The sequence below is a fragment of the Pelodiscus sinensis genome, chromosome 19 (assembly GCF_049634645.1).
Source record: "Pelodiscus sinensis isolate JC-2024 chromosome 19, ASM4963464v1, whole genome shotgun sequence".
Classification (NCBI taxonomy): domain Eukaryota; kingdom Metazoa; phylum Chordata; order Testudines; family Trionychidae; genus Pelodiscus; species Pelodiscus sinensis.
Window position 1 is genome coordinate 5364180 of NC_134729.1, and position 56149 is coordinate 5420328.

The following is a 56149-nucleotide window of genomic DNA, read 5'->3' on the forward strand; positions in this document are numbered from 1 at the left end:
CGTGTGAGGTCAGCCAGCAGCTGAATCCAGGTCTCCTGCTCCAGTGTCCCCAGGCTTTGGCTGCTGGTGTCCTCTGTGGGCAGAGCGCCTTGACCCATTCACTCGTGTCCCTCCCCCAGGTCCCAGCCCGTCCCTGGTGCAAACGTTTACACGCGCACGTGCCCTCTCCCCCGGCTTTGGCAGCTTTTCACGCCCCCTTTGTCCAGGCGCGAGGGGCTGCGCCAGGCGCAGGGCTAGGAACGAGCCCCCCCCAGCAGCGGTAACGGAGCCCTACCTGGGGAGCGCCCCGTATGGGACAAGCAGCGCGCCAGGAAAGGGAGCAAGTGCAAATGAGGTTGGAGGGGGCAGGTCTGTGCAGCTCCCAGCATTTCAAGATGGCGGCAGAAATCCGAGCCCTGCAGCTGTTGCAGACCGTGTGATGTGGCGAGGCTGGGACGGGATCTAGTGCCAGTGTGGATTTAGCTCCGCTCAGCCCCTCTGGGAGGAAGCAATTGTTAGTTACCAGGGAGCCCTGGGAACAGGGTCACACGCGGTTGCTGGGCGCAGGATCCCAAGGAAACAGCATCGTGGGTGATCCGCAATGCGGGGCTTTGAGCAACCCGTTTCTGCCTCCTTCCTGCAAAGCAAAGCCCTGGTTAGGGGCCAGCAACGGGCACGTGGGGGCCAGCAGCATGTGGGAAGGGCCAGCAGCAGGCCCGGGTTAGTGGCCAGGAGCAGGCGGGAGGGGCCAGTGGACTGTCTAATTTGTGGGGAGGGAAATACCATTTTAGTCACCTAATCAAGACACCTGGGCTGCCTTCTATCCTGAGGCGCCCTGCCTCAGTAGCCTGGCCTGGCCCTTTCACTTCTGTGCCTCACTTTCTCTCCCGGTCAGGAAGGGTTGATAACTGCCCGCCCTCCAGGGAGCACGTGACGGGCTCGGTCCGCCTCTTGTGAAACGCTGCGAGACCCTCGCTGAAGTGCCCTGGAGAGGTATCCTTTGGGGGCAGCGGCTCTGGGGCGGGGGGCTCCCACGGCTGCCGTTTTTGGCCCGAGATGAGAAGGTGACAGGCCGAGAAGCCGCCTGGCCACAGCCCGAGAGCTGCCGTGTCTGGCCATGCCCCAGCCGGGTGGGCGCTGATACGAAGCACCCAGCCGGCTCTCTGAAGCGGGCCCAGGACCGCGAGCGGCTGGTACCTGGGCTTTGCTGAGTCTCCTACGCCTAGGGCACGCGGCCCAACCCTCCGGGCTTGGCTCCCTGCCAGCGGCAACAAGCCACGGAAACAAAAGCAGCTGCAGAAAGTGGAAGCCCCAGTTACTTGTTAGCTGTAGGGGAGCGATGGGGGGGCCCTGCCCACGGCCCCCCGCCGCAGAAGCCCCACAGGCAAAGGGCGTTTTCTTACCCCGGCGTCCTAGGTGACTCATGGGAGCACTCCCCTCCCGGTACCCCCCCAACATTTTAATTGCTAAATGGGGTGCCCCCACCCTGCACCCCCTCCACCCCAGGCACCGGTCGCCCCTGCCAGGCATGCTGCCTGGGCATTGAGGCAGAAGCGTAACTCCCCTGAAGTCAGCTGCAAGATTCCCTGGCCATCCAGGGGGGCAGGGTTTCGCCCCAGGGTTGCTAGCTCTTGGCATCTGCAGTGCGGAGGGCGGGGGGGCTAGGGCCCGGCTCGCCCTTTGGAAGGGGGAGCTGGTGACGGAAGCGGGACTTGAACTCACCTCCTGCAAGCCCCGGGCCGCAGCCCCCCACCTGTACTTCCCGTGGCGGGTGCCTGCTTTTCGCCGCAGGGCGCGCTCGTATTCCCCCCCAGGCTCACGTAAGGGGGGTGTAAGTCACCGCAGCGGATGGGCGTGACGGGCGGATTCCAGTTTGGCAGCATTTTTACACCCACTCTGTGCCGGTGCTTTGCCAGCTCAGCGCTCGGTGACAGAGAGCCCAGCCTGTAACAGGGTCCCTTAGCCAGCCCGGCATCACGTTAGCGGTGCCTCAGTTTCCCCGCGTAGGGCAGCTGTTTCCTTTGGATTAGAAGGGCAGTTTGAGGCTTTGGCTCTCACCCATCTCTGGGCCCCTTAGCAGGCAGCCAGGATCTGCTCCTGCCTCCTTGGGCTGCTTCCTGCTACATCCAGCCCCAGAGCACGGCTAGCAACACGCTCCCCGCAGCCCCTTTCTGCTGCAACCGTCCTGGCTTTACGATCCCCCAGCCAGGCTGCATGGAGCCTTTCTCTCTCTCCCAGGTGCTGCCACTGCCAGGTGCCGACCAGGCCCCGTTAGCCCCTTCAGGCCTGGGGGGACCCCCCCCCCCCGTCACCAGCCCCTTGCCCTCTCCCTGGCTCCGTTTCCTTCCTTCCCCACCACTTGGTGTTGCTGCACATGGCCTCCCTCTGCTCCCCAGCTCTCGCCCTGGGCCCCTCGCCCACCAGCACCCCCAGCCTTTCTGTTTCCTGGTCCCCAGCTAGGGCCTGCCCCACTGGCCTGAAGCGGTGCCCTGCTGCCAGCTGTCCTGGGCAGGGCTTTTAGCTGCCCCCTGCCGGCTCACACCTGTGCTACCGTCCTGGCTGGCTGAGCTGGCGCTCCCTAGCCCCAAGGCAGAAGGTGGAAAGGGAAGCGAAGGGGTGAGGAGGGAGGAGGACGCACGAAAGAGCCGAGTCTGACACTCCAAGGGGGGGGGGGGTTATCTGGGACCCCCCAGGGGCCTCTTTCTTTGGCTCTGCCTGGTCAGGACATCGCAGAGGGCCAGGCCAGGCCATTTCACAGAGGACAGACGGAGGAGCAACCGTCTCAAGTTACAGTGGGGGACGTCCAGGTGGGATGGGAGGAAAAACGATTTCCCGAAAGGGGGGGGAGCGCTGGGAGGGGTTCCCTAGGGAGGGGGTGGAATCTCCATCCCTAGAGGTGTTGAAGTCCCGGCTTGACCAAGCCCTGGCCGGGATGATCGAGTTGGGGTTGGTCCTGCTTTGGTCAGGGGGCTGGACTCCATGGGGTTCAATGACGACGAGGGCCCAGCCAGGAGCCAGGGTGAAGCGGCCCCCAGGAGGAAGTTTGCCCCAGGAGCTGATGTTTCTCCCAGACTTTAGCCCAGCTCCTCACTGTCCTGGCCTGCAATGAAGCCTAATTTCTGACGCCCCGATTCGGGTGCCGCCAGTCCCCCCTGCTCTCGTTCGCCAGGCCTGAGCTTAACTCGGGAGCGGATTCAACTGGGGGGCCTTTTTGTGAGGACCAATGCAGCCTGCCAGCCTTTGCCCCTCCCCAGCATGGGCTGCGCTCCGCCGCTGAGCTTCCCGCGAGGGTGAATTTGGAGGCCCAGGTATGACAAGGCTCTGGCACAAGGCCAGCCATCCGGGCGTAGCCGCAGGTGGGCCTGAGTGAGCCGTGGTGCTGCCCGCTTTGCATCCAGGCCCCCCCTTCCCTGCAGGCCCCCCCAGCTTTCCACATGCCCCAACTCCTGCCCTGATCCACCAGCCAGGGACCGGGATGGGGCGGGGAGACTAACCGCGCTCCACCTGGCACTGCAGCTGGGGAGCTTCCGCCAGGACTAGCCCCGCTCCATCAGCTTGGAGGAGGAGTAGGGCTGGCGCCCACGCTCGGACCCTGCTCCCAGCCGGAGCGCTGGACAGGCGGGGGAATGGGGCAGGACCCTACGCGTGGGCCTCTCTGCCCGGATGCATCCCTGCGCCCAGGGTCCCCCCGCCAGCGCCTCTATCGCCAAGGCCATTTGGGGGGGGAGGTGGACCAGTCCCTTCTATCCCATCCCCCTTGCCTCCTTCCCCTGCCCCCCATCATTGCTCGCCCATTCGAAATCGGGGGCCCACCCACCCGTCCTCTGTTGGCTACGCCGCTGCGGTACGCAGCAGCGGGTGTGCGCGTGCCCAGGCCCTGTTCAGGGTGCACCGACTCGGGACACCGTGCGCTGTGGGTGTTCCAGGGCGGGGCAGCGCTCTCGTTCCAGCTGGGTACGCAGAGCATGTGCAGCGTGCGCAGAGCAGCTCTGCCTCTGCCCTCCTGGGTTTGCCCAGGGCGCCTGTGAGCGTCTCCGCAGCTGCATGTACTGTGGGCAGGGCCGCGAGCGCCCGGTGCGTGTGGGAAATAGAAGGCACAGGCTGTTCTTCGCTCTTCTTCGCTCCCTCCCCTTCTGCTCAGCGTCGTTCCCAGCCTGTCGCTGGGTCCGAGGAGCCAAGATTCTCCCTGCTGAGTGGAGCCCGGCTGCCCAGCCAGGCCCAAAGAGCCTCTTAGAGGCGCGCGCCCGAACGCCGAGCAAACGGGCCTTTGGGGCCAGCAGGCAGGCGCCGCCCTGGGCGTGTTGGGCTGGGTGGGACCGGGGGAGGCGACCCAGGAGAGAACAAAGCGCTTGCTTTGCTGCAGGGGCGCACAGGAGGCCTGCTGGGCAGGGCCCCTCTCGGGCAGCATCGAGGCGCGATTCCGTGGGGGGGTTTCTGTCCCCGAATGGCACAGAGGCTGGTGATTGGTTGCTCCCCCTGCCCTCCAGCGCCACGCCCTTCCCCCGCCACATGGCGTGCAGGAGTCCTACGCTCCCAGCCACGGCGGGCAAGGGAGATTGAGGCCGGCAGGGCAGGCCAGGGCACGGGCTCCCCACACGGAGAACATCCCCGGCGAGTGTCGAAGAGGTCGGAGCCGCCCAGGGCTGGGCAGAAGCAGCGCTTGGCCAGGGAGAGGCTGGGCCCAGAGCCCCTCGGCAGGAGGGGGAGCGTAGGCTGGGCAGGAGGCTGGGAAGGCAGCAGCACGCGGAGGAGGCGGGTGGGGTGAAGCCTGGAGTGGGAGGGGCTTGAGGGGTGAATCCCAGCTGCTGAGATGCAGCCACCCACATCGGATGGTCACGGGATACTTTTGCCAAGGGCCGATGCTTCTGTGTAATGTAGGGTCAGACCCCCAGCCGGGGCAACCAGCCGTAGCTGCATCAGAGTCAGTGGGGCCAGACCCCCAGCCGGGGCAACCGGCCGTAGCTGCATCAGAGTCAGTGGGGCCAGACCCCCAGCCGGGGCAATCGGCCGTAGCTGCATCAGAGTCAGTGGGGCCAGACCCCCAGCCGGGGCAATCGGCCGTAGCTGCATCAGAGTCAGTGGGGCCAGACCCCCAGCTGGTTCAAATGGCCCCTGGTGCAATGGCTGCCCCAGCTACACTAGGTGAGCGCGTGGCCCGGGCAGAGACGGGGAGATGGGCCCATGGTGCAGGCGCGCCGCCAGCCAGTGGCTCTCCCTTCCTGCTGTGGTTCCAGCCGGGGCCCTGCTCCGCAAGCAGAGTCCGGCCATTCAATCTCTAGGGCTGTGAACTGCCCCCCCCCCCCCACTCCCCAGCCTGCCATCAGGGCCCAGGCGGGAGCCTTGGCTGGCGCAGTGAGAGACTCCTGGGGTCTCCCCTGGCTGACGCGGCGCAAGACGGCGACTCCCCTGGGACGAAGGCTGGGTCGCTCGGCAGCAGCATTGGCCAAGGCTTGTCCTGGGGCAAGGCAGGTCTCCTCCCCTCCCTCTGGGCCCCACGTCCAACTCTGGACAGAGCCTCCCTGCGGCCGGGGGTGCCAGTGCAGACTCGGGGGGTGCTGACCTGTGCATGCCGTGATGGGGGGGGGGCAGAGTGAGAGCATGGAGGGGCCGACTGAGGAGAATGGCTTTGGCAGTGTTACTGAGCATGCTCAGTACAATCCAAGCCGCAAACTGGAGGGGGGGGGGACTGATCCTCTGCCCCCCCCCCCCAACTCTTTCCAAGCACTTTTAAGGCACTGAAAAACTCTAATTTCTTGGCCGATACCTTCGCAATTAGCTGACAGGAGCACTGTATCTAACTCCTATACAAAAGGAAGAGAATTAAATCGATATTAGACCCACTCAGCTCTAATGTTAACATTCTGACATCTTCTGGCAAGTCGCTGAAGGGGCACTGGTTCACCTTGACACTAAGACACTAACTCTGCAGAGTTCCTGGGTGCTCTCTCAGCTCGGGGGGGGGGGGGGGTCTACTGGGTTATAGCAGGGGGCAGATACATTTGGGCTTTATATAAGAACATCAGATGGGCCACACTGGGTCAGACCAATGGTCCATCTAGCCTACAATCCTGTCTTCTGACAGTGGCCAGAGCCAGATGCTTTAGAAGGAATAAACAGAAGAGGCATTCATCAAACGATCCATCCAGCTGTTGCCTATTCCCAGCTTCTGGCAAACAAAAGCTAGGGACACCATCCCTGTCCATTCTGGCTAGTAGCTATTGCTGGACCGATCCGCCTTGAACTTATTTTTTTTCTTATTGCAACCGTTGGGTCTTTCCCCCATCTTCCGGCAAAGAGTTCCACAGGTTGACCGTGAGCCCATGATGAGTTTTGTTTTAAATCTGCTGCCTATACGTTTCATTGGGTGAGCTTCTGATGAAGAGGGTTTGACGCTCGAAAGCACATGACCTCGTATATTTGTTCGTCTCTCAGGTGCCACAGGATTGCACGTTGCTCTTGTGTTAGATTAGTGAAGGAATAAAGAACATCTCCTGATTCTATTTTTCCACATTGTTCATGATTCTCTAGGCCTCTAACATATCCCCCCACCCTTTAGGCATTTCTTTTCCAAGCTGAAAAGTCTCAGACTTGTTAATCTCTCCTCATATGCAAGCTGTCCCTTATCCCAATCCTTTCTGTTACCCTTTCTGTACCTTTTTCAAGCTCTTTTTAGATGGGCTGATCAGAGATCAGATCTGTAAGCAGTGTTCAAGATGTGGGTGTACTATGATGTTATCCATTGGCAAGATGATATTTTCTGTCTTATTATCTATTCCATATTCGGTTAGCTTTTTCGACTGCCACTGCACATTAAGCAGATGTTTTCAGGGAACTATATGTAATGATTCCAGGATCTCTGTCTTGAGTGGTAACGGCTATTTTAGGCTCCGCCGTTTTTGTATGTAGAGTTGGGTTTATATTTTTCCATGTGTATTACATTGCATTTATCAACACTGAATTCCATCTTCCCATGTGCTGCCCAATCACTCAGTTTGGTGTGATCCCTTTGTAACTCTTTGCAGACAGCTTGGGACTTCATTCTTTTGAGTAATTTTTTTTTTTGCCAGCTCGCTGTTTACTCCATTTATAAGACGTTTAACATCAGTGGGCCAAATGCAGATCCCTGAAGCATGCCATTACTTATTCCTCCTCTTTTCCCTCTGTCTTTTAAGTGGCAATGGTTTCACAATGATCTAATGCAGTGTTTCTCAACCTTTCTTTTTCATAACACACCCTTTCTTTAAAAAAAAATTATAAGTACCCCCAGTACCTACAGTTTTCAGACACACTACATTTTTGTCCACCATTGCAACACATTTGTTTAAACAACTTAATCGTAGCTGGGCAGACGATGACATTTTTGGGTGTAAAAAGTACAAAGATAATAAAGCTCTAACACTCCTTCAATTACAGGACGCTTGCAGGAGCGGATGTGTTATAAACCTTCCCATGCCCCGCTCGAGTCACGCACAAAACACCCCCCCAAAACCCCACACACGCTCGAGTCACGCACAAAAAAACCCCAATCCCCCCGCCTCCTCCCCCCACAACCAAACCCACCCCAATTTGCGCAAATGGAAGTCAGCCGGAGGAAAGAAATTCCCGGCTGTAAGTTGTTTCGCTATAAGCCCAAGCTGTTTGGCACGTCTCTTGGCCTCGTAGCGAGGACAGCCTGTACGCAAACGCCCAGCTTTTTGTTGTCTTCCCCACCCTGCCTGCCTCTGGTTATAGACAAACTCCCTGCCCCAGTGGCAAAGCCGGGAGCAGTACAAATGCGGTTGCAGCAAAGAGCTGCCAGTGGAGCGAGGGGGTGCGCTTTAAGCAGACCTCACGTAGGAAATCCAGGGGTTCAAGCTTGGGGGGGCTACTGACCTCTCTAGCCCCCCACAAATGGCACCCCTGCCTGCTGCATGCTCATGGCTCCTGAGGGAGGGTGTGGAAACACAAGGCAATGCTGCTGTGAAGGCCCCTGCAGCTAGTTAAGGTAGCACCGTGGTGCCCCCGGCCAGGGCAGGGCCCCCTTGTGCAGGGCGCTGTACAGCCCTCAGGCCCCGCCCTGCAGCGTTCACAATCCAGGGTGCTCTGTGCCTCGGTTTGCTTCTTCGGGGGTCTCTGCTCTGGCCAGGCGCTGCAAGACCTCAGGAAACCCGTTCTGTTCTCCGCCGGGGCTTCCCACCTTCCACGGACCCTGGGCCTTCGCAGGGTCCAGGTGCTGCTAGCAGCGCCGGCAGGTGAAGCAGAGCCACAGCGCCAGGGTAAGAAGAAGCGGGGGGATGGACATTAAGACCCAGTGGTACCCCGCATTTTCGGCTGCCCTACCCAGCTGTGTATTCTGCATATGAGTTAGGGCCCTGTCTGCCCATCTCATGCCTGGGCCTACAGCAGCCTCACCTGCCACAGAGCCTTCCCCCATGTGCCCCTCTGACTCTAAGCTCCTGCCGCAAGCGGCTGCCTTCAAGCTCAGCTGCTCCAGCTGCCTTGCGGGGGTCCGGGTAGGGTGGCCAGATGGTTTCAACAAAAATACCGGACACACTTGACGTGACATCACAATCTGCATTCCATCTGATTTAGAAAATACCGGACATTTCTATTGTCTCATTGTTTCCCAAACAGAAAGCTCAAATCCTGGACTGTCCGGATCAAAACCGGACACCTGGCAACCCTAGGTCTGGGGGACTGCGAGGCTGGGCTGGAGGGAGGTCCAGGGGCTCAGAAGGGACCCCCAGCACGCCCTGGAGCCAAGGCTGTACCCCCGTTTGTCACTGTCCTCCCACCGCGGTCGGGGGCACCGAGGCCCGTGCGGCGCAGGACGCCCAGCTGGCGGGAGCGGGGCGGGGAGCCAGGCGCCGGCGCCCAGACGCAATGGGAATTCTGACGGGCTGCAAAGCACCAGCAAGGGGGCTCTTGTGTTCCCGGTGAACAAGGTTTTCCGAAACCCACGCAGGCAAGAACGCCCGGCATTCAGCCCTGGAAAAAACACACAGGGATTCCACTGCGGTGGCTACGTCACATCCCCTTTGACTATTGTCGTTTGGGAAACGAACGGTCAACACGAGACAGACCCGCCATTGTCTGCGGGATGGCGAGAGGCCGGCTGTTTATCCCAGGCCATCTCAATGCGCCTCTTGTTTGGTGCGGGCCTTTGGTAGCTTCATTAACATTTGTTCTATGGGCCGGTTATTCCCCTTGCACCAGAAAAGGGTGGAGGGGAGGGGGCCAGCTGGCTTTTGTGCAGCGCTGGCTGTTCTTGCCGTTCCTGCAAGGGGAGCAAGATGGAGACCGCAGGCGAACGGTCCGGGGACCAGCCCTCCAATGTGTGCATGCAAGCTGAGCCGCTGCGCAGCCAGGGACGGCTGTTCTGTGGGCCTGGCGGCAGGGAGGGGGGCTCCTCTATGGGCTCCCCCAAAACAGCTGCCCAGCTCGGTCCTCCTCCAGCCTCTCCTCGCAGCCCCCCTGGGCCCGGAGCCTGTGAAACACGGGTTGGTGGCCAAGGCAGCCAGTCTGTTTCCTTGTTGCCGGGGTGTCCCCACCTGGCTCCTGGTCTCGCCATGGGGCCTTTAGCTCTGGGGTTGGACAGGGTCTCACACAAGGGGGCCCCGGCCTGGAGCTCCCCCCGCACCAGCATAACACCCATTAAGAGTGATACGGAGACCACGGGGGCCATGGGAACCGTCAACCCATCTCTTTCCCATCCAACCTGCTGTCGGCACCTCGTGGGGGCCTGAGGCTAGGCCCTGCAGCCGGCCAAGGGCCCCCGGGGCCATCCAGGACAAGAGCAATCAAGGTGATGCCCTCCTCCAGCAGGAGACGGGCCCGGTCTGGCGCAGAGAGCAGCCCTCAGAGCCGCAGCCCCTAGAGATCCTGACCCCCACTGGCTCCCCATAATGCTGCAACTTAGCCAGTCAGGATGCCAAGACAGTGCCCCCGTGACCAATCTCAGCCTGTGACGAAGAAACTTGCGGGGGCTGGGAGGCAATGTCCCCTCTAATATTTTCCCCATCTATGTGTGGAATAAATGTTGTGCGCTGAGATGCACAGATGTGCACCACCCCTAGAAACATGCTGGTTTCCCAGAGCTGTGCTCCACGTTAAAGGACAGCGCTGCTCTGGGGTTTCATTGAGCCTGGCAATACTGGCTGTCATTTCGAGGGGTTGGCCCGGCGCTCTGGCAGCCAGAACTTTTGGGTTCTCCACCGGCACAGCCTTAGGGGAGTCCCATCATCTCCCTGCATCCCAGCCTGCCTGCTGTCAAGTCAGAGCCACCGCTCCGAGGCCAGAAGAGCCTGTAAGGACGCTGGCACGACAGATCAAGCTGTAACCCACGGGGCGCTTATCATTCGGCAGTGGGCAGATGAGACACAGGCCTGGAAAGCAGGAGGCCTGGGTTCCATGCCCAGCTAGCCACGGACGTGCCATAGGTCCGTGGTGCATTCCCGGCTGTGAGAAAGGCGGCTGTTCCCAGGGCCCTTGTGTGTACGTTATTCACTTGGTGCACTATGGTCGTGTCTCCGACACACTAGTGCCAGGCGCTGCACCAACCCAGAATGCACTGGGCCTTCCAACGCGAGCCTTTGTGAAACGCTCTCGGAACGGTGGGGAAAACCGTGTGTGTTACAAACAGGCCCCCCAGCCATAGGCCTGCTGGGACGATTGAGGGTCATGGGCCGGCTGCTGCTCCCAGAAAGCTGGGGGAAGAGGTGCAGGAACGGCCTTGCAGCCAGCGGCGCCTCTCCGGGGCTACCCTGGGCGTCTGCGTGCCAAGATCTCCCCCGGAAAGAGGCAAAACGCCGTCACTCCATTTCCTTCGGGCTGGCCTAGCAGCAACGACACCAGCCCCAGCCCCGCCTATTTGGGGGGGGAGGGGGAGCAGAGAGCCGAGCCCAGGTGCAAAGATCCCCTGGCCTGGGCTGCTTCCACTCCAGCGCCGTACGAGTGTGTGTGGGGGGGAATACACCTCCCCTTTCCTCTTCGCCCTGCTGGGCCACCCGGGGTCACCCAGCAGCCGCTTCACCCCGAGGCTTAGGGCCACAAGGCAGAGCTCGTCAGCACTTGGCCTCCATTCCCGCCGGCCGGCTTACACCCCGCGACCTCAGCGCACGGGGTAAGTACCCCCTGGGAGGCGGAGGGGGTACAACCCACCCATCCTCCGTGGGGAAGCAGGTACAGAGACTCGACCAAGGGGACAGCGAAAATCCATTGTAAAGCTAGAAACAGACCCCAGGCATCCTGGCTCCCAGCCCCGAGTCTGACCCACTACACCCCGCTCCTCCCCCCAAGCCTGCCCTAGACCTCAGAGAGCTGAGTCCTAGGCCCCGGCTCTGTCACCAGCCAGGCTCTGTTCTCAGCTGGAGAACCCTTTGTCCTGTTGCGTAGACAGCTGCTGTTCCTGCTCAAGCACGTCTAAAGCCAGGGCCCTGCTCCCTTTAAGGGCTCCCCGAGCCCGGGGCACCAGTGCCTCCTCCTCCTCCACGCCCAGGGAAGGAGATGCCCACAAGAGCACAGACCTTGAAGGGCCCTAGCATGGCGCAGACTTGCCCGGCTGGGTTATTCCCCCCAGGCTGTTCTGCAGAAGCCTCAAAGAGGCAGCCGTCGGATTCAGATGGAAAATTCCATGCCCAGGAAACTCCCCGGCAGGCCCCAAGCACTGGGGTGCCTCAGGCCATTGGCACAGGCCTCACCCTCCAACGGGGCCATTACTGCCCTGCTAGCGGCCGTGCCGGGAATGACACGATGCTGCTGGATCAGCACTCTTCACCCCTGAAGTGTGTGGGGGGGAGGGGCATCTCATGGCTCTAGAGAGACGCCACCTCTGGGGTGGGACAGGGCTGCTGTTTAACCGTCCCACAGCAACGCCCCAAGGGAACAGCTCGCCCAGGACGGAGATGCAGCCCTGTCTAGGGTGGAACATCCCTGCTGAACCGCCCCACAATACATCTAGGGCAGAGAGGGGGCGGGTGGGTGAAAAATACCACTGGTGCAGCAGGAAGGTAACACACAAAGCCCCAGGCAGCCCAAGGAGCGAAGCCTCGTCATGCACACACCCAGCCTGGGGGCAGCACTCGGGCCCCATGGGCTCCCGAGGGACGGCACAGCCCAGCCAGACTCCAGCGCAAATGAGCACAAGCTAACACATAAGCGATCTCGCTCCCGCCATCCATCTCCGCCCTCTGACACACAGAGGCTGGGGACACCATTCCTACCCATCCTGGCTAATAGCCATTGATGGACTTAACCGCCATGAATGCATCTAGTTCTCTTTTAAACCCTGTTACAGACCTAGCCTTCACAGCCTCCTCAGGCAAGGAGTTCCACAGGTTGACTATGGGCTGTGTGAAGAACTGAGGCACCTGGGTGGGTGGGTGAAAGGCCGCCAGCCCTGAGCTGGAGACCCGCCCCTGCTGCCGAGCGCAGCACAAGCCTGTTTCTAAGAGGAGCGGAGAACCAAGGCGGAGCAACAAGCGTCTCCCTGGAGAGGCAGGAAAGCGCAGCAGGTTGACGGGGGCGGCAGACGATGGCTCCAAAACTGCCCCACCTCCCCCCAGCACCATCACCCCGAGCTCCCCAACTCCCAGGGGGCTGGGTTCCAAACGGATGTTCTCCCCCGGCCTGCAGAGGGTTTTGCAGCTGGATTTGCGCCAGCGGCCGCAACAGGGCCAGCTTCATGAAACAAGGCATTGACGGGCCCTACAAACGCCTCTGTCTGGGAAGCGGCCCCTCGGGGCCGGCCTGTTGGCGGGGGGCCGCCCTGCTGACACGCACAGAGGGAGAGGCCAGTCGCTCTCCGCAGGCCTGGGACAGGGCCTGGCCTCTCAGCCCTGGGGAATTCGGTGTAGGGGGCCCCGCCAGGGAGGGCTAAGGGCGACCGGCCCCACATGGCCGTCCTCTGGTGCCAAACTGTCGCAGTCAGCGTGGGCAGGCCAAGGGGGCGAGGAGACTGCCAGGGCCGCTCGCATTCACTGTGCCCAAAGCTGGACACGGGCGCCGACGTGCCCGCCACCCCCACGGGGGGAGGCAGGCTGCTCATTCTAGGCCCCAATTTCTAGACTGGTGCCTTCATTCGGCACGGGGGAGGGCTCAGCACGTCTGCAGCCCAGGTGGCACCGACAACTAATTTTCGTGCTTCAGGCTTGGGCTGCTCTCTGCCTGTGGGCGTTTGCTGACCAAACCGCTCTGGCTCCAGCATCCGCGGCTCCTCAGGCCTCTGCGAGGAGCCCGCACATCCGGTCCTGCTGCAGCCAGGCTCCGGCCTCCGCCTCCCTGCTCTCCGCCGCCCGCCTTTGGGCGAGCTGGCCAAGCCTGGCCTTTGAGTCCCTGCCAGAGGGGGAATCATCGCAGCTGGAGCGCGCGGGGAGAGCACGATTCCAGGCTATTTCAGGGAGAACAAATCAACAGCGAGACAGGTGCCGAGCCCGCCACAGCCGCCCGGAGGGTATTAGTTACTGTCCAAGGGCATCAGAGTTTCCACATGGACGCAACGTGCAAATCCTACTGTCTAAGCTGTTCCTACAGCCCAGCAGGAGTTGAAACCAGAGCCCCTTGGCAGGGCGGGGGATTGTTCGGGACAGAGCCGGGTTGCATGGAAGCCTCGGCCCAGCAGCAGGGTTGAGCCAGGGCCCCGTCGGGAGGCCTTGCCCGGCGCCCTGGTCTGGTACATGCGGCTCCGCATTCCGTTTATTTTTGTGTCCATGATTCATCGGGCTCTCCGGAGCCAGGGCAGCACCATTCAGCGCAGGGAGCCAGAGAAGAGGCTGCAAACGCAGGTGCTGCTCACCAGAGGCGGCAGGCTACGGGCGGGTGCTCAGGCCTGCGTCACGAGCCAAGGCAGGTGAAGGGCCATAGGTGCCAGCTGATCCCCAAGCCGGCTTCTCCGGGGCTCGGTAACTTGCCGGTGGGCCGGGCAGCCTGCGGGTCACTGCTGTTGGGTGGAACGAATCCCGAGGGTTCTCAGCCAGCCTGGCCCCACCACCAGCCCGTCTGGGACCAAAGGGCTGTGGGGACTGAACGCCAAGCAGAGGAGGTTTGAGGCACATGGGCAGGGCTGTCTGGGGGCAAAACATGGGGCTTCAGTCTCCAGGGCAGGTGATAGAGGGAGGGGGGCAGGGCCGTGAGTGCCCCGCTGTGCCCAGGCTTTGGTGAGCCTGCTGCTGAACCGAGCCTCACAAGGGGCCAGGCCCCCTTTGCATTTGCACCAGGGAGCTGCCGATGGAGCGACTTCACCAGGCCATCAGCCAGGGCAGCATCTGTCGCCCCTCCATCATCCCCAGCCACCCGCCCGAGACGGTGCTGTCTGCAAAGGCCAGAAGCTCGGGACGGAGATGGGCTCCCAGCTCCTGCCAAGAGCCGATCGGGGCCACCTGTGTGCCCAGCCAGAGACACCGTTCAGGTCAGGGCTGGACATAAATCTCCACTTGTCAGGCACCGGAGCAGCTGGGACGTCAGGAGGTCATAAGAACGGCCAGACTGGGTCAGACCAAAGGTCCATGCAGCCCAATAGCCTGTCTGCCGACAGTGGCCAATGCCAGGTGCCCCAGAGGGAGTGAACCAAATAGGTACTGATCAAGCCATCTCTCTCCTGCCATCCATCTCCACCCTCTGACAAACAGGCTGGGGACACCAGTCCTTACCCATCCTGGCTAATAGCCATTAAGGGACTTAAAGTCATGGAGGTTATCTAGTTCTCTTTTAAACCCTGTTATAGTCCTAGCCTTCACAGCCTCCTCAGGCAAGGAGTTCCACAGGTTGACTGTGCGCTTTAAAACATGGGACAGATGCCCACTAGTCCTGCTATGTCCCCAAGAATGGGGATTGGGGACACGTCCCCCCACTTGGCTCAGTACCTGCTCAGCAGACCCCGAGAAAGGGGTGGCACCTGCTAGACACGCCCACCTCTGCAAGGCCCCATCCTGCTCCCCAAGAGACAAGGTCTGTCTCATGAACTCCGTTTGCACCGCAGCCTGCAGGCGCTCTCCCAAACCAGCTAGCGCCTCTGTGATCCCCACAGCCAGCCGGAGCACCGGCGGAAGCAGAGAGTAACAGCCACCAGCATGTTTTTTATTTCAATATATTAAATATATATTAAATCAGAAAAAAAGTCACATATGGTAAATCCCCCAAAAATACACAAATATAAATGTTGATTTTTTGTGTTTTACGTACAAGTTTATATACAGGGAAAGGCCCAGCCAGGAGGGAAAGCCTTCCCAGGCACAGAAAGCCACGTGGTTGTCAGGCGATATAAAAATCCCGCCCGGCCTTCCCAGAGCCTCTTCTCGTCTCTTGCTGCCTCTGCAGTTCTCTGTATTTACAAGGTCGAAGCCCCCTCTATTTACAGCTTGTGTTTTTACAAAGAGAGGTCTCTGCAGCCCACCGGCACAAAACCTCCTGTGCGCCACGCGGATGGGGCCGGGTCCGTTGCTCCCTGGGCCAGCATCGCAAAAGCACAAGTATGGCCAACAGCCGGCGGGAGGGTCTGGAAAGGGTTGGTTCCGGCAGCGGGGGACGGAGAAGCCTGGATGCAGCAGGCCAGATCTCCGCATACCCGCCCTGACAAGGGGTGGGAAAGCCAGCCCCTGCCCACGTCTCAGGACCTGCTCTCCCTCCCCGGCGTGGTGCAGCAAGCGGCGGGTAGAGAGCCAGGGCTGGGGGTCGCAGGCCCAGGGATATTGTGCGTCTGAGTGCATCACCTTAAAGGCACATTGGAGTTCTCCACAGAGAAATGCGTCATGATCCTCGGGTTTGGTACGGGAGGCGGAGGCCGAGCGAGGGCCAGCTGCCAGGCTCCGGGGGAGCGGGAGGGGTGAAGGGCTCTCCCCGCATCCGGCGAGTCCCCATGATCCCAGCTGGCAGTGGGGCTCGCCCCCCCGTCTCTGGAAATGCTCCTCTGATGGCCCCTCCCACTCCACGCTGGGGGAGACGTGTCTGTCCAACTCCCCCCGGTATCAAGCGGGTGAGCGCGCTGCTCTCCACGGCAGGGGCCTCACGGGTCCCGGGGGCTGCTCCCCCTCAGAAGGGCAACGTGTCCATGAAGATTTTGTCCACAATGGGAGGGGGCGGGACCAGGTCCTCCAGCTTCAGGTAGAAGATGCGCTGCAGGCCTTGGGTGCAGAGGGTGCGCAGCTCGGGCAGCTTGCCCAGCAGTTTGGAGAGGCAGCTGGGCCGGGTGGGCTCGCTCGTGGTGGACGTCACGTGGTCCTTAAGGCAGCTGACGATTCGGTTCTGGAGATCCTCCACTTTCTTGGGGTCCTTCAGCCCGTGCCGGTCTGGAAAGGGGGAGGGGAGCGGTCAGGCCCACCCTGCCTTGCTCCCGGGCGCTGCCGGCACCGCCGGTTCATGGCAAAGCAGGCTCCTGAACTGCCCCCCCCCCCTGGCTCCCTCCTGCTCAGACTCATCCACTGGCTGAGGGTAACAGGGCCTGTTCTGCACCCTCGTCCACAAACCCTCCCCCGCAAGGCATTCTGGGAAGGGTAGTTCTCAGCAGGCCCCAGGGAAGTAGAAGCTATGGCAAAGCATGCTGGGAAAAGGGCCGGAGTATAAGAGGGAAACCTGGTTAAAAACCAGACCAGCACAGCTTCAGTCCCCCCTGCCGGTCGCCTCTGGGGGCTGCAGGAAGGCAGAGGCCCAGTGATCCGGGGGGCCCACCCCTGGAGACCTTCCCGGGGCCTGGTTCTGGGCGCTTAGGAGATCAGGTCCCTCTAAGGAGCTGATCTGGCGAGTCATTGCTGAGGACGGCCGAAGCCAGCGGCCGGAGGAAACCGGCTCGCCTGAGACTCCCGCGCCTTCTACAGACGAGCCCTCCCGCTCGGGGAGGCCCACGGCCAGAGGGGAGCTGGGGTCGGAGATGGGCTCAGACCCTTCGGCTCCCTCCCAGTGACCAGCTCCGCCCCCTCTCCGCCCGCCCCCGCGCGGCAGGACGGTGCCGAGCCGCCCCTACCTGTGATGATGACGAGCGCGGCGAGGCAGGAGAAGGAGGGGACGTCGATGCTCATGCGGTGCAGGCTCTGGGAGAACTCGAGGATGGAGTCGATCCACTCCCCGAAGCCCCGCACACACTGCATGCGGTGCAGCACCACCCCGTTGCAGAAGATCAGCTTGCCTTCCTCCGGCTTGGACCTGCGAGGGAAGGAGGAGAGCCGCCCGTCAGGAGAGAAGGGAGGGCAGGCCAAGGGCGCAGCCGGCAGCCGACCGGGAGCAGGAGGGAGCTAAGGAGACTGTCGGAGCAGGAACCAGAGTGGAACCAGCCTGAGCCGAATGGGGCACCAGGGATCCCGCTAGGATCCTGGCCCGTCTCACCCTGCACGAGGGCCAGGGGCTAAGCAGCAGGTCTGGGACCACAGGCTCCAGCCCGGCTGCCCCACATGAATGGGCCCTGCAGGGCGCAGCCTGGACGAGTTGAGGGGCTGACTCGGCCACAGCCTCCTTTGAAACCAACGGCAGACGGGTTTGCTCCAAGTCCTGCAGCGCCAAGGGCAGAACCTGATCTCCCTGCCCTAGCCACCGACCCAGGCTGCCACATCCCCTTCTGAGTCTTCCGGGGAGCTCCCCGACCCCCTAGCTCTGGGCCACGGCGGGGTGCCAAGCAGGGGGGCGTTACCTGTAGGCCAGCCGAAGAATAAAGAGCTCCAGGAAGGCAGATTCCAGCAGCAAGTCCTGATCCTCCTTGGGGAGCTCCGGGAACCCTTGGATCTTCTCCGCCCACTTGCGGATCACATCCATGGAGCCGGTAAGCAGGTCGTAGAACTGCTGCACGTCCACGCAGTCCTCCTTCTCGAACTGGGAGGAGACAGACTCCTGGAACTAGAGGGCACACGGGCAGGGCAGGGTTAGCTCCCCTTGTACTGCGCTGCCAGAGCAGAAACCATCCCTGTGGAGGCGTTTTCCACTGCCTGGCACTGGCAACGTGGCTGCACAAAGGAGTGTCTAGTGCTTCAAGGAGAAGGGTCTGGGGGTCAGGCCCCCTGAGGCGGTCTGCTGCTGACTTACTTTGCAACGTTGGGCAATTTGTGCCTCAGTTTCCCCTATAGTGAATGGAGATAGCCCCTAACTCGCAGGGATGTGGGGGAGGTTAATTGTTAACCTATTTCTGAAGGTCACAGAGCTCCCTGGCTGTAAGGAGCTGGATTGCACCCGGAGCCTCCAGGCTGGATGACATTTCAGTGCCGAGGTCAGAACCAAGCAAGAGTCCAGCATCCCTGCACTAGCTCACCCCCTCCTCTGGCTGGGGAACGAACCCCCGAGTCCTGCATCACTCTGCTCCAACTCAACCCCCCCTCCTAAGGTTGGGGATCGAACCCCGGAGTCCTGCTTTTTAGTTCTCTAACCACTGGAGGACGCTACCTTTCCGGAGCTGGGAAGAGAAACTGGCCTGCTCTGCACTGTTACCAGCAGACCATGCTGCCCTGTTCGTGTAGCGCCAAAGCTTGCACCCTGATGGTGAGGGCTCCAGGATCTCTTCTCTAACTGCCCCCCATTCCTATGGCTGCGCCCCTTAAGCTCCACCGAGCTCCTTCCCAGGGGCCCCAGGACTCTGACCCCGACTGCGAGCGGCGGGTACCTTGGAATAGTCCAGCTTGGTGGCACTGGGTACGGAATCGATGTGCGCTCTGACAAGCGACGTGATGAGGCTGACGGGGGAGGCGTCTGGGGCCTGCTTGGGTTTGGATGGGAGCCGGCCTCGGCGCCCCTTCAGGCTGTCCGTCCGCACCACTGGGGAGAGAAGGAGGACACGGCTCAGGCAGAGGAAACGGGTACGTGGGGCTGAGTCCCGGCACAGACCTCTCCCCTCTAGGCCTCCAGAGCAAACCCGGCTGGACGTTCCTGTCCGAGCGGCGCTTGGCCCTCCAGCATGGCACCAGGCTGCCTCCTCACCCCACAGATAAGCTGCCCCAGCAAGTCAAGTGCTGGCAAAAGCAACGCGACCTCGCTGCCGCCAGCCCCGAGAGGAGAGCGCCGCTGAGAGAAAGCAGGCATTGGGGAGAGGGAAGAGACTCGGCAGGGTGGGGGCAGCTCCTTGCGAAGCCCGACCTGGTGGTGTGGGGCTGCAAAAACACACAGGGCCATGGATCAGCTGCAGGCCCGCACGGGACCTGGGGGCAGGGTTGGACAGGCCAAAATCTTTCACAATTTTGATCCCAGAACAACCTGGGATGGGAAGCTAGGACGGTTCTGGAGCTAGGGGGCGGGCTCTGGAGCTAGGGGGCGGGCTCTGGAGCTAGGGGGCGGGCTCTGGAGCTAGGGGGCGGGCTCTGGAGGTGTTTCCGCCCACTCAAATCCGAGCCTCACAAGGACAGCTACTGTCTTCCTTACGTGATTCTGGCCCCATTTTCCTTCCCCCCGCCCAATCCTGGTCTGGATCCTTCCGGGAATCAAAGCCACAGCAAGGCCAGCGAGCATTTGAGGGGAACACGAGACTGGCGGAGCTGCAAGCAAACAGCACAAGGCGGCTTGGAAAAGCAGAACCAAAGCACCTGGGAATGCAGCAGAAAGGTGCAGGCAGAGCAGAGGGCAGGCGTCAGGGCTCAGCTGCCAAGCACACAAGGCATTTCTCAGGGGGGCCCCCAGACCCTGTGATACTCTCCAGCCTGAGCTGCTGGCCTCGTCCCCCTCCCCCTGGATTCTCCCCAGCCCTGCCTAGCCAGCGCCAGCCTGGAAGGGGGTTGCTGCCCATGCTGCGGAGGAAGCCTCGCCACGCCTGGTGCTCCGTGTACCTTCTTTGACCATGCCCACGGCGAGGCACTTCTGGAAACGACAGAACTGGCACCGGTTCCTCCTCCTCTTGTCCACAGGGCAGTCTTTGTTGGCCAGGCAGATGTACTTGGCGTTCTTCTGCACCGTGCGCTGCAGGGAGGAGGAGACGCAAGGGAGCTCGTCAGCCTCCGGCAAAGAGGGAGCGCGAGATCCCGGGTGTCCCGAGCAGGGCCCAGGCAGAACAAAAGCCCTTCTGTCCCCCTGGTATTTCCACAGCAGCCTCCTTGCCCCGCGGCGCCCAGTTTCCAATTTCACATCTGAGGGGCCGTGTTCCAAGGACACACGAGGGGGCGGTTAACACGTCGCTTTCCCGAGGGGGGGGGCCTGGACAGCCAGCCGCACCTCCATGTTGCCATCTGTGGGCAGGGACCAGGGGAGACTCTGCTGCCTGCTCTTGGTCTGAGTAGTCGCCAGTGCTCCCTCTAATCGCTTCCATCCATGTGCGGAATAAATTTTATACGCACCGAGGCATGTGCACCACCAGAAGAAACAAAGCCTCTGCTAATCAGCTGGGCGGTGCTGGAATATCTCCTGAGTGGTCGCACAAGCGCCCAGCTTACAGGGAGCCCTACCGGTCACCCCCTCTGGGCCCTGGCACCGATTCCCCTGTCCTGCTCCCTCCCTGGGGACTTGGCACCATCCTCCCCCGCACCAGCCAGCTTCTCTCCCCTTCAGAGCACCAGCGATGCTGGAGCTGCACAAAGCAGGGGGCTCCTCAGAGGAGTGCGAGTCTCAGCATAACCTGAGGCCTCCTTGAGCAGCTGGGTGCTGGGCCAGAGGTGTTAGCTGCTGTGGAGACCCTAGGCCACGTGGCTCGTTCCCAGCGCTGCCCCCTATGGCTACACCCAGGTGTCCACCCCCATGGCCAGCGCTTCTGGGCCCAGCACGCGCCCCCCCCGAACTGGGCACGGAGGCTGGTGCTCTGCAGAGCGGGGCCCTGGCGATGGCTCTCGACATGGCACCGACTCTCCCCCCCCCTTCAACTCCCCATGGCTCAGGCGCTGGCGCTGGAGTCCTGCCTCCACGAGCGCCCAGCCTGCAGCACGTGGGTCAGCCCTGGTGGGACAAGGGGACAGCCTCCCTCCCCCGCAGTGGAGGGGCAGCCTGGGCAGCCACAGGGTCCCTTCCCGCCGCAGCACACAGTTTGCAGAGGCACGAGGTGGCACCGGGCCCACGGCACGCAGGCCCCTGGCCCAGCCCGGCCACCAGGAGGGAACCGCCTGACCCTCTGAACTGCCGGCCTGGGGGCGACGGGTTGCGCAGCGCGTCGCCCATGCCCCCCGACCACCCAGGACCTAGCCCACAGGCACCTTACGGCGCCGCCCAGCCCCCCCCCCCCCCCGCGGGTGAGCCGCACACACCCTGAGCCCACTCAGAGCTCGTCCCACGCAGGGCAGCCAAGAGGAGACGCACAGACTCTGTCGCGCCGCAGGCCCGGTCACATCGGGGCTCTCCCAGGGAACCCCCCCAAGTCCCAGATTCCTCTGGGAGCAAGACTGGCCGAGCGCTGGGGGTGGAGCAGGCAGGCTCCTGGCCCGCTAGCGAGGGAGGCTGTTGGTTCTGAGGGTCCCCAGGCACTGCCCTGGCTCTCCCCTGGGTCCCCTACCTTGAAAAAGCCCTTGCAGCCCTCGCAGGTGCGGACGCCGTAGTGCTGGCAGGAGGCGTTGTCCCCACACACGGCACAGCGCCCCTCGTTGGCGCCGGGGCTGCGCGTCTTGGCTGGCGACAGGGAGCCGTCCATCAAGGGGGGGCTCTCCAGGAGCGGGGAGGCCTGGCCCAGGGACAGGCCGGAGAAGCCCACCGGGGAGTTCTGGGAAAGTGCGAAGACCTCGGTGTCCAGCCGGTGTGCGGTGGCCGGCTGCACCTTGAGGGGGCTCTGGGTGACCCCGGGGCTGGGGACCGAAGGGCCGAAGGAGAAGAAGGACGGCTGGGAAGAGTTGCTTTTCTGCTGCTCCGCCCAGGGCCTCATGCCCTCGTAGTTCTGAGTGGGCGAGTAGGCCCCAAAGGAGTTCTCCCACGCCGGGACCTGCGGGGCCTGGAAGCCCGGGGTGGATGGGGATGGGATGGAGCAAGGGCTGCCGTAGTAGTCCGAGCCGCTTGAAGACATGGTCTCATCCAGCTGACTGCTGAAGGAGCCGGGGTAGCAGCCGTACACCTGAAAGTCCTCGAGTTTGAAGGAGGCGGGTTGGCTGGAGGCCGGGATCTGGTACAAGAAGGCGTCGAACTCCCCGCTGTAGTTGTCCATGAAGGTGCTGAAGCTGGGCAGGGAGGCGGTGGCCGCGATCTCGGTGTTGACGAGGTCCATCGTGAACTTGCTGAGCTCGGGAATCAGGAAGTCGGCCGGGTAGCACTCACAGGGCCCTCCGCTCTGAGGCAAAGTCCCATGCTGCATTTGGATACAGGGCATCTCTGAGCGAGGGGACAGAGGAAAAGGCAGAGGAATTAACAATGGGCCAGAGATGCACCTGCTCCCCATTCATCGGACTGAGCACACGTGGGACACCAGCGCCTGCCATGGGGGAGACAGGATCGACAGCACAGCAGAGTTGGACCCAGCCTTTCCCACAGGCTCCGAGAGCCATGCACTGCCCCTGATCAGGGGGCAGAACAGTCCATGGGTAAGGCACCAGCCTAGGAACCAGGAGCCCAGCCAGCTAGACCCAGCTTGGATGCCTTGGGCCAGTGCTCTCAACCTTTCCAGGCGATTGTATCCCTAGCAGCATTCTGATTTGTCTTGAGCACCCTCTGTCACCTCACTTGCAAAAATCAGACATCAAACTCCCAAAGCAGGCTCTTCCTGGCAGTGTGCCGACTCCAGGGATGGAAGTGGAGTCGAGTAACCGATAAGCAAAAGCGTATAGGTTAATGCTATAGACTACACGCAGCCCCCCCCATCCTCCGCCAGTAAATTGTTTAGCAGACTGGCCAGCAGCCCGGCTCAGTCCTGGTTCACGCTGGGTCTGGGACCTACCCCTGCTGTGGCTCTGCATTTAAAGTGTATTAGGAGCCAGGCGGGCGGGCAGCCTGGCTCAATTCCAGCTTACGCCTCTATCAGAAGCAGCAGCGGGGGAGGAGGGGCAACAGGCAGCCAGTCTGTGAGGGGGGCTGTTTTTAAACCAGCTCCCCTCGTGGGCCAGTTCCTGCCTGGTACCCTGCACTGCTGCCTCTGTATCAGAGGCAGCAGCACGGAATGGCAGGGGGCTCCTCGGGAGTGGGGCTGGAGCGCAATGGCTGCCGGCCCCGCCCCTGGGCATTATAGAATAGTCAAGTAACCAATAAGAATTCATGAGGTTAATCAACTATTCAATTAACCGATATTTAACATCACTGGCCAACTCTGATTTTTTTTACATTCAGTTGTAAAAAAGAGAATTGGCATATAACTAGGGCACTTGCATTTCAGTGCATGGTCTAGAGAGTCGTATAAACAAGTCACTGTGTGAAACCCACCCAGCTCTTCCCTACCCGAGGAGCTGAGGCTTGGCTGCCCTGGGCATGGCTCTGTCCCCAAGACGTTTGCCAAGACCGCGACAAGACAGACCAGGACGAAGGGCAGAGAAGGGAAGGGATTGGCCCAGGGCCACGCAGGTGTCCAGCACTCCTTCAAAAACCCAGCAGGCCTTTGGTAGGGGCTCTGCCCGTATAGCTGGCTGCCCCACTGCCACACCTTGGTGAGGTGAACTCAGGAGAGGCCCCACCAATGTATCACCCTGATTTTCTAGGCCTGTCCTCGTGCCTCCCCAACTGACCTGCTTCCCTCACGGGGCCATCTGAGCAGAGGCCTGTGCCCGTCTCCGGGCATCTGAAGGAGCTGCTGAGCTGAGCCAGGGAAGGGGACCAGCAGGCTAGCTCAGTGCCTGCAGGGCTCAGGGAACGGTGCCTCAGCAGTGGGGTTCCATGTTATGGGCCTCTCCCTCCCAGAGAGGCCGAGGAACGTGTTTGTGGGCTCGGCATGCCCCACCCTCACAACCCACTTCCTGCTTCACCCACTGGGCGACCCTTTGTATTCTGCGCATGGCTCTTTCGTGCCCATAACCAAGCCACCGATTCAAAGGTGGGAAGAAGGGCTGAAAATTGCGGCCGGGCCCCTCGCCTTTCGCTTTTGGAACCAGCTTCGCCCAGCTCCTCAGGAGCCATCTTGCTCTTCAGTTCTCAGCCAGCCCTCCCACGGACTCAGCTGCGTGAGAAGCGGCGTTGCAGAGCCGGGAACGGACCCGGGCTGCTTTGCCATCTCGCTTTCCTTTCCGATGCATGCTGGCCTCCCTCGCTCAGCCCGGGGAGCAGCCGGGCTGGAACACCAGACGGGGCCATATAGAGGAGAGACGTAACAAGAGTCCCCAGGCAAGCTGAAAGCCAAGACAGAAGTAACCCTTGCAGCAAGATGATAATGTAATTCATATCGCAGACCTTTAAAGGTCATCGCCTGATTGGCCGAGAAGAGTCCGTAATGGCCTGTAAAGGAGGGCGGAATGTTGAGACACAAGAATTCCGAGCAACGTTGACACGGCTGCACCATCGGAACAAGGTTACAACGTTCTTCTGGGGCCAGCTGCTCCTTATTCAGCCAAAGCTCCCACTGGCTTTGAGACCAGAATTCGGGACCTAGCCCGGTTATTTAAAAAGGCAGATCCACAGACAGCTAATAGCATCGGCAGGCCATTGTCCTCAATCATAAGTCACACTGAAAGTCAACCCCCCCCCCCCCCCGCCCCACGCAGCTCAACGGAGACAGTTGCTCCTCTCCAGTTTAGCACCATTCTCTTAGAAGCCCAGGCTGGGAGCCCGCTAATTGCAAGGAAGGGTGGGCCCGACAGGTCAGGCTGGGCCTAGCAGGTCAGGCTCAGGTGATCTAGGTTTAATACCCACATCTCCCTTGGGACTCTCTGGCCCTGGTTTCCCCAGATGCAGAATTGAGATGGACTTATTATCATCTTGAGTGTAAGCTTCCTGGGGCACGGAACGGCTCCTTCTACATTTGTGCAGGGCCCAGACCCTCACCTAGGTTCTACAGCTGCTGGTGGAATACAAATAAATAAATAATGAATACACTTGAAGAAAGAAAGGGCTCATGGGAGACTTTTCCTCCCATGCATAGGGAGATAAAGTCAATTCGTTTCAGAAGGGACGAAGCAGTAAAATGGTTTCATTGACCAAGCAAAATATTTGCACAATCGCCTGTCCCCACCTTCATGTGCAGACCAGTTATTCTGGGTTCCTACTGAGAGCCTGGCTTGGCTCTCAATAATTTACAACTTGCTGGGATTTAACACAGATGCGCCCAGATCTCCAGAGAAAATCTTAAGTTTTGAGGCAGAAAAGAGCTGGGTCCCTGACTCAGGTACATCACCCTAGCGCCTCTGAAGTCCATGCAAGGTTGATTTAACACCAGTGAAGATCTGGCCCTGGAACCCAGGGCATGAGGGCCAGAGAGCCCAGCTGCCCTCTCTCTTTGGTAGCAGAGCTGTGCCAGCTAAAAGTCCAGGGAATGCTTGTGAGCATTCTGCTCAGTCAGTAACAACAGGCACTGACAGTTTTCATCTAGTGCTCTGATCAGTATTTTCCACCATTATGGATGACAAATACAGACATTCACAATGCACGCCTCTGCAGCCAGGGTGGTCACTATGCTGCATAATAGAGCCATTCAGATCTTATGGGCAGCAACAGAGTGAAAACTCCAGGCACCTTCGTGCCATACACCCAAGCTCCAGCTGCCTGAACCACCAGTTGTTTTCAGTACAGGGCTTATGACACGCAGTTGGTTCATTCTAATTTTAACCAACAGAGGGAACACCCCCCCCACACACACACGCTATTTACAAAGATCTACACCTGGTCCCCACCTCCACTCTGCCATCACAGTAGTCACACCAATGGAAAGAACTGCATTGGCTTGCTGTTGCTATAGCAACCCGACAACGCTACACACCGCTGAGCCTTTGTGGTGTTCGTTTTTTTTAAAAAATGCAAATTTCTTTCAGGATAAATCACCACCCCCAAGGACAAAATATGTGAAGCATCAGCCCCTCCGAGAGCGCCTCCTCACGGGGTTTGTGAATATTCTCTTTCCCCTTCACAGCTTGCGTTTTACAATCTGCAAGGGAACGGCCAGCAGGAAAAGCTGACTTCCTGGACGTTTAAAGCTTGCTCTGGGGTTCCACAGGCGCTGCTTGCTTATTCAAATTCATTTTTCCTTCCTCATTTTAAAATTGTCTGTAGAGACTTCAGATTAGGATGTTTGAAAGCAAAATAAAAATCCCTCCAATGCGCCCCCTGCAGTCTGACAAGTAGTACTTCAAAAATTACCATCCATTATGGAGTTGGTACCGGTGGCACGGATGTAAATTAGGATTAACACTATTGAAGTCAGTCTAGATTTCCAGCCGTGTAAATGAGAACAGAATCTGTTCCCCTTTTTCTAATCTACTATGAATTTAACATGTGACCTGACCAAGGGAGGTGCTGCAGATAATGACCAAACCTGTTTATTTTAGATACAAATGCATTATCCCTTGTGATAAGACACTATTGCACTGAGGGTGATGTGAACATGTTCACAAGTCTTTAAGCCAAAGCACAAGTCATGTGTCCCCCCCCCCACCCCCCCACTCCCGATGGCAATGAATTGACATTGCCAGCCTTTCAGGTCTGGTGTAGCAAGTCAGAAACAAACAGAGACTGGGTGGCAAATCTGTTTGCCTGGTGTCCAAAGGCAAAGCTGTGCCAATTGCTGTCCAGGTGGAAACTGGATTTTCCCCCACCTCCACCCCCTAACTAGCAGGATATAAAAAGTGAGTAAGGAGGGGCCTTTCCTGATTTGCACTCCGTCGCCATGTTGGTGCCAAGTCATTTTGCAAGTCAAAATTCAGAGGGATTTTATTTTTATTTAAAACAAGAACCAAACAGCTGCTCCGTTCAGAGGCTAGCCCAGCCACGCAGCAGAAAGTCAGCTCCAAGTCTGCTGTTTTACAACGGCTCTACAGTCAGGTCAGAGGATCCTTGTTTGCATCCCAGAATTGTGAACATAAAATGGTATTTGCAAAACCAATTAACTGCCCATTTGATTAAAAGTACCTTCCTGGACGCCTTGCTGAAGACAGGGGATTTCAGAGGTGTGTGTTTATGTTGCAATGTCAAATGACAGTTATGAGCAAAGGCTCAGCAATTTGGGCTCGTTTAGTCTGCAGAAGAGAAGAATGAGGGGGGATTTGATGCCAGCCTTCAGCTACCTGAAGGGGAGTTCCAAAGAGGATGGTGAGAGGCTGTTCTCAGTGGTGACAAATGTCAGCATGAGGAGCAATGGTCTCAAGTTGCAGTGAGGGAGGTCTAGGTTGGATATTAGGAAAAACTTTCCTAGGAGGGTGGGTGGTGCAGCACCTAGGGAAGTGGTACAATCTCCATCCCTACATGTTTTTAAATCTGGTCTTGACAAAGCCCTGGCTGGGATTAATTAGTTGGGGCTGATCCTGCTTTGGGCAGGGGGTTGGATTCGATGACCTCCTGAGGTCTCTTCCAACCTAGGATTCTATGACAATAGAAGAATTAGTTGCATTTTCATGCTTACATTTAAAGTGGTCTGAAAAAAGCAGGCATGTGTAAGGGGCAGTATTATCTTAATCTGCAACAAGTCTCAGCGGGGTAGCCACGTTAGCCTGTATCTGCACAAACAGGTCTCCATGCATCTGAGGAATCAACCTGCCAGGGTGACTGGGCAAAAGAGCCAGAGCTCTGGCCAGGAGCTAGGTGGCAAGTTGCAGAGCTGCTGGAGAGCTCCTGTTACTTTGCCACATGCAGGCTGCAGTCACTTTTCACTCTGGACCAGACAGTATCAAATCTGATCAGCCAGCTAAGTAGCCTCCCCCCAAAGCAAAGGGCCACAAGCTGCAGCCCCTCCAGCCCTTCTCCAGCCAGAGAAAGCCACAAAAAACGCAGCCCCTGCCGTGTCACCTGCCTGCTCCGTGCACCCCGCCCCTCCGGTGGGTTTCTGCACGGGGGAGGGGAGGCCTGCTCCAAAAACACACATGCAAATGCTGGTAGAACTGACACGGACGCTCACACCGCCACCGGCCCGGCCCACCTGCAAAGGGCACAGGAGAGCGGTCCCTGCTCAAGACACACCAGACTGGAGACCCTCTCCTCCAGCCCCCCTGTGCACAGTGCAGCTCACCCCTTATTTAAGACGCACCCTCCTGGGTCAGGTGAACTTACCCCCTGCAGTTACACCCCTCCCCCTGCCAGATGAACTCCCCCCCTGGTTACACAGCCACCCCTGCCAGGTAAATTTCCCCTGCAGTTACACAGCCCCCTACACCAGGTGAACTCCCCCCCAGCAGTCACACAGCCCACCCCACAACAGGTGAACTCCCCCCCAGCAGTCACACAGCCCACCCCGCAACAGGTGAACTCCCCCCAGCAGTTACACAGCCCCCCCCAGCTATAGGTGAACTCCCCCCAGCAGTTACACAGCCCCCCCCGCTACAGGTGAACTCCCCCCAGCAGTTACACAGCCCACCCCGCAACAGGTGAACTCCCCCCAGCAGTTACACAGCCCCCCCCGCTACAGGTGAACTCCCCCCAGCAGTTACCCCCCCCCGCAACAGGTGAACTCCCCCCAGCAGTTACCCCCCCCCGCAACAGGTGAACTCCCCCCAGCAGTTACCCCCCCCCGCAACAGGTGAACTCCCCCCAGCAGTTACCCCCCCGCCAGATGAAATCCCCCCGAAGTTATACAGTCCCCCCGCCCGGCGATTTCCTCCCCCCATGCCCGGCCCGCGCGCCCACCTGGCACAGCCAAGCTCCGCAGCGCTCCGGGTCGCAGTAATCCACATGCCCAGGTGCAGCGGAGCCTTTCCTCGGTGCCGGAGCCGCGAGCGGAGGCGCCCCCTGGCTGAAAGCGGCTCGGAGCTGCTCTGGGGCTCCCCAGCCCTGCGCACCGAGATCCTCTTAAGCCCTCTGTGACGCACGGCCCGGGGGCGGGGCCAGAGGAGGGGGGACCCTTTGACGCAAGGCCGGCTGCAGCCTTGGCCATACAAGGCGCGAAGGGGCGGAATTTTCCGGTCCCCACAGGGAGGGGGGGAGGAGCGGGCTGGAATGTCTGGGCGGGTGACGCACACGGGGTTCCATTGACGCAGGCCTTGGAATTGTTTGATCTATAAATAGCCCAGCGCTGCCCCTTGCTAAAAATAGACCCCCCCGTGCGGGGAGGGGGAGGGGCGCGGGGCTAGGAATAGAAAGAGCCAAAGCGGAGGCAGCGGGGGGAGGGATAAAAACAAAGGCGGGGGAGGGGGCAGGGAGTCTCCGGTGGAGGGGGGGCTGGAGGGGAAAGGGGTGTGTGCAGGTGGAAGGGTTATAAATGGAGAGGGAATGGGGGGGGGGGAGGGGGCATGTCAAGACAAAGGCAGCCAGGGGAGCAGCTGTCACCGCGGGTGGATTTAAAACGCTTCTTCGGCCGGGGTTGAATGTGTAAGGAAGGAGGTGCCCGTCTGCAAGCCCTTGTCTTACCGTCACAGCGGATAACACAGAGGCGCGGGGCTTAGCCCAGGCCCTCTGGGTTCAGTGAAGGGGTCTCCCTGCCTGCCCTGCAGGAAGGCCTAGGGGGTAATTAAAGAACAGCCTCCTTTGATTGCAAACCTAGACCTAGCAACAGAGAGAAGGGACAGACGGACACCCCTCCACACACTGTGTGCAGCTAGACAAACGGACCCCCCCATAGTGTGCAGCTAGACATCGGTAGTGTTGGATGGTCACCTCTAGGTATACACAACAGGCACTCAAGACCGGTCACCTTTTTCTTTTAACCATTACTGGGGGGGGGGGGGGGTGTCTTACATTTTGCCTGAGTGTTTATTGTAAATCTCACTCCAGGTTCATGGTACTGCTCCCACAAACATTTCCACAGAGGCTTAAAGTACGGTAAGCCTGTGAACAGTAACTCCGGGGGCAGGGAACCTTTTTTGGGTGGGAGGCCGCTGCCCCACAGAAAAATCAGCTGGGGGCTGCACACAAGTGAGAAGGGTTATCAGATGGCTTTCAAAAAAATATCAGATATACATGATCTCAGAATGGGAGGGGGGACTGGTTGGGAGGGGATCAGGGGGCGCAGGACTGATAGGAGGAGGGTAGGGGGAAGCAGGGCTGGGTGGGGGAAGGACTGGCCCAGCGGGAAGCAGGACTGGCCAGGAGGGGGTCAGGGCAAGTGGGGCTGGCCAGGGGGGGGAACCAGCTGCCGGGAGCGAGGCTGGCTGGGGGAGGAGGGAGTGGGCTGGGGGGGAAACCAGCTGGCGGGGAGCAGGGCTGACCCAGGCACATGCAGATCCCAGGGTGCTGCACGTCCCACGCACAGTCCTGGTGGGGCCCACGGGTGAGTCCAGCTCTGGGGATTCCATCCGCCCCTGCCCCCCTCCTCTCTACGGCATAGCTGCGTACTTCCTGGTTGGTAGACACGCTCACGCAGTACGCAACTAGGTACTGATACTCATGACAACAATCAAACTTAATTAGAAAATACCGGACATTTCTATGTCCGGTATTTTCTCAATTTGTTTCCTGGACAGAAAGTTCAAAACCGGACACCTGGCAACCCTACAAGTGAGAAGGAAAAAAAGAAAGACAAACCCTCATTTACATGGCCCCGACCGAGAAGCAGACATTCCCCCCTCGCACACCAAAGCCTAGTGGGGCTCAGGCTTGTAGATTTTGTGTGCTCCAGCCCCACAGCGGGGCAGCAGGAGGGCTGAAGCGCCAGCGCGGGCTCCTCAATGCTGGGGAGGAAGCCCAGAGCCATTGGGGCCGGTTCCAGACAAACTGGGGGCCACTTCCGGCCTCAGGTTCCGCACCCCTAAAGGGATCCAATCCTACTTCCATTAAGGCAGTGCAGGATTGGGCCTAACCTGGTTTATCATTCTAGCTAGAGCAAGTGTTTAAGGTCACCACTCATCCAGGGACACACACAGAAGCTCTTTGCAGAATGGGGTTATTTCTAATTGTACTGCTCCCTTTCTATAAAACACACCTAGAATAGTTTGCCCAGCTGGGATCTCTTTACTCTTCCTGCCCTCCAACTTACAACATTTTGGGTCATTTCCAGTTTCCTGCCCCTTCGGAAATGCGAGTGAGATTCTCTGCCACTCTCACTCACTTCTCATTGCTTTGGGCTTGCTAAAGCTGCCCATCACCCCACATAGCTCTTTGCGGTAGGGCCTATTTTTTGTTCAACGGGCATGCTATGCCTCGCACCATAGCAGGCCAGTCTGGGGCCTGCTGGGGCCAGAACGGCAGATTACATAATAAACGCCCAATTTCACTGAAGCAGGCTGTTCTCAGCCCCCTGCCAGAATAATAAGGCCGCTCCCGCTGTGCAGAATTCCCCTTGCCTGAGAGAAGGAAGAGGATTCTGCAGCGTCAGGCTCAGCGGACGGGTGGCTGCAAAGTGCACTGTGGAAACCCTGCGAGTTCACTCAAAGGAGGGAGGGAAACTAGGGATGTGGGTTACGGAGAATTCTGAAAAACTAGGTCAGCGTGGAACACGTGGCCTCCTGCACCTGTCGCGTCCCAGGATTAAAGGGCGATTCTTTCTTTCCCCGCTTTGAAGCTGCACAAGGAACGGTGCCCTGGCTCTTCTGCAAGCCGAGCCCCCAGGACACTCCAGAGCCAATCCCTCTGACACAGGAATCACACCCCCAATCACACCCATATCCTGCTGGCTGTAAACTCCCTTCTGGGCTGTCTCCAAGCCTGAAGTCTCCCCTCTCCTCAGTGTGGCCCCATGACCTCTCCTCTACCCCCAGCCTGTTTTATGGGGCAGGGAGGGCACTAGGGTTGACCCCTGCTGGGGGCTGTTCTCTAGCCTTGCCTCCAGCTTGCCTGGGGGGCAGCTCCCTTCCCCCACTAGGCAAAACAATGGGCTCCTGACTGGAGATGCTGACACCAAATGACAACTAATTACTGCCCTCTGCTGGATGGAATCAGAAGTGCTTCCTGGGTGTCATTTCCCCCACACTGTAATAGGCAAAGGGGGATTCTCCCTCATGCACAGTGGGTGGGACTTTCTGAAATAGGAGCAGCCAGATTCCATGCAGGCTGCTGTCATGAAATGTTAAGAGGCTTTGGTGAAAGCAGAATAGACCCTAGCTAGCACTTTCCCGAGAGGCTTCTTTGCTGCATCAGTGCCGCCAGGAGAAAATATTAATCCAGCACCTGTGGGGCTGGGAGCCAGGACATAAAAAGCAGCTTAGCCAGTGAGCAAAACTGAGAGCAAGGTCTGGTTTCCTCATCCCCAGGGATTAAATTCTAATAACAGGCCAGTGAAAGCAACCACAAAACTGATCAGAAAGACACTTCCTCCTCCCAGAGGGACAGACAGATGGCAAAAGTTTGCAGCCAGAGTCTGGGGCTCTAGGGACAGATGAACCAGAGCAGTCACCCTCGCGGTCCCTGTTTCAGCCACCACGAGGGAACTGTTGGGAGAAGCAGAACACTAGTTCTAGGCCTGCTTTGGGGACTTGGCGTTGGATGGCCCTGCTGGCTTAGATCCAGTTCTTATTGTTACAGGCTTGTATTCTGGGAGCGCTCCATGGCAGCAGCGAGGCCTCTGTTGCACAGAAAGCTGTGTAAACACAGCACCCTCTTGGAATTTAGCTCCAGATCCAAACCAGCTTTGCACAGAGGCCAGTCTTTACCGTCCAGTCCAAAGGTGCCATTACTCATTTTAACCACTGCAGCTACAGACCAGAGTCCCCCAGGCCTCCATCCTCAGATACACACCAGCCTTGTCCGGATGGGTGAGCCCGCGATACAACTTCCCCCCGGGGACAGGTCTCGCTTCCTTTTCAAAAGGCGTTCTGGGAGCCCACAAGCCAGAGCATTTCAGGGGCCCCGTGCTTTCTGCTCCTTCCGAGACTCCCAGCCGGCTCCACAGAGAAACCTGCCCCATTTATTACAGGTGCATTCAAAAGTTGGTTTAGTTAAACTGGTGCAAGCCCTAGTGTGGATGCTCTTAATTCGATTCAAAACCAATTCATATTGGCAAACATAAACTGACACCAGCCAGTTTTAGAGCAGCATAAGAGCGGCCACACAATGGTTTGCACTGGTTCAGCCATACTGGTTTGCAGCTTCAGGGTGTAGACAAGTGATGCAGAATCACTTCTAAGAGGAGGTTTTTCCACATTCCCTTTGAGTTACCAAATACCCTTAGCTCCCACTGCCCTAGCAGAAATCTCACTGCACCCTGCAGGTCTACCCCCGTGGGGTCACTCCTTTCTGCAGGAGCACCTCACCTGGTGTGGCCGACCTCTGGTTTGCTAAGGCAGCACCAGTCCAGCAGATGGAAAAGGGGATTTCACAGGTCGGTCAGTCTGCAGCTGGAAAGAGGTATGCATTTTCCTATTGTTAAAATATTTTTAGCCCAGGCTCTGGATTTGTTTAAATACTCACGTTTATAAAAGCAACTGCGTAACGAGATGCGTTTTTATTACATGTTTGTGCTGAGTTCCTGGCAGGCCTCCCAGGGCGGCTGGGCTGGGGAATGTGTCTGCGGGCTGGGTCGCTGGGTGAGCCTTCCAGCAGTTCCAATCCGCTGGCTCGGGAGTGCCTTACTCTGGGTAAATAAATCTCATTCTTGGTAAATAAGGAAAAAAGAAGGAAAAAAGCGTGGGGGGGGGGGGGGGAGGAGAAGCCTCTAATATAAAAGTTGCTAAATATACTCTCAAGGCTAGAGGTTGGATGCTTTAAATGAGGGCAGAATTTAACTCTTAGAAAAATATAGGTCACGGCATTGATTTTGTACGCCGAGAAACTGAATGCATCTCAGTGTGCATTTGGAGCACCCTCTACAGAGTAGGGGCAGAGGGTGCTGTGGTTAAGCACTAGCCTGGGACCCAGGAGACTGCCCTTTGTTTCCCAGTTCTGCCACCGACTCTCGGCCAGATCACTTTGTTTCTCTGCAGTCCCCTGCTTGGAGAACGGGGACAAGAGACTGGGGGTGTTGCGAAGCTACTCACACTTCGATGCTGCGGTAATGGAATGCAGCCAGCTCTGGGGTGGATTGAGGACAACAGTTTGTTACCACATCCAGGCTGTGTCTAGACTACACCTCTCTGTCGACAGAGAGCTGTAGATCAGGCACGTTGAAATTGCTAATGAAGCAGGGATTTAAATATCCCACGCTTCATTAGCATAAACATGGCTGCCGCTTTTTTCGGAAAAAACCCCCAAACAAACGAAAAACAGCAGTCTAGATGGGGATCTGTCAAAAATAAACCCTTTTTGAAAGATCCTGTTAACCCCATTTTTTGAGGAATACAGGATCTTTCGAAATAGGGTTTATTTTTCGACAGATCCCTGTCTAGACTGCCTTTTTTTCCCCACAAAAGTTCCATTTCGAAAAAAAGTGGCGGCCATGTTTATGCTAATGAAGCACGGGATATTTAAATCTCTGCTTCATTAGCAATTTCGACGTGCCTATTCTACATCTCTCTGTCGACAGAGAGGTGTAGTCTAGACATACCCCCGGGAGGGAGGGAGGGAGGGAGGGAAGGAGTTTAAACTGGCAGAATCTTTAATAATTGTCTGAATAGGACATAGGGAAACTGAATGGAGCAACTCCCTTTACTCTCTCCATTCCTCAGTTTTTCTGTCTCTAAAATGGGGTTAATACTAACCAGTTTCACAGGGGAGAAGATGGGAATTGAAGACTTACTAGCTAATCCAAAGATGCTTTGCCATTCACAGATGACAGAAATCCACTACAGAAATGCAATATATCCAAATATCAGACTCCAAAGAACCACATGCTTGGTGAGCCTGTCTTTCAGGGGTTGCTCCCAAGAGGAGGTTTTGCTTCACAGTTTGTGTGTCAGAAACCTGAGCACAAACAGCCGGATGGCTCAGGGGATTAAGTAGAAGGGACTCTAAACTCCTTCCTACCAGGTGCCAGTTCCAAGCTGGCCTAGGATCTGAAGAATGGCCTGATGGTCGTCTGGTGCCTTCTGGCAAATAGGCTGTTTCCATGGAATTAGAGTTTAGGACACAACCGTCTCCCTGTGTCACGACAATAACAGCTGGGATCAGGTCCATGTTTTCAGAAGCAGTCCCTACCTTTAGGTGCCCTAAGACACTTAGCACCCAAGGGTAATGGACTCTCAAATCTGAGCCACTAGCCCCTGGGCCCATTCTGCTACCGACTTGCCAGGTGTCCTTGGGCAAGTCACTTCCCAGTGCCTCTGTCTCCCCATCTGTGGGGCATAGTTAACGACGCCCACCGGATTAAAGCACTTTGTAATCCCTGGATGGGAAGGCAAGCACATCAGTGCCAAATCTATCACTGCTGCGATGGACAGTGGGGATACGGGAGCAGTCTTGCTGCTAAGCGATATGGAGCACTATGGGATGCATGGAATCCAAATGCCCCTTGCTGACAGAACAGAGGGACGGCCTCTAAGGGTCAGAGCAGGAGAAACCAGCAGTTTTGAGAGAACCCGTCCCCAGGGAAAGCGGCGTACCCAGGATGCTCGTCTGCAGCATGGGAAGAGCAGGGCAAAGACAGGGTGTCAGTGCCCTTCTGACCAGCCCCAGAGTGCTGAAGTTTGCAGACCCCGCAGTTCCTGGGGTGAAAGAGCCCATGCAGGCAGAATGGGCAGCTGTTGGCTTGGTTCTGAGTCACCCGCATAAGACACCAAGCAAGCAAAGCAAGCCAGGCAAGGGACACCGCACGGGTGAAGCGTGAGTCCACGTCACATTTCCTGGCCCGCTTTCCCACACTACCCAGCGGGTGCCAGGCAAGCGGCAGGTCAGGGAGTTCAGTCACGTGGCTGCTTCTCCAAGCAAGTGGGGGAGCGTCAGCGGAGCAGCCAATCCTGCTTCCCGCTCAGTCAGGAATAATCTGTGCGTGATGCATCAGGTGGTCCCGGTGGAGTTTCCTCCGAGCAAGGAGGACCCTGGCTGGGGAAATGGAAACAGTCGTGTCTGCTGGCAGGGACCCCAGAGTGGTGCCGCCTCCGCCAGACACACAAAGAGAAAGATGATCTCGGACGTGTGTTGATTTCGCGTTAGCCTCGTTGGTGCGGATGGATGAGCCGAATCGGGAGAGCGGCCTGGCTGCCGCAGCAGGCGTGCAGAGGGGGCGGCGCTCTGCCGCTCAGAACGGGGGGATCTGTGTTCTGCTCCAGGCTCCCCTGCTGGTTTGAAGAGCCCAGCTGGAGAGCCCTTAGGCCTCGCTCCCAGAAGGTGTGGAGGTTCCACTGACTTCACCTGCAGCTGCTCATGCTCAGCACCCCCGAGAATCAGGCCTGCAGAGCCCAAAGCTGGGTGGCTCCTTGCCACTGTCCCTGACACTGCCTACTTGTGTGGCCATGGCATTGTCACTCGCTCCTCAGACAGGTAAACCTCTGACTCCTCCACTTGCCTCTTTAGTTTGCCACCAAGCCCATACCTCACCAGCAGCCTCTGTGGGATGCACACTCTGCTGGGGGGGAGGGGAAGAGGGGCGGGGGCGGGCCCACTGGCTCTCTGATCCATTCAATGGGGCAGAGTCCATGCAGTCACCGGCACGAGAGGGCGAGGAACCCGCCACGCAGCTGAGAAGCAATCTGGGCCAATTCCTTCTCGCCACACACATCCCAGCAGTGCCAAGAGGCTGCTCAATGAGATCTGGGCCCGGTGGGGCCCAGCCCTGGCACGCCCAACAGTCCCTGCCCCAGGAGCGCGCAGCTGAGGGAGATACGCCCGCCGCTCGCCTGGTGACGTGGTTTGCCCAAGGACACAGCAAGCAGAGCCAGGCACTGAACCTACGCACGGTGCAGCGCTGGCACTGCAAGACCATCGGCGCCTCTGTCGAACGTGACCCGGGGCTGCGAGGCCTCAGCAGCTGGCCCGCGTGGGAGCTTTGCCGCCCGCTGCAGAACGGCCTGTCTCGAACGCCAGCGGCAGATCCCACGGCCAGCGAGAACCCGGCATTGACACTGGCCATGGACACAGGAAGAGTGCAGGCAGCTGGGAGTGAAATCATCCCTTGTTGGGGATGCCTGTGACATGGGCTGGGGCCTCTCTCGAGGAGGGGAAGTTTGCCTGGCAGCAGAAGATACCAGCCAGGGTGCATTTCCGGTGGGCCAGGGAAAAGTAGCTCTCCCTTGCTCAGTCGTCTGTGCTTTCTGGGTTGGCCAGGCTTTGCTGGGCAGAGGGGCGGTAAGTAAGGCAGCCACCCCTGCCTGGTTCCCATCTTTGCAGCATCACCACCCTTGTGCTCCAACGCCAAAGACCCAAATCCCGGCCCTCACAACATCAATGGAAACCCACCATTGTCTTCCATGGCTGGGGGCTGCAGCTGAAGGGGAGTGCCCACTGGCCAGCCCAGCGGGGCAGGGAGCAGGCCCAGAGTCTAAACCTGGCTGTGGCACCATGCCACCCAGCGGGTTGGCATGAGCTGGGACTCCTGGGAGGGAAGCAGGGCCCAGTGGTTAGAGCAGGCAGCCTGCAGGCAAGGGCATGCCTTAACAGCAAGCCCGTCCTTCCACCTCACCTCCTCCCCCTTTCACAGCTGGGGAAACTGAGGCAGGAAACTGCTTCCTGGCTCCCCACAGAGAGAAGAGTTTTGCCAGCAGAGCCCAGACCAGGACCAGTCTCGACGTAGCTGCCCTCTCCCACCTATCCGAGTTGCAGGCGCCTGAAAAACCTGTTGCGGCTGCTCTGATTGCCAAGAACCAGGACACACGAGAGCTCTGCCCGCTGTCGCTGCAGCAGGCTAGGAGTAAGCCTAGCAACAAGCCAGGCTGAGACACCCACCCGCCAGGCACGCCTTCCTAGCAGCCGGCGGAGGGGCCTGGGTGCCAGGATCAGGGACCTGGGCACGCGGGGGGCTCTGTCCCCTGGAGAAACTCAGTGGGCCCGGCGGGTGCAGCGTGAGCTGCCTGGCCCGCTGCCATCCTCGGTCCGGGGCTGAAGCGCGGCTCAGCAGCACAGCTGGTTCCAATCACTCGGGGCCGGGCCAGGACGCAGCTGGGAGCGGGAGTTGGCAGGCAGAGCGCAAGGCATGCACGGATGGGGCCCACGGGGCGTTGTCAGACAGCCGCACGCTGAGACGGGGAGTCCTCCCGGCACTGGACGTCAGCGCTCTGATGGCGCATGCTCGCGTCAGCCGGCAGCTGGCCTTACAAGAACACGCCAACTGCCATATATGGACACAGCAGGGGAGGGACCTTGCGCTCTTGGCTAGCTCTGGAGAGCAGGAGTGGGGGTCTTAGTGATCAAAAAGTGACACCCCCCCTCGGGGTCTCTCATGCTCTGCTGTAATCAGACCTGAAAGGAGAGATTAACAGCTCCACACCCCAACATTTCCATTCCCTTCCCCCATTCCTATAACTATACAACCCAGGAGTCCTAGACCCTGTTCTAACCACTAGCTCCTACTCCCCTCCCAGTGCTGAGTACAGAACCCAGGAATCCTGGCTCCCATTCCCCCGTCACTCTAGGCACAAGACCTCGCTCACTTGCTCTCTGTACCACACGAGCTGCCAGGCACAGAGCTCTTGAAAAACCAACCCAACAGCCAGGCAGGATGCAGGACACACGTCTGGCCCCCTGCTAACTCTGGTCCGGCCCCTCGACACGGGTGCCCTGCCCAGATCCTGATGCCAGGACGTGTTCACGGGGCAGCGCCCAGAGTGACCCGGGGACCCCAGAAAACGTCGCATCAGGGCGTTTCATGGAAGTGGGTTCCATTCAGGGGCGCTACTGGACCAGGGTTTGGGGGTTTTTTCGGGGGAGGGGCTGAAAGCCACTGAACCAAACTACAGAACTTGCATATGACCTGTTCTTATTTCAAGCCCAGGATCACTGCTGCACCCCAGGCTCCCTCGCTCTGATCCCCCCGCCCCAGGGCACAAAGCCACTCTCCTTCCCCCTCTGCTCACAGGAGAAGAGATGCTGCTGTCTCACAGCAGAAAGGGGAGGGGATTCCTGGCCAGCCCCCCACTGAAAAGGCACCCCCACCCAACCCCTCACTTCCAGTGCCCCCTGCATTGGTACCCCTCCTTAGCCCTGCCCTCTTCTCTCCCCATGGCTCTGCTGCGTAACTTCCCTACATGTGCAGCACTGGGGGGAAGGGAGGGGAGAGGAAATTGGGGAGCAGCCGCCTGCACTGCCCCATCCTAGGGACAAGCATGGTGCTTAGGGAGCCACCCTTGGGACCCTTGCCTCTCCCGTCCCCAAGGCCTCATGGCGGGATCCGGCTTCTGCTCAGAGCCACGACCCTTTCAGGACGCAGATGCCAGAGCCAGCTGGCCTTGTCCTCAGCTCCTCACTCTTTGTCTCTCAGGTCTCGCTGGCAGGACTCCATGCACAGGATGGAAGCTGGCCCCGTGCTGTGGCAGGAGGGGAACGTGGAGCCAGCGCCGTTGGACTGCGAGCGAGGGTACGGGAACAGGGTGCTGAGAAGCACATGCCAGGCTGTGGCTGGCGACGCGGACGTGCCCAGTGTTGGCGTTACCAGCCTGGCGCAGTAGGGACGGGCCAGAGGGCGCCTGGGAGGAATACTTGTACTGACACAGAACTGCCTGCCTATCAGCCTAGAGATCCACAGCTCTCACCGCTGGGAACCAAGGGCCGGATCCAGCTGCCCTCTAATGGTGGAGACCAGCCTGCACTGACAGCACCGGGGCACTGGGGGAGGGGAGTCATGTCCCCAGACTGGCTGGACCTGATGGGATCGGAACGTGCTCTGGCCTTGGGGGCTCTGAGGAGGCGAGAGCCCAGTTCAGGACCTCTGCTCAGCCAAGGCTCCTGCAGGGCAGAACTGTCAAAGGAAGAATGACTGACACTGGACCTCCCCCCCCTCCTTGCCCTTGGGTCGATGCTCCCATCCCCTTGTCCTAAGTCCGTCCTCCAGCCACTAGCAGTTGAGGATCCAAGAGTGGAGCAGACTAATCCCCCCAGCACTCCACTGGGCAGTGAGAGCTCCCCCACAGCACAGACTGGGAGGAGAAGTGACTTGGCCAAGGCTACTCAGCCAGACAGTAGCAGAGGTGGCAAGAGAACACCAGCATCCCTGGCCTGCACCCCTCAAACACCATGTAATACACCCCAGGGCAGCTCAGAGAGGAATTATTTGAACCCGGACCTCTCCCACTAGACGCCATGAGCTAGCTCCTATGGCAGAGAGAGGCCAGCTTTCCATGCAGGATGGCTGTGGGTTTCTGAGTAGCCCTGGTCCGAAGCCCAGACACAGCTCAGGTTACAGTGCTAATGGCACGGATCTCCTGAGCCTTAGGCTCAGGCAACTTCCCCATTTCACTGATGGGGAAAACAGGTACAAAGAAGTCAAGTAACTCGATCATGCAGCCAGTCGGCAGCAGGAGTCCAGACTCCCAGCTCCCTGCAGTGCAATTGCGAGAGCCACTCTGCCTCCCTTACTGGATGGCGGCTGGCGAGGAGGCAGGTGAGACACGGCTCGTGCCAGCTTTGCTCTGACCTGCTGCTGCGCCTAGGCCCCGGGCTGGGAGAACCCACCTCCTTTGCAACCCTCAGCTTTCTCTTTGCTTGTGCAGAACACTCACGGCCTGGGGACGTGCTGGGAGCCAGCTGCACTAGCCAGCAGCACGGTTCAGCGAAGCCAGTGGTTCGCAATTCCCAGCCAGCACAGCTACGGCCCCTAGGACATTTGCAGGGCCATACCGAAAGTACCTATAGCATGTGGATGTGGCCCACGTAACACACAGAGAACGGCACGTGTGGCCCACAAGGCTTTCTGCACCGATACAGTTGCGTTGGTGCAAGCCCCTCGTGCAATGTGCTGCACCGGTGTGAAAAAGGCCTTGCAAACCCGCTCTAGCCCCTGTGCTGGGGTATGAGGCGTTGTAGCTCACCAGCCCCATTGCCCCCTACGAGGATGTGTATGCTGTGTCACACCTTTGAACATGTTCTCCGGTAGCCTAATCCGCCTGGCTGGCAGCGAGCAGCAGCTGTGAAATCCCCTCTCCCCTTCCCGCAGAATGCGGGTACATTTTCGGCACTCCAGAGCCGGATCAGGTGCGAGAGGCACAAGAGGCCGAGGTGCCTAGCATGGCTCTGAGGGGCTCCACAGCCCCCCTTGCAGCCTGCATTGGCTGGCACAAGGACACATCCAAAGCAACGTGTTTTTCGGGCTGGGCGCCAGCCCCATTACTCTGTTACTGCAAACGCAGCCAAGCTGCCTTGTACGGGCATCTCATTAGACGCAAAGGATGCCCCTCAGAGAGCACCCAGAACCCATCCAGGGAGACAGGCTGCAGCCACACCAGCTCAGCCTGAAATGGGTCAAAGCCACAGGCCTGCGCCCCAGCCTTATTCCCCCCCGGGGAACAGCTGCGGGGGGGAGCTGTCAAACCACAGGCCAGTGTCACCCTGGTATCGATTTGCTTCTCCTCAGGGTCCTAGGACGCAACAGGTGCAGAGAGGAGGGTGGGGTCACAGTTCTAGAGCCGGGTATGGGCACTGCCCATTCCGGGTATCCTGCTGGATTGGAGACAAGTTGCAATCTGCCTGGAGCCCAGGGATCCAGAGGGAGAAGCAGCCCAATGCTGGGCAGAGCAAGTGCCTGGGGTGTTTCCTAGGGCAATTTCCATACGGCAACGGCTGCACTAGACACACTGATCACTGTCTCTCTTCCGCTGTGCCTGAATGGGATGCCAGGAGAGTTTAGCCTCTAGCTCCTCCTTGGTCTCTGCTCAGCAAGCAAAGTGACAGGGGATGGGCTGGGGGGGCAGTTAGTCCCAACCCGGCCTACTCCACCGGGGCTCCCTATCCATTAGGAGGTGGGCTGAGACCCATCAAGCTCATTCCATGCAGCAGCATCGCAAGCCACCGCCGTCGCCATCCATGACGTAAGGACAGGGGGGCTCTGCGGCCCCCCCCATATCCCCAGCTCAATCTTTGCACAGGAAACTCAGTAAAGTGTCAAAGCAATCTCAATGAAAAAACCTGGGGGCAGACGTCTCAGTCCATAAGGAGGCCAGGAAAGGGGGGGGGGAGAGACCACCCAAGACAACAGGTCCCATAGATGTGGGGCTGGAGTGGGGGCAGAGGGAGAGAATTAGGTAAGCCTTTCTGCTCCTTCCTCCCCCAAAACATCCCCACGGGCTGACAATCCAGTCGGGGCTCCAGATTCGTGCAAAGGGACACAAGAGGCCGCCCCTCTCCCAGTGGGGGGCAGCGATTCCGGCCCCGTATCTACACAGACCCAGGTAAATCAGCTTCCCCCCAGCTGCAGACGCGGGGGGGGGGGGATAGGCCCAGCACAGTTCATCCACCCCCCCCCCCCCGGACAGACTCAAGGGGCCAGCCGCTGAGATCTCAGAGCCGGGGGGGGGGGGTGCCACACGCCCAGCGGGGAAGGGGGGGCAGCCCCCCCGGCGCTCACCTGCTCACTCGCACGTTTCCGCCGCCTCCGCCTCCGGCGCGCCCTGCCCGGCGTGGGGAGACCCTCGGCCGCCCGCCCCCGGGATCTCCGCGGAGGCTTCCCCACGCGCTCCATCCGCTGCGGCTGCAGGGCTCGGGCCGACGGCGCGAGGAGGGGGGCCCGTGACGTCAGCCCAGGCTCCGATGACGTCGATGGAATCCCCGCGCCCGCAGAGACTAAAAATAGACGCGGAGCCAGAAATAACCGCGGCGCCGCGCGCGTCTCGCGGCCAGGGAAGGCGGGACCCGGCTCGGGGCAGCCCCGGGGCGTGGAGGCCCCCGCCCCTCCCTGCACGAGGCGGACCGGACCTGGGGTGCCCCAGCCCCCCTCCTTGCTCGTAGCAGCCCCCTCCCCTGCACGAGGCGGGCCTGACCCTGGGGTGCCCCAGCCCCCCTCCTTGCTCGTAGCAGCCCCCTCCCCTGCACGAGGCGGGCCTGACCCTGGGGTGCCCCAGCCCCCCTCCTTGCTCGTAGCAGCTCCCTCCCCTGCACGAGGCGGACCGGACCCTGGGGTGCCCCAGCCCCCCTCCTTGCTCGTAGCAGCCCCCTCCCCTGCACGAGGCGGGCCTGACCCTGGGGTGCCCCAGCCCTCCTCCTTGCTCGTAGCAGCCCCCTCCCCTGCACGAGGCGGACCTGGCGCTAAGGGGCTCCGCCCCCTCCCTGCTCGTTTCAGACCTGGCCCTCTTGCTCCCCTCCCCGTCCTGCATACCTCTGAGGCGAGCTGCAGAAACCCCCCAGGGCAGTTGGAGGGGTCAGAGGAGGAGCCTTGTGCACCAGGGTCCAGCCGGGGGCTTTTCCCTATGGCTTGGGATTCAGGGGTGAAGGCCTTGGGGGGAAGGGATAACACGGAGCTCTCTTACTGCTATGCCTCCAGTGGGGTTGGGTTTTGGAGTCAGGCCTACCCTAAACTCATTGTGGGGCTCCCCGGGTTCTGAGTAGGTGCAATTCCCTCGGATTTCCACTGTGACCCCGGTGGCTGTTCTCCCCCATATTAACCCCAAAATCAGGCTAGCCCCAAACTGAGCCCCCCAGTCTCTCCCTCAGAACTCAGGGGAACTCTAACTCTCCAGAAACCCTGTCCCCCAAAACTCCTGCACTCCCTCATATCTCGCACAATGGTTCAGACCCTCCCTGGTTTTATGGTAAAAAAACCCTAGGGTTGATCTCAAGAATTTAATCTTCCCTACATAACATCTGGTTGCAAACAGTTTGGTGAAGCTCGGGCTGGCTATGTGTGTGTGTGAGAGAGAGAGAGAGAGAGCGGGGTGGGGCTGCTGCTAGCCTGTGCATGGAGAAAGTGTAGGTGTGAGGGGAAGGGTTGTGTGTGTAGCAAATATGCATGAGGGCAGGATGTGCTTGTGGGAGGGCATGTGCGTTTATGTGAGGAAGGGCACGTGGGTGGTGGGTGGAGGCATGTGGTGTGTCGGTGGCCACGAGGGGTTGAGGTGGGCGGGCAAGTTCCCGAATCTGCAAAACCCTCAGTGTCCCAGCCGCAGCGCAAGTGCCAGGGGAAGACTTCATGGCCGAACATGCCTGGGAAGCAAAGTGCCTGAAGCTCTATCCCCAACCTCCCAGGAGGGAGGGATTCCCCCCTCTCCTCGGCACACTGGCCTGCCTGGAATCTATCTGCCCCTCATATATCCAGTGTGGTGCCAAGGGCTCAGGCTGGGTTTATATGTTATTCCCAAATACTCCCAAAGCAGCAGCAGACCGCTGCTGGACAGGCAGCACCAGAGACCAAACCTGCTCTCCAGCAGGGACACTCCAGGCAGGAGTTCTACACGTGGCCTGTGTGTGCTGCCCCATGCGGAGTCCCTCAGCCAGTTCACTCCTCCTGGCGCATTCAGCCCTTGGCCCTGCTGGAGGAGCCGCCTGTGCTGGGGAGGGTGGTTCTGGTGACGTGGACATGCCTGTTCGGCGAGTAACTGCTCTGACCCATCAAACTCATCGCATGGATGGGCCATGAGAAACTAGCTCATTTGAGCCAATAGCAAACCAGGCTGAGTCTGAACCAGTGACGGAGAGCAGTCGCGGGAAACCTGCGGTCTGAGGGCTGCAGACGGCCCGTCAGGGTTCTATATGTGGCCTGCCAGACATTTTGTTTACCTCTGCCCACACCCAGGGTTGCCTGATTTCCCTGGCCTCCATCCACATCAGGTTTTTCCTACCGGTGTTACTAAAGTGACATGCACACAAACAGTGACTATGCGAGCCATGCGCTCCCTCTGCAGCCACTCAATCGGCACACCCCACAAATTCGAGATGCGCAAGCACAATGAGCAAAACTACCCTCGCCCGGGACACCTGCTTCATCACAATAATTTTGTGGCCCACTGAGGTGAAGGAAGGCCACCCAAGCAGCCCACTCACTAGCCACTGCTGACCTAGAGGCTGGGGAAGGGAGGGTGTCAGAGACTCCTAAATCACATAGTCTTTTCCTCTATTTCTTCGTTAATGTAATTAACACAAAATCCAGGGCAGCTTCTCTCCAGAAATGAACCAAGTAATGTTTGGGGGGAAAAGGGAACTTATGTGTGGTAGCACCCGAAGGGTTAAAATGCACTGTCTCCACCGGAAGCAGCCAGCATTGGGTCCCTGAGGTTGCAGGGATTAACTGTATCTCCAGTCCTGGCTAGTTACTAGGAAACCAGCCATCTCCTAGGTGAGAACACAACAGGTAGGGTTTCCTGTTCATAAACCAACCTTACAGCCCTGGCTTGCCATAATCCAGCTCAGCCCTATGGTGACACAGGCCACCAGCATCCCAAGGTAACATGAGCCTTGAGGTGCAAAGCAAACCACAAGCCACTTACTCTGGGAGGGATTCCTTGGTGCCTGCCCTGCCCTGGGCTCAAGATACACAAGGGGCAGGGCAAGGCAGCGAGGAAGTTGCTCCAATGTAATGTCCATGTGGACGTGCGGCGCGGTGCCAGCTGGCTGGACGCTGGGGCTTTGCAAGGTTCAGATTTGAGTTCAATGGAAACCAGCCTCATTTAAACTGAGGGGAACGTGTCCACATGGGAGGCAGCCCCGTTTGCTGACATTGGTTTAAAATCGCTTGGCTACTTCCTCCTGCAGACAAACCCCAAGGCGTGGCCTGTGGGCTCCGGGCTGAGCGAGCAGGAAGCTGGTCACCGGAACAAGCAGCGCCCGGCCTTCACCTGTTCCAACCCAGCCCCAGTCAGGACTGGCCAAGGACCCTTCTAGTGCAACGTCTGAAAGGTCTCACCCCAGGCTTCAGTGTTGGCAGCCTCAGTGAAGGAGCTGAATGGGCCACAGGAGCTGAGAGGAGCCCATCCCCATGGTATCATGGCAGCAGGTAGAGGGAGGGCACTGTTCTCCCTGGCCACCAGGCCGGACTGTTCCACCAGCCCCCCAATTAGCTTGGGAGACGTTTCATAATTAAAAGCCAGAAAGGGCTGGTGGCGGCAGCGCCCAGGGAGAGACCGCCCGTGTGATTACAGGGCTGCCCGCTGCCTCGCATCCTGCCTGGAGCGCCAGGCCCTGGCCGGTCCTGGAGGCACCGTGGCTCCTGGTGCCATCGCCATGGACACAGGCCTATATTTGTCGGTAATTACGAGTTCTCCCAGCTGGGCAGCCCAGAGGCCCTTTGTGTGGGACGGAGGGGCGTTCCCAAGGTACTGTGCCAAGAGCCCAGCTGTGCCCACCTCCCTGTGTGAGGCCAGGGCAGCTGCTGAGGAGGAAGCATCCAGACTACCACCAACCATGTCGCCCCCAAGCTTGGGGTACTGTCGCTTGGGCATTGGGCCCCATGGAGTCAGGGGGACAGGGATCGGGTCTAGCTGGGGCCCAGGGATGCTCACCGCCTGGGCAGGGCTAACCACGCTGGCACCTGACTTGGATTGCTACCGCAGTGAGAATCGGCCCCGGCGAGCCCTGGGCCACCCTCCTGCAACTCACCTGCAGGCCCAGCATGTGTCCGGGCCCCAAGTGCCAGGAGGGCCACACACAGGGTCTCAGCCACATGCTCTACGCTGGGGTTTACTGGCTGCGGGCACTGTCCTGTCCTGAGACTCTCCTGCTGCCCCTGTCCCTTGGGTGAGCACCCCAAAGGCACAGCTATCTCCCCCAGACTCCGAGACAGACCTGGGCAGGCTCCTTAGCCCATTAACCCTTTAGTACCAATCTGCTGCTACTCCCAGATCACAGAGCTCCTCCACTCACCCAGAGCTGACCCTGGCCCTCCACCCAGTGCATGGTCCCCTCTTGGGTCTGTGGCTGCTCTTCCCCCCCTTCCACCTCTCCCTCGCTGCTCCAACATCTGGGGATCCCCCCGCATGGATACCTCTGCCTGTCTGGCACAAAGCGTGCCCGGGGGCTGCTGAGGCAAGGTCAAGCGGTGAGTCAGCAAGCAGAAGCAGGAATAGAAAGCTGGAGTGACTTCTAGGCCTGTTACCCCCCACTAGACCCCATTCCCCTCCCAGGGCTGGCCTAGACCCCAGGGCTTCTGCGTCCCCAGTTCTAACCTCTCAGCCAAAACTGCATGTGAGCAGGGGGAAGGACTGGGCAGCAGGCAGCCAAAGATACTTTGCATCAGCGTTGCCTGATCCGAAATCCCGTCTAATAAAAACTCAGCCCCTTAACGTGACTGGTCACCTGCTCAGAAGGGAATTTTCCATGGAAAAGCCCTTTTTAGAAGGGGTGCGGTGTAATCAGAAAGGTATCTGGTGTGGGGGGGAGGGGGCTGAGCTGCTCCGTGCCAGCCAGTGGGCTCTGCTGGGAGTCTTGGCAGTGACATGACTGGCTCTGGATTTAGCTGTGCCCTTGACTGTGAAAAGAACGTTCCCGTAACCCAGACCATAAATGTCCAGCTACACAGTCATTTTGGAAGCAGGACAAGCCTAAGAGCAGCCCTGAGCCTGCGCACTCACACACACACACACAGAGCGACTTGCACAGGGGTCTGTGCGCTCTCACACACACACAGTGACTTGCACTGGACTGTGTGCGCTCACACACAAAGAGCAACTTGCACAGGAGTCTGTGTACACGCACACACGTAGAGCAACTCACACGGGGGTCTGTGCGCGTACCCACACACACAAAGTGACTCAGGGGTCTGTGCGTGCGCACACACACAGAGCGACTCGCACAAGGGTCTGTGCGTGCGCACACATACAAACAGCTGGGGTTCAGTTCTGGGCAGCAGCCTCCACTCATGGACTAGAGGGGGCCCCAGCCTGGAATGTTAGAGCCCTGCGCTCACGTTCAGGCAGCTTCCAGGGGACCTGAGGCTGCCTTGAATCAGTCCCCAAGGCAGGAACTTGCAACTGCTGACGGGTTGCAAGACTCTGGTCAAGTCTCTGCCCTTCCATGTGCCTCAGTTTCCCCTCCAGCTCGTCTTTGAGCCTATGAGAGCAGGAGCAGGGACTGTCTGTCACTGATTCTGTGCAGTGCCTGGCATGCTGGGGCCAGAAGTGTGAGGGGGTGTGTGTGTCCCAGTGGTGCGAGTGTGCTAATCCTACTAGCAGCATCCTAGGGCTGTAACCACTAGGGAGTGGATCCCCACAGGCTCATGGCACATCAGGCCCCATGTGTCTAAGGGGCAGGAAGCAGAGGTGGGTCCTCCCTCAGGACAGCTGTCAGGGGTCCTCCCTCAGGCCTGGCAGCTCAGGCCATGGATGACTTTTCCCTACCCCCTACCCCCCGCAGACACAGCCGCCTCACACGGGTAAATCGCCTGGGAGCTGAGCTCAGCTCTCCTGCCTGCAGCCCGTGCAGCGCAGCTCCCTGGGCAAGGCAGCCATGCAGCACACGGCTCTGCCAGGCCCCCGCCACTAAGTCAGGCCCCAGAGATGCCGGGGGGGTGACGTCCAGCCCCGCAAGCAGGGTTCTGAGCGTTCTCGGCGAACCACTGAGGAAAGGGCTACTCAGAGGCGGTGTTACCCTCCTCTCTCCCCCAGCCACGAGGGGTGGGGGCAAGTGTCACAGACCCGGCCAGGCCCCCTTGGGGAAGGGGCGATGCAGGTCCCCAGCACACACAGCTGGGCAGGGAGAGAAGGGACTCTCAGTGGGGAATGGAGACAGAGCTGCAGCATCACCGCCTGCCCCTCTGCCCCCTGGATGTTCTCAAGTCACAGACCCCTGCAGTGCCCTCTGGCAGTGCAGGTGGCTGGAACACAAGCCAAGGTTCTAAGTGTGTGCAAACCCCGCCCACAGACGTGCTGCTCTCGTGCAAAAACGTAGCTTGCGCCGGTGCAGCTCCCACAGCATGTCTGCATGAAGGGGTTACTGGGGCAGAGCTCCCCCCCGCCTTGGGCCCTGGAGCCAGAGCGAGCGGCCTGCCCGGTAACGTGGGGCCGCAATGCCCTCTCGTGGCTGCTCCACGTCAGCGTTGCACTCAGAGCTGTTGAGCTGGTGTATTTACAGGGGCCCTCTGGCTTGATCCGTGCAGGCTGGGGTTGCTCCAAACAGCAGCTCTGCAGAAATGTGCCAACCGGGGCCAAATCTCCTTAGTTTGCGAGGGGAATAAGGGCAAAGTGAGCGGGTCATCCTGCGCTCCTGGGCTCTTGTCTGCTACCGAGGACTCTGGGATGGACTCCTCCTTGCCCCATTGCCTTCAGCTTCTGCCCCTACTGCTACTGGCAACGACAACTGCCGGAAGAATTGGCCCGCCTCCCGGGGCTGAGTGAGCAGCTTTGAGACGACGCAGGACTGCTGAGCTCTGTACGGAGCCATCTGATGCTCACCTAGCCCTGCACCGTCTGTGGCCCTCCTAGTCCTGCACAAAGCCATCTGGAGCCTGCTTAGCCCTGCACAGAGCTGTCTGGCTCCCGTCCATCCCTGCATGGACTGATCTCGGAACCACGCCCATCCCTGCACGGAGCCGTCTGGAAATCACACCCAGCTCTGCACAGAGTTGTCTGGTGCCCACCTAGCCCTGCACGGAGCCGTCTGGGGACCATGCCCAACCCTGCGCAGAGCCATCTGGGGACCACACTCAGCTCTTCACGGAGCCATCTGGTACCCACCTAGCCCTCCATGGAGCCATCTGGGGACCATGTCTAGCTCTGCATGGAGCTATCTGGCGCCCCCCTAGCCCTGCACGGAGCCATCTGGTGCCCGCTGAGCCCTGCACGGAGCTGTCTGAGGACCACACCCATCTTTGCAGGGAGCCGTCTGGCACCCTCATAGCCCTGCATGGAGCCGCCATCTGGCACCCTCGTAGCCCTGCATGGAGCCATCTGGCAACCGCTGAGCCTTGCACGGAGCCGTCTGGTGCCCGCCTAGCCCTGCACGGAGGCAATTGGCTCCCTATTAGTCCTGCACGGAGCTGTCTGGTGCCCGCCTAGCCCTGCACGGAGGCAATTGGCTCCCTATTAGTCCTGCACGGAGCTGTCTGGTGCCCGCCTAGCCCTGAACAGAGGCACGTGGTGACTAATAGGGAGCCAATTAGTCCTGCACGGAGCTGTCTGGCGCCCGCCAAGCCCTGGGCTCCTTCAGCTGGTGCAAGGCCCTCATGTCACCCCCACTTTCTCCACTAGGTGGGGCCAGCAGTCTTCTTTTCCCCCTCCTGCTGCATCCAGCACCAGCCAGGCTCTGCTGGGATCTGCCCTGGCTGGGAAGTGGGTGGTTCTGAGCCTGGAGTCCAGGACTCTCCAAGGGGCTCAGTGTCTCTAGTGTTGGGTCATGCCCAGCCGGGCCTGTATGGGGGGCTGGGTCCCCCTTCTCAAACCCCTCTCTTTCCCCCCATCGAACTTACTGTGCGTTAGGGGGCACTCTCCCTTCTGTCTGCACTGGCCCCAGTGCCGTGGTTGGAGAAACCGGGGGCATTTTGATTTCCTTTCCCGTTCCCGGGAATTCCGGCACGGAGATGGGCAGGCAGGGCGTTTCCTGAACTGAAGCAACAAGTAAATCAAGAGACTAGTTCTCGCCTCCGCGCCCCCCATCCCTGAGGCCAGAGAACAGGCATGCTGGCTCCAGAGGCCGTTGTAGCAAAGCCAGCCCCTGGGATTCCTGTCGGTCGCAGCCCCTTGGAGGCCACCACTCTGAGCCGGCCAGGGCCCGTCCCGCAGCCGGAAAGGCGCAGGGGCGGAACCCTTCTTCGCAGAATTTCACAAGAGCCCAGAGGAAGCAAGACAGGAAAAGGGGTTGGAGAAGGCCCAGAAAAACATGCTGTGGATTCCTGCCGCGGCCTCAGGCGCTGGGGCTCCTTGCAGTGAGAACAGCTAGCCCCCGCTCTGTGTAGCTCCAGGCATGGCCGCACAGTGCCGCCTGGACACCTGGGGCTGTGTCTAGACTGGCAAGTTTTTCCGCAAAATCATCTGCTTTTGCAGAAAAACTTGCCAGCTGTCTACACTGGCCGCTTGAATTTCCGGAAAAGCACTGACGATCTCCTGTAAAATCATCAGTGCTTTTCCGGAAATACTATGCTGCTCCCGTTCAGGCAAAAGTCTTTTTCCGAAAGACTTTTGCGCAAAAGGGCCAGTGTAGACAGCACAGTACTGTTTTCCGCAAAAAAGCCCCAATTGCGAAAATGGAGATCGGGGCTTTTTTGAGGAAAACCGCGTCTAGATTGGCCACGGACACTTTTCCGCAAAAAGTGCTTTTGCGGAAAAGCATCCTGCCAATCTAGACGTGCTTTTCCGAAAATGCTTTTAACGGAAAACTTTTCCGTTAAAAGCATTTTCGGAAAATCATGCCAGTGTAGACGTAGCCCTGGAGTCTGGGGGAGACCCAATAAGCCCCCGAATACAGCGTGTCGGGCTGGGCGGGTAAGCCAGGGGAGCAGCTGTCAGAGGGCATGGGGCAGCAGGGGTCAGTTGGAGGCTGCTCGGTGAGTCAGGGCGGAGGCCGCTGGCTGGGCTGCCAGGGTGACTAGACGTGCTGGGGTGAGCGAGGGCACGATTGCCCAGCAATCCACTGCAGCACCTGCTGCATCCAGCCAGTAGGACACCTTGCAAAGCCCGACCCCCTGGCCCCAGCACCCCCCTCGCCCGTAGGCCCGCGGGGGAGGGACTTTTTGACATCAAGCCATGCCGACTGGAACAGTGCTGATTCCCTGCCTCGTCCCCTCTAACCACTAGCCCCCACTCTCCTTCCAGTGCTGGCTCCAACCCCACCCTTCTCTACCCACTACACACCACTTCCCTCCCGCACCTGAGAGCAGAGCCCAGGAGCCCCTAGTCCTGCCTGCCAGAGCGCTCCCTGCCTGCCCACCAGGGAGCCACCACATGCTGCGGGAACCCTGCCTCCTGCTGGGAAGGCTGCCCCGCAGCTCCCCCCCCCCTTACAGAGGAAGCAAGTTCGTTTGGCTGCCAAGAGCGCAGCATTTCCTGTGCCTCGGTGTCCCCTCCCCCAGCCCCCTGCCCGTGGAACAAAGGCTGGGCCAGACGGCCGCGTGGGCTCCGGCCTCGGCCAAGGCACTTGAAGTGGCCCCAGGCTGAGCGAGCGTCTGAGCAAAGGGCTGGGTTGGGGCTTGAGTAGGAGGCCTCCGAGGAAGACCTAAGGATGCTGAGTCTGTGGGAAGGGCTTTGTCTTCCGAACCAGGGCGGGGGGAGGGACTGATGCCCTGTGGGGTACTGGAAGTGCTGCCTTTCCTGCAAAGCCACGTCCTGCCCATCTGACTGGAAAAAGCCCAGAGCGTTGCATCGCACAGCGAGGCTGGACGTGAGCTCTGGGGCCTGCCAAATTCCAGTCAGCTTCCTCGCATTCCCTTTGCAGTTTGAATTGGAGACAAACTTGTCTCCTTCACTTCCTGGCTTAAACTGTGGTCTTAAGCTGCTGTTCAACAGCTGCTGGGTCCCAGCCCAGAGGGGGCAGCATTTCAGTACAGGGCCCATCCCGGTATAGAGCTTCTTTAATGTAACACACTTTGGGAGACGCATGGCTGGGTCCATGGCAGCAAACTGACCCCCCAAGACAGAAAACTCCTCCTGTGACCTCCTCTGCAGCTAAGGAAGCAAACGCAGAATCACAGTGTCTTGAGGGTTAGGATGGGGTGGGGAACTTACGGCCCCTGGCTTGCCTGGATCTGGCCCCCAAGGCGTGGGGCTCCCCCCCACCCAGCACTGGGGAGCCGGCCTGGTGCTCCAGTCCATGTGCCCCCTCCTCCCACCCAAACCCCGCCCCCTGCATCCTACCTCCCACGCACCCTCCCTCCCATCCAGATGCCACACCCCTAGCCTGCTTCCCAGCAGTCCCCTCCCACACATTAAACTCATTTTTGGCCCCACCGCAGAGCATAGGGGGCCCATAATATCGACTAGCCTGGAACTACCTAGGCTCTGGTGTGTGCGGGGAATATGGGGAGTGTTTTTCTGCTTCTCAGTCGGGTATTTTTTTTCCTTCTCACTTTTGTGCGGCCCCCAACTGATTTTTCTGTGGGTCAGCAGCCTCCAACCCAAAAAATGTTTCTCACCCCTGAGTTAGGGCACTTGCAGGCTGTAGTCACTAGATGGTGCCACTCCCGGCCAGCACCCACGGAGGGTTATGAGGACACAGGCACAGTGAGCAGGTTATGGCTGCTGGCAGGGAAGGGGGGTCAGGCTTCCTGGGACCTATCCCCAGCCCTGCCACTGACTCACTATGCAGTCCTGGGCAAGTCACTTACCATCTTCCATCTATAAACGGGGCATGTGACCTAAACCTGCCCCAAGGGGGTGAGGATTAGAGCTCGTAGGTGCTCTAAGAAGGGCTGGGCTGGACAGGGGTTTCTGCAGCAGGGCGCTGGGTTATTGAGGCCAGTGAGGGCATGCTGAGGAGAAGCCATAGGCTCCATGTGCCTTACACCCTCTAGTGTGCACAGCGCCTGCTCCTCCAGCATCACACAGTGACCCAGCCCCATTCACACTTGGCCTGGTTTAAATTACCCCTCCACTCTTCACCCTCTGCCCAAGGTACCACCCCCTCCGCTATCCGGGGGCTGTCAGAAGCTGGGGACATATCGCACCTCCCCCAGGCAGCCCTATGCTCCCACCCCCCCCCCCCCGCGGCACATGCCGCACCACCCTCAGGCAGCCCTTAACACCCACTGGAGCGGGTCACACTTATCTCAGGCAGCCCTCAGCGCCCCCCCCCCCCGAGCGCCACACTTACCTCAGGCATCCCTGAGCGCCCCCTCCCCCCAAGTGCCACACTTACCTCAGGCATCCCTGAGCGCACCCCCCGAGTGCCACACTTACCTCAGGTATCCCTCAGCGCTCCCCCCCCGAGTGCCACACTGATCTCATGCAGCCCTCAGTACCCCCCCGAGTGCCACACTTACCTCAGACAGTCCTCAGCGCCCCCCCCCCGAGTGCCACACTGATCTCATGCAGCCCTAAGGACCCCCCCGAGTGCCACACTTACCTCAGACAGTCCTCAGCGCCCCCCCGGGTGCCACACTTACCTCAGACAGTCCTCAGCGCCCCTCCCCCCCCCCCGGGTGCCACACTTACCTCAGACAGTCCTCAGCGCCCCCCCCCCCCCCGGGTGCCACACTTACCTCAGACAGTCCTCAGCGCCCCCCCGGGTGCCACACTTACCTCAGGCATCTCTCAGCGCCCCCCCACCAAGTGTCACACTTACCTCAGGTATCCCTCAGTGCCCCCCCCACCGAGCGCCACACTTACCTCAGACAGCCCTCAGAGCCCCCCCCGAGTGCCACACTTACCTCAGACAGCCCTCAGAGCCCCCCCCCGAGTGCCACACTTACCTCAGACAGCCCTCAGAGTCCCCCCCGAGTGCCACACTTACCTCAGGCAGCCCTCAGAGCCCCCCCCGAGTGCCACACTTACCTCAGACAGTCCTCAGCGCCCCCCCCCGGGTGCCACACTTACCTCAGGTATCCCTCAGCGCCCCCCCCGAGCGCCACACTTACCTCAGACAGTCCTCAGAGCCCCCCCCCGAGTGCCACACTTACCTCAGACAGTCCTCAGAGCCCCCCCCGAGCGCCACACTTACCTCAGACAGTCCTCAGAGCCCCCCCCCCGAGTGCCACACTTACCTCAGACAGTCCTCAGAGCCCCCCCCCGAGTGCCACACTTACCTCAGACAGTCCTCAGAGCCCCCCCCCCGAGCGCCACACTTACCTCAGACAGTCCTCAGAGCCCCCCCCCGAGTGCCACACTTACCTCAGGCAGTCCTCAGAGCCCCCCCCCCCCGAGCGCCACACTTACCTCAGACAGTCCTCAGAGCCCCCCCCCGAGTGCCACACTTACCTCAGACAGTCCTCAGCGCCCCCCCCCGGGTGCCACACTTACCTCAGGCAGCCCTCAGAGCCCCCCCCGAGTGCCACACTTACCTCAGGCAGCCCTCAGAGCCCCCCCCCAGTGCCACACTTACCTCAGGCAGCCCTCAGAGCCCCCCCCCCGAGTGCCACACTTACCTCAGGCAGCCCTCAGAGCCCCCCCCCGAGTGCCACACTTACCTCAGGCAGTCCTCAGAGCCCCCCCCCAGTGCCACACTTACCTCAGACAGTCCTCAGAGCCCCCCCCCCCGAGTGCCACACTTACCTCAGGCAGCCCTCAGCCCCCCCCCCCCAGTGCCACACTTACCTCAGACAGCCCTCAGAGCCCCCCCCCCCGAGTGCCACACTTACCTCAGGCAGTCCTCAGAGCCCCCCCCAGTGCCACACTTACCTCCGGCAGCCCTCAGAGCCCCCAGGAGCGCACCATGGGGGGCTCCAGCGATGACTTATGGCCTGAGGCTCTAACCATGACCGCCCTTTTGAATTGCCAGGCCCTGGGGCAGTGGCCCCCTTTGCCCACCCCCTTTGTCAGTGGCCTGAATCCTGGGATTTGGGGCTTTTTCTTAAATAGGCACCTATTACTGCCCACCCCCATCCCCATTTTTCACACTTGCCATCTGCTCACTCTACCAGGACGGCTCCCAAAATCCCCCATGCTGAGGGGCTGAGCCCTTTGTCCCCACGGGTGGGCTGCCCAACCCCAGCCCGCTGCCTGAGCCTCGTATTCTGGGGCCCCACAGCTAGTGGAACAGGGACCCTGGCTACCTCCCTGCCGCACCCCCTTGAATATGGAGCCGGGGTGCGCACAGTGCTAGATGCGCCCCGTACACACAGTCATGCCCGCGGCACCCGCCGGGCACCCAGGCTGCTCTTCCTCTTCGGTCTAGGGGAGCCGCTCAGCCGCCTTGAAAATCAGCCACTCCACAGAGAACAATGGAGAACCCCCCACCTGCAGAACAATGGAGAATCCCCTTTTCTACCCACAGAACAATGGAGAACCCCCCCACCTGCAGAACAATGGAGAACCCCCTTTTCTACCCACAGAACAATGGAGAACCCCCCCACCTGCAGAACAATGGAGAACCCCCCTTTCTACCCACAGAACAATGGAGAACCCCCCACCTGCAGAACAATGGAGAACCACCCTTTCTACCCAGAGAACAATGGAGAACCCCCCACCTGCAGAACAATGGAGAACCACCCTTTCTACCCAGAGAACAATGGAGAACCCCCCACCTGCAGAACAATGGAGAACCCCCCTTTCTACCCACAGAACAATGGAGAACCCCCCCACCTGCAGAACAATGGAGAACCCCCCTTTCTACCCACAGAACAATGGAGAACCTCCCCCCACCTGTGGTTACAGCACAGTGAAATTGGAGGGGAGGAGGACTGACATTGATAGCAGCTCTCTCCCAACCAATCCATGCGCACGCACGCACCCCCCCCCCACACACACACAGCCACCCCTAGAGGCTGTCATGCAGATCCCACACCCACTTGCTCACACCCACACCACAGACTGGGATCTATTCATAGCAGGTTGCCTTTGGCTGGGTGTGCAGGGCCCTGGGCCCAGAGGCAGCTGTGCAGGCGATTAGACAGAGCTGGCTCCTGCACAAGGCCCCAGGGACAAGGTCTGGGCAGCAAGGGGCTGGGTGAGGAATGTGCAGCTGAGGCTGGGTGGGAGCACAGGAGACAGACGGGTTGGAGGGGGCGGCTGCCCCACTCTGGTGCTGGGCAAGGCCCTTGTGTCGCCTGGCCCGACAGCCTCTCTAGGCGTGTCCTGCAGCACGTTCACTCCAGGGCAAG

The 56149-nt window shown here is 59.6% G+C and overlaps 1 protein-coding gene across 2 annotated transcripts; it reads right to left on the bottom strand.

Annotated features, from left to right (window-relative positions):
- Window positions 1–15009: 15009 nt before the first annotated feature.
- Window positions 15010–42263, bottom strand: NR4A1 (nuclear receptor subfamily 4 group A member 1). Of its 2 annotated transcripts, none has more exons than XM_075902031.1 (7): window positions 42110–42263; window positions 21329–22131; window positions 19683–19812; window positions 18530–18681; window positions 17570–17772; window positions 16910–17088; window positions 15010–16238 (listed from the first exon to the last, which is right to left on the bottom strand). In XM_075902031.1, the coding sequence occupies exons 2-7, from the start codon at window positions 22127–22129 to the stop codon at window positions 15982–15984; spliced, it is 1722 nt and encodes a 573-aa protein (XP_075758146.1). In that variant the 5' UTR covers window positions 22130–22131; window positions 42110–42263; the 3' UTR covers window positions 15010–15981. The 2 variants fall into 2 exon arrangements, with proteins under 2 accessions (XP_075758146.1, XP_075758145.1); XM_075902030.1 differs by lacking the exon at window positions 42110–42263 and adding an exon at window positions 28504–28662.
- Window positions 42264–56149: the final 13886 nt, after the last annotated feature.

Bases quoted from the DNA above. Each gene is read 5' to 3' on its own strand.
- NR4A1 (XM_075902031.1), bottom strand. From the start codon at position 22,129: ATGCCCTGTATCCAAATGCAGCATGGGACTTTGCCTCAGAGCGGAGGG. The intron at 17,773-18,529 runs GTACCCGCCGCT...TGTGCCCTCTAG, and splicing joins CCAAGCTGGACTATTCCAAG to TTCCAGGAGTCTGTCTCCTC. The intron at 17,089-17,569 runs GTAACGCCCCCC...CTTCCCTCGCAG, and splicing joins ATTCTTCGGCTGGCCTACAG to GTCCAAGCCGGAGGAAGGCA.